Genomic DNA, 72,089 nt, shown 5'->3' with positions numbered 1-72,089 from the left:
AAATTCACCTCCGTTAGAAAAGTTTGCCATCTTTGGACTTTAAACCTCTGTAAGAAGAGGGTAATGCATGCCAAAATAATGAACCAGTTAGTGGTGAACACAATGCATGGAAAAATGGAAGTCCATGCATCCAATTGGGTTTGATGCTTCAGTTATTAAATCTAACACATGATATATGTTAGCTAGAACTGGGACAAAAAATTTAAATAGTGCTTTTGGCCATTGAACGATTAATTCTGAAAACTTTAGGTCGAAGAAAGAATCATTTTTGTGGAAAACAAAAAAAGGCACAACCAACAAGATAAAAAGGTTGTCAAGTGTGTTTCATTCTTCAAGTTGTCTTTTATTTCGAGCTCTTCAAATAACATATTTTCTCTCATTTTTCAGACTTGATTCTTGTACCATCAGGATTTTTGGTGGATTTAGAGTGTGAGGTCTTCTTTTGCTTTCGTGTAGTGGGTTTATCATATCTTCGAATCCCAAGGAACCAAAATGAAATCCAAGAGTTGATGGTTACTTGACACACCCCGCTCAAAAAGTGACTCTATGAGACCAAGTCGAGACGTGACCGCATAGACATTCTACATCAGTCTCTCCACGCAGAACGCCTAGTAAGCAGAATAAACACAACCAAAAAGCTTAATGTAAAATGAGTGAAATGAGAACTCAATTGAAAATAACAAGACTTCATTGATGTTCCATAATAGAGTATATTTAACACTTAGTACAAGTTTCCTTTCAAAAGAAAATAAATATTGTGAGGCCCTGATTTGGAAAAGGGAGCCTTGTAGTGAAGGACCCCTATTGAAAGGTTGTTTTGAGTAAGTGTTGAGACGTTTCACAAAAAGGTATGCGAAAAGGAAGTAGACGAAGAAAAAATAAAAACGTAAGTCCAAGGTTCTATCGCATGAAGTTGTGAACATGATAGGAACGACGAGAAAGAAAGGAGCATGCGTTAGGTGCCAAGAGTTAGGTGTTTAGCACGGTACTGCGAGAAGAAGTATTTGCGCCTAAGAGATTGAGATGAGGAAGTAAATGTCTTGTCAAGATGACTTGATGACTCGCAGTAGGAAAGGAAATGACAATGACTTTTCGGGAAGAGAAAAGGGCAATCAGACAATTAAGAGTTTGGCATTCCAAAGAGATAGGGTGTGCGTCTCAAGAAAAATTAAATTCGCCGCTGACGGTTAGAGTACATGTTATGTTCAAGTTGGTGGCATGGTGTTGCGTTTTAGTAAGACGGCATGTGTAAAGCACAAAAGTGACCATTGGATGTGAAGGCCTCTATAGTTAGTGCCGAAAGCAAAAAGAAAAAGTTAGTTTTTGTCAAGAGACTCTTGATTTTTTCTGATGAAAGTGAGAGGAGAAAGTTCTAGATGTTGAACGGATGGTGCCTACGATCGGCAGACAAGAAGAGAAAGCCGAAAGCCAAAAAAAAAAGAAGTTAAGACTAAGTAGCTATTGTGAGTGATAAGATCCATTTTTTAAACGTTTCTGTATTAGTTTTATAAGTTTTGTTTGTGAAACGTGAAATACGTTTTATAAGCAATCTTTCTGTGAGTAATCTTTTTAAAATCAATGTTTGTGAACAACTAAATGTTCGATATTTAAATGTGAGTTATTGTTCTTCGATGAATGGTTAAATGTTTTCCTAGCATGAGTATGAGTATTCTTCTAAAGGTGATAAAATGTGATTTATAAATGGTTGTGAATGACAAATCAAGTTTCAAATGTAATTTCTACACTTTTTTTTATGATTCTCATATTTGAAAGAGATGTTTTGTAATCGTGATTTGGGAGTATTCCTTCCTCTGTGATTAACTTTATGAAATGCGCTATTAAACTGTGATAATCTATGCTAAGAGTCAACAGTGAGCTATTATTCCCTTATTTTATTCGCGTGTTGGTGAGTTGTGATGTATTCGTAAGACTGGACTCTAGTACAGATTGTTCTAGGTAACTAGCATGATACTGGTGAGTGTCAATCCCAAGTCTTATAGTTGAGCTATTCATGAAATGAACCCAACATATGGCATTGTAGCGCTCGTTGTGCAAAGTCTAAGTAAGATGGTGATAAGACACTTGTTGAGTGTGACTCCCAGGTTTGAGAATGATTGAATGTGGTGGGACACTGGCAATAATACCAGGTAACTCTCGTGATACTGATAAGAGCGAATACCAGGTCTAAGTGAGGGGAGAATCCTAAGTCTCAGAGTTGAGCTTATCATGACACGATTCCAATGTATGGCGTTGTAGCGTTCACTGTAAGGTTATTTAAATTATTATAGTTAACATGGTGTACGATGTGGCTTGAGGCAATCTACTTTGTCTGATGTGGTAGACCTTATTACTTGTGATTTCTATGTGTTTTTCCTAAAAAGGATTTCTCATAAACTCATCACTCACTAAGTCCGTTTGACTTATTTTTAAGATTTTCCCTCCCCAACTCAGAAGGAAGGTGAATGCAATACCTAGGTTGGTGAGGCCTATCCCAGTAAGCCAGAGAGTTAGATAATCAAGTCTAGAGGAAGCTAGCCCTAAACGCGATCTACTATGAGAGGTGGTTGGATAACCTAGATGGAGGAGGAAGCACCACCTTTACACCTCTAGGTACCCACCATAAGGAGCAGCGTTTAACGACGAAGAAAGAAAAGGAAGACTTCGATAACTGTCCTTGAGATGGTTTATAGATGATAAAAAGGAAAAAGGTCGTGAGCGGAGTCGGATGCCCTCAACGACTGCTATGAATAGCAGCATTAGTCGATCAATGAAGGAAGGTGTGTTGCAACTTGGTAGGAAGAAAGATGTAAGAAAATCAGAGTTGGTTTTATTTTATAAGTAAAGGTTGTAATTAGTATTTTGTACTTCTGAAAGTGTTAAGTTAATAAAGAGAAGGGAGCTTTAAGTTATTCTGTTGTGTATGTGTTATTTCTTTGAGTGTTTTTTCCACTGCAAAAGTTGTGAAGGACTATATAGCTTAATAGAAGAGTTTGGTGAAGAGACAAGGAGAAGAGTTGTCTCGCTCACTAGACGTTTGACACGTTATCTCGCGAGAGGTATGTGTTGAATGTCTAGGTGGCACGCCCTCCATTTGGTCACATGGTGGGACATTAGGGGTGGGGCGTGACAAATACAAACTCAAAACAACATTTTAACTCTTCTCGTCTAGCTTCTAAATGCTATACGAGTTGATAGTGGTCACTACCAAGTTGATGCGTTCACACAAGCACAATAGGCGATTAAGGCTACAAGTTGAAACATTTGAAAGGTTAATCAAAAATGTCTGGTGAGCGGGGTTTTTTATCAACACCTTTAATAAATCAAGTTTTGCCTTAATGCGTTATGAATCATTTCGCCAAATCATGTGATATAAATAATATGCCTTTCAATGGTAAAACATTGAGTCTAAAGCAAATTTTTCAATGTGTTAGGCAATCAACATGATTCAAATTGTATGAAAAATCATTTCCTTTTAAATCAAGCATGTAAGCTCATATCAGGTAGAAACTAATTCTTCATAATTCATTATATAGTCACATCGCAAAATCATTCTTCATGTTAATTACACATCTTCGTACCCTTCCTTAGCTCAAATGTTTACCACAAACTTTTGTTGAGTTATAGCTATGTAGAGTAATCTCAACGCATTTAGTAAGTTTTTACCAATTCCATCACGCATAACACGTCTTCTAATGTCAAATCATATAGCAAGCAAAAAAAATCTCGTACTAGAACACACAGCAAGTATGAGACATCCTATTCTAGATCACATAGCAAGAATAGGACATCTTATCCAATATCACACAACAAGAATAAGACATCCCACACCAGAGCATAAAGCAAGTGTGAGGAAATCTCATCTCATCGCATAGGTATACAAGATCATCTCATTTCATCATTTCTGTTCATATTAAATCCCATACATTTATCAATCACATGCATTTTAAAGAATGGGAAGGCATAAGAGAAACCGTGTAACTCAGAGTTTCCATAGAAATACATTTAACGGTTTAAATATATTAGAAATCTTTTATTTTTGAAAATATTTTTAGGAAGAACCACTCACAATCGAGTAGCTTCTTCGCCTACCCCTTAGTCAAGAACTTCCTCCCTCTTCCTTGTAATTCCTTGTTGAATTCAAGCTCCTGATGAATCTCTGAAAATTTTGTCAATTCTTTCTTAAGTGAACTCAAGGAAAAGGCAGCTTCAAAATGACTGGACTTCATCTATTTATAAGCCTCTTCGGTGACACTTATCATGTAGAAATGATGACTTCTACCTGACGTTGAGAATCAGCCAATGTTAGAACGCCACATGTCACTGTCATTTTCTTATACTGAATTTGGATTAGGTAGCCAAGTCAAATCAATTGTTGACTTTCTTACACGAGAATGGCGTCACTACTTCCCAACAAAGGAAGCACAAAATACATAGTAATTCACCACAAAGTCTTTATTGTGTGGCTTAGAACGCAAAATTATCTCATCGCGTAGGGCAGAATGCTATCAAGGCCTCCCAACTACTACCTTCTTATTGAAATTTCGTTCTTTAAATTCAGTAAGCTTACCCGAAGAGTTTCAGATACTTAGTTTTCATGAGCTCTTCAGTTTTCTAAGTGGCTTCTCCAACGCCATAGTTATTCCACAAAACCTTAACCGTGAGGATCACCTTTGTTTTCAATACTTGTTCCTTTCTGTCTAGTACACGTAAGGGTCATTCTTTATAGGTAAAGTTTTCTTTAACTTCTAGGGGCTGCTTTAGAATTATGTGCGAGAAATTTAGAATATACTTTCACAACATAGAAATATGAAAGACATTATGAATTCTAGACAACTCCGCGGGTAACCTTAACTTATAATTCATTGGTCCCACGTGTGCTAGAATCTCATAAGGTCCTCTAAATCTTAGACTAAATTTTTCTTTCCTTCCAAATCTGATTACGCCCTTCAATGGTGATAATTTAAGGAAAACCTTGTCTCTTCAAATTCTAACGCTCTACGGTGGTTACTGTTGGAATTTATGTCCTAAAAAATTCATAGTTTGTAGTTAAAATTATATTCTATTCAATAAAGTGGTTATAGAGGATTTATTAGTGAAAATAGAATACTAAAATCTTTAATCCAATTAACTAAGGTCTCGAGGTTATCTAGCTAGTGTAGACTTGAACTTTATGTATAGTCATAAATGTGGATCAAGTTCAAATTTATAGTCCAAACGGTCTATAGTATATAAGTAAGGTTGGGTGTCTCATTCCGGGAATACTATGGATATGACCCGTTCTGTAGTTAGTACAAACGATGTGATCCTAAATCATTCATGTAGAGACATGGGAGTGAGGGCATCTTATGTAAGGAGTTTACATAAGACTGGAACCATAAAATAGTCACTTTTAAGTTACAACACCATAGACTATATAAAATGACTATTTCAATTATGATGACCTAGGTAACTTGATCTTAATTCTAAACTATGAACTTCTGTTCAAACAGTATTATCTTTAGATCTGCATAGGTGAAGGCAACTTAACGGCATTGGCCCAATAAGCCTTATATTTCAAGGGTAAGATTGGGTGGATGGCTAGGGACATAAGGTGCAAGACTAAATTCACTCCTAACCATCTTAGAATTAATAGATAGGTTGTTCCCTTAAGGACTAAATCCATGTCCTGAGCAAGGGATCTCGCCCTCTCATTGGCCCAAGAAGGGTTCAGTTTATAGGTTGGACCTTAAACTAAATGTTTAATAGTGGATCAATGGGACTTAAGGAAAAATATGTCGTCTTAGAGATAAAACGGTATTTTGACCCAGTCAAGGTTATGAACAACCTGTGAAAGATTAACTTACTGATCATGGTTATATTAGATGGAAATAAATATATTTATAGTGAGGGGAGTGCAACTACGGAACTTTAGTGGAATGATCTGTTAGTTAACGAATGTTGATTAGCTTGATCCAAAAGGTTTAGCCAGTTAATCTCGAATCGTTGAAGTCTATGATTTATAGGTCCATTAGATTCCCTTGCTAGCTCATATGGAATTAACTTAGAACAATATGTTGGAACAATTCGACTTGTTCGAGTTAGGTAGAGAGAGAAATCGATGAATATATGTGATATAGTTGTCGGTTATAGAGCTTTACGTTTAAATGTGATTTAAATATTAAAAATATGCATATGGATTCATATTCGGAAGCTCGAAATTGATGGAAATGATCATAGTTGTGAAAAGTCAAAATGTTGAGTTTTGACTTTGAAAAGTCGACCGACTTTATATTCAAATGTGATTTGAATTTTAGAAAAAGGAATACGAATTAGTGCTCGAGAGGTAGGAATTAATCAAGATGGACAAAATGGTAAAAAGTCAAAATGTTTACTTCTTACATTAAAAAGTCAAAGTTTGACTTTGACTTTAGTGGTTAAATGACCAAAATGCCCTTGGACTAAGTTAGTAGAACAATCCAATATTTTGTTAGTTGGATAACCCCACCAACATTTAGTGGGTTAAGTTGCTACATGAGAGGTAAACACTTAGCCCACTATGTTCCACTAATGGTTAGTGGATTATTAGGTGTTGAGATTTAATAAACTAATTGCATGTAATTTTGCATGTAATTAATCTATTTAAAGAGACTTCAATTTTTTGAGAACTTTTGGCAAATTTATGTTTTATAAATTACATAAAAAATATTTCCCACTTATTTCTCTCCCAAAAATCTCAACCAACCTTTCTCATAATTCTATATCGCTCTCTAATATTTTTCTTCAATTAACGAGTCCCACAACCCGATTCTAAGTCCAGAGAATGGCATGTGAACACTAGTGGTGGTCCCAGGTTCGTGATCCTCAGGCAATATCAAAGATCGGGAGGCTTCAAAGGTAAGAATTTCTTTTAACCCTAGTTAGTGTAATTAAGGTAGTCTTAATCATGTTAACTTCTAAATTAGTTTAGATGCATCTAGGATAAAATTTTGATTCGTACTTTCGTTGCGCATGTATCATATTCCATCAGTTATCTGCATAACTCTTTTGCCTATCGCAGGAAATTTTTAAATTTTCTCTAATCACTTCCATGATTTTTATCATCGCCTAGACTAACTTTGGCCCATAAAGCTTTCTCTTGCTTAGTTCTTCGCAACAAACTAACGTTCTACTACGTCTTCCATATAACGCCTCAAAGTAGTCATTCCAATGCTAGAATGGTAACTGTTGTTGTAAATAAATTCAGTCACTGACAAGCATTCATCTCAGCTCCTTTTGAATTGCAGAACGCAGGCTCTCAACATATCTTCCAATGTCTCGAAGGTTCTTTTAGACTGACCGTCTGTTTGTGGATGGAATGCAGTGCTAAAATGCAACTTGGTGCCTAACGCTTTTTGTAACTTTGGCCAAAAGTTGAAAGTAAAACGCTAGTCTTAGTTTAAAATTATGGACTCTAGAGTTTCATATTGGCTTATAATTTTATCAACATATAACTTAACCAATTTGTCAAATTAAAAAGTTTACTTAATGGGAATAAAGCGTGCGATCTTAGTGAATCTGTCAACAATCACCCAAATTCTATCAAAGCCATTAGGTGTTTTGGGTAATCCAAACAAGAAGTCGATGGTGATATGTTCCCATTTCCATTCTGAACTAGGCAAAGGACACAATAATCCAACATTCCTTTAGCGCTGCAATTTGACTTGTTGACAAATCAAGCACTTAACTACAAACTCAGCTATCTCTCGCTGCATACATGGCCACAATAATTGGCTTTCAAGTTCTATATATCTTAGTACTTCCAAGATGCATCACGTAAGCTGAACTATAAGCTTCTTCTAGGATGCTTTCCTTTAATGCCTTATTATGTGAGACATATAATCTCCTTTCCTTTAATAGTGTGTCATCACCTCTGTACACGTAATCTAATCACCTTTCACATCTTACTTCTTCTGTCAACTTCCTCAACACAGGATCTTCAGGTTGCGATTTAAAAATCTCATCTTCCAGTGTGGTTTTATCTTGAAATCGAGCTATCAAGTTCCCAATCAATCTTGCGTTTAAAATTGTCTTACTATATCTCAATTCCCATAGCAAGGCTAGCTTCCCTTTATTCTCTTTACTTGAGCTTTTTCTGCTCAATGCGTCAGCTGCTACATTGGCCTTGCCAAGGTGATATAGAATAGTGCAATCATAATCCTTAATGAGTTCCATCCATTGCCTTTGTCCTAAGTTCAGTTCTTTCTGATTAAATAGGTACTTCAAGCTCTTGTGATCAGTGAAAATGTTACACTTTTCTCGAAATAGATAGTACCTCCAAATCTTCAATAGGGACAATGGTTGGCAACTTCAAATCGTGTGTTGGATACTTACGTTCATGCAATTTCAACTGTCTGGACATGTTGGCTATTACCTTCCATCCTTACATAAAAATGCATCCTAGGCCTTGGTGGGACGCGTCACAAAAGACTTCAAATTCTTTCCTTGGTATAGGTAATGCAAGAACGGGTGTAGTAGTAAGTCTGCATTTTAACTTTTAGAAACTTTTATCGCATTCATGCATCCACTCAAATTTCGTCATCTTCTTTGTGAGTGTTATCAAAGGAAGGGCTAGCTTGAAAAATCTTTCAATAAAATGCATATAATAACCCACCAAACCCAGAATGCTTCGAACTTCATAAATTGTTTTAGGATGTTCCCAACTTTCAATTGCCTCAACCCTTTGCAAATATAATTTCAGTTCTTTTAAAGATATAATGTGTGTAAGAAACACTACTTGATTCAACCAAAACTCACACTTACTAAACTTTGCAAACAACTTTTCTTCTCGTAGAGTTTGTAATACTATCCTTAAGTGTTCTGCATGTCTTGTCGGGTTTGGTGTGTAAATCAAAATGTCATTAATGAAAATAATGACAAATTGGTCCAAGTAGCGATGAAATACTCTATTCATAGAGTCCATGAAAGCAGTTGGGGCATTGGTCGATCCAAAAGGCATCACTAAGAACTCATAATGCCCATAACGCTTTCTAATGACTATCTTTGGTATGTCTGATTCTTTAATCCTTAATTGATTGTAGCTTGAACGTAAATCTTCTTTGAGAAAATTGAGGCTCCTTTTAATTAATCAAAGAGATCTTCTATTCACATTAAAGGATACTTGTTCTTGATTGTCACTGTAACGACCCAACTTTTCCGGACTAAGCTGAGGTCACTACCAAATACCAAAACTCGACCATTCAACATAAAATTTAAAACGGACCAGATACGATTCATTAAAACGTTATAAACCTTACAAAAGACAGTTTCGGGCCCTATTTTAAATAATTCAAAAAAATCACAAAATAAAATGTCAAGTCACTAGTCCAAAATCACAGTCAAAATATTCTGACAAAATACATAGCGGAAGCGAAAGAAAATCAGACGCGTCCATATGGCCTTCACGCATCCTTCCTGCCTCTCGTCGGTCTGCCCCTCGCTGTACCCCTACCTGAAAAGTTAAAGAAGAGAAAGGGTGAGTATAGACATACCCAGTAAGGGACCCACTACTGGGCCCGTTAGGGAACAACAGTTAACTTCCTATTCGGGGGTACCCTACATAACAGTCTAGTGGTTCCGTAGAACGCACATATCAGTCTAGTGCTCCCGAAGGATGCACATATCAGTCTAGTGCTCCCGAAGGATGCACGTATCAGTCTAGTGCTCCCGAAGGATGCACGTATCAGTCTAGTGCTCCCGAAGGATGCACGTATCAGTCTAGTGCTCCCGAAGGATGCACGTATCAGTCTAGTGCTCCCGAAGGATGCACGTATCAGTCTAGTGCTCCCGAAGGATGCACGTATCCGTAAGGCACACTACCCCATAGATGAAGCTAACCGTTACCCCTCAGCCCTTACCAAACTGTCTACATCAGTCACATCTCAACGGCATTCATATTACAGTCCCGCCATAGGCTTTGTCAGTCAGATAGTATAGGATTAAACATCTACACCCACAGTTGCTTTATGCATTACCGATTCGCACACCAATAGGGAAACCCTAGGTCCAATCGACTAACCAACCAAAACCGGACTCACTGTCCTTCCCCGTCCAAACTCCATGAACCACATCCAGACCAGTGTTTAGTACATACTAAACCGCAACTTTAAGGTCCATCAACATATAATTTCAATCCACAGATAGCAGTCACAGTATATTTTCATCAGACAAAAATATAATATCAGTACTTAACAGTCAACACGCATACAGATATTCAGTACAGTCACTAACGTGTAATCCCCTGTGGATTACTACGGCTTTAGCCTGGACTCGGGGTCCAGTAGTAGGAAAACCCTTACCTGAAACTCGGTTATGCCCCTCGATCGAAATCTACGCTCAACAGATCCACCTAACGAAACACGAGGTTTTAGTTGATGACTTTAGTAGCAGTTGTTTTAAAAAGGTCAGAAGCGATAACCGTTGACTTACCCAAGGAAAGGAACTATCTCCAACCAGGCCTGCCGCGGAACCCGAGAACTTAAGCGTCAACTCTGTACTACCTTCAAGGGAGAAAAGTAGGGCCACATCTTAATCCAACATTCAAACTCGAATCGGACAAGGTAACATTAGGGAATTCATCAAAACAATCCTTACCGAAGACTCACCGTGAACCGAAGTGGAGGAAAGAAGGCTTAGGTGGCTCGGCTCGGCTCGGCTCAGCTCGGCTTGGCTCGGCTCGGCTCGGCTCGGCTTGGTTCGGCTCGCGGCTCGGCTCACTCGGCTTGCGGCTCGGCTTGGTTCGGCTCGTGGCTCGGCTCACGGCTCGGCTTGGTTCGGCTCGCGGCTCGGCTCACTCGGCTCGTGGCTCGGCTTGGTTCGGCTGGCGGCTTGGCTCACTCGGCTCGCCGCTCGGCTTGGTTCGGCTCGCGGCTCGGCTCACGGCTCGGCTGGCGGCTCGGCTTGGTTCGGCTCGCGGCTCGGCTCACGGCTCGGCTGGCGGCTCGGCTCGCTCGGCTCGCTCGGCTCGGCTCACTCGAATCGGATCCGTGGCTCGGGTCGGGTTGCTCGAATCGGATCCGTGGCTCGGGTCTGGTTTCACGACCACCTTGGCTGCGCGCGACGACGGACAACTTCAACACGGTGACGGTGGCGACGGTGCTCCCCTCTGTGTTCTGCCGGCGTCGGAAACAAGAGATGAGAACGGAGAGGCTGCCGACGGTTGGAAGCAAGTCGGGATTGGATGGAGGCCGCGGCGAACGTCGGTGGCTGGCGGCTACCCCACGGATGAAGACGGAGACGACGACGGAGATGGGGACGGAGATGAAGAGAAAAACGGAGATGGAAGAGAAAGAGAAAAACGGAGGCGGACGAGAGACGGTGGGGCGCGGCGTCGGAGAGGAAGAAGAAATGGATGGCGGCGGCTGCGGGAGAACGCGAAACGGAGGGGCAGGGGCATGCGCGCATTAGGGTTTTGATTTTTAAAAAAAATTTATTATATATATATATATATAAATCTTAATAAATATATAATATTAATAATTTAAATTAAATAATAATATATATATAAAAATATAAATAATAATAATAATAATAAAGTAATAATAATAATATATTTATAATATTAATATTAAATAAATAATAATTTATTTTATTGTTTTAGAAATATCACTATTTCTATAATATTAATTTATAATAATATTTATAATGTTAATATTATAACAATTAAAATAAATAATAATAATAATAATAACATCAATATTATATCATTATTATATCAATTTGCACTTTAAATAAAACGAGAAAAATTTTACCTTAAAAATTTCGGAACGTTACAGTCACTTTGTTCAATTGTCGGTAATCAATACATAGTCTCATTGATCCATCTTTTTTCTTTACAAATAAGACAAGGGCTCCCCAAGGGAAGGTACTAAGTTGAATATAATTGTTTCTCTAGTAACTCTTACAATTGATCCTTTAACTCCTTCAGCTCGCTTGGTGCCATGGATAATGAGTTTGAGAAATTGGTGTTGTTCTAAGCACAACTTCAATAGTAAACTCAATTTCTTTCTTTAGGGGTAAACCACTCATTTCTTCAGAAAACACATCCAAGTATTCGCAAACTATAGGTATGCTTATTGGGTCATTCCTTACCGCCTAGGTGTTTACTACATGTGCAAGGTAGGCAGTATGTCCTTTCCTTATCAACTTCCTCACCTTAAGCACTGATATTATATTTGCTAATTCCACACTCTTGCCGCCTACAAATTTAAGTTCAAAATTTTCTCGTTCTTTCAATACTACCTCCTTATTGAAGTAATCCAACATTGCATAATACTTGGTGAGGAAATCCATTTCCAAGATCATGTCTAAATCATCAAACTCAAATAAAATCAAGACTACTTTCATTACGATATTTTCAACCTTTATCTTACAATTACTACATACGGACTCTACCATGACCACCTTGCCTGAAGGCGTGCGAATCACATTCCACCTTCTAAATGTTCTACCTCACGGTTTAGGGACTTAGCATGCGATACAGAAATGAAAGAGTATGTAGCTCCATAATCAATCAACACTGAAGTAGAGGAGTTACAAATTAGTAACGAACCTGTAATCACATGCGAACTATTATTGGCCTCGTTCTAGGTCATCATGCAAACCTTCCCTCGAGACTTGGGTCTCTCGGGTCCTTTGACTCCACTTGGCCCTTCTCCAGCTCTACTTGGATGATAGGGTTGGTTTATAGATTGTAATACATATTTTGGTTTATAGATTGTAATACATATTCCTTGGGTATTATGAACTCCCAAGTTTGGACAATATTTCACCAAATGTTCTGGTTGACCACAATTGAAACAAACTTTGGGAAAATCAGGTCTTCTTTCAAAATTTAAACTTGGTCCAACTATCTACCTTCATCGAGGGACATCCTCTGTCCATACTAAAACATTCCCTCTTCTTTGACCTTTATTCTTCCTTTGAAAATTTCCTCTATAACTCATTCTGAATCTAAACGGAACATGAGAACGAGTTTTGAAATTTTCTCTCTAAGCGCCTAACACAATCACTTGTGTTCCTGCATCCCTCACCTCCTCATGAGTTATTAACATTTTGAATGCATGGGTCTTCCATTGTGTTCTTGTTTTTCTCTTCCTCTACCAAGCTTATCTCAACTCATATGGCAACTTCAACTACTTTAGCAAAATCAGACCAGTTGGCGTCGCCCATCACCGAGGTTCTAATTTATGCCTTCAGTTCGTGCTTAAAACGCTTGTATTTGTCTAACTCATCAATCACACGGGCTAAGGCATACTTAACCAATTCAGTATACTTTTTCTCATATTTTGTGATAGTCATGTCGCCTTGAACTAGACTTTTGAATTCATTCATCTTTTCGTCACAAAAGGAACAAGGATATAACTTGTCCTGGAACACTTTTCTGAACTCTCCCCATGAGACAAGGCTCATCCCACCTGCTCTCACTATGTAGAGAGTCCACCAATCGTCGAAACTACCTTGTAATAAAAACGTTGCAAATTTTACTTCCCTTTCTTCAGGGCACTTTATCACCCAAAAGAATTTTTCAATCAAGCTAGCTTAACCACTTCTCCATGTCAATTGGATTAGTGGTCCCTTCAAAGGTCATTGCTCTCAACGCCTTCAATCTCTCAACTCCAAACCTTTTATCTATAGTGGAGTGTGTAGCCATAAAATGGTCAACTAATCTCTAAGAAAAAAGATCAAGATGCTTTCCTCCATGTTTTTCCCGTAGTGTTATGTGGGTTACTAGACATTTCATCTAATTCTTGCGTTCTATTAGTGCTCCCAATAGTTGGAACATTCATTACCACTTGCCTGCCTCATCTCCTTCCTCATAGTGTCATATCTTCCTATAACGTATCAATACATTAGACTTTTATAGTATCATGCGACTCTCTGTATGCATCACTCTAACTAAGACCTTTTTCCAAGAACTTATGCTCTGATAACTTGACACGACCCGTCCCAAAAGTCACTATATGCAACTAAGTGGAGACATGACCGCCTAGACATTCTACATGAGTCTCTCCGTGAGATAATACACAGAACGCCTACTAGCGGAATAAACACAACCAACAAACTTAATGTGAAATGGATGAAATGAGAACTAAATTAAAAATAACAAGACTTCATTGATGTTCCATAACAGAGAACATTTTAGCCTTATTACAAAGTTCCTTTCAAAAGAAACTAAATACAAACTTAAAACAACATTTTGACTTTTCTCGCCTAGCTTCTACAGGTTATGTGAGTTGATCGTAGCCACTACCAAGTTGATACCTTCATGTCGGCGTAACAGATGATTAAAGTGCAAGTCGAACACAGGATGTCCTTCGCTACCTGAGGAGGGGGGAGTAAACAAAACATTTGAAAGATTAGACGAAAATGTCCGATGAGTTAGGTCTTTTATCAACACCTTTAATAAACCAAGTTCTACCTTAATGCGTTATAAATCATTTCGGCAAATCATGCGATCAAACAATATAACTTTCAATAGTAAAACATTGAGTCTAAATCAATTCATTTCAATGTGTTAGGCAACCAACACGATTCAAATCTCATCATAAAACATTTATAAATTGTATGAAAAATCATTTCTATTTAAATCATGCATGCAAGCTCATATCGCATAGAAACTTATTCTTCATAATTCATTATATAGCTACATCGTAGAATCATTCTGCATGTTAATTACATCTTTGTACCCCCCACACTCTTTTGCTGAGTTACAGCTATACAGAGTAATCTCAACACATTCAGCAAGTTTTTATCAATTCCATCATGCATAACACATCTTCTAATGCCAGATGAAACAGAAAGAAAATGGCATCCCAACCTGATCACACAACAAGTATGAGGCATCATATTCTTGATCACACAGTAAGAATATGGCATCTTATTATAGATTAATCAGCAAGAATTAGGCATCCCACACCAGAGTGCATAGCAAGTGTGAGGAAATCTCATTTCATCGTATAGGGTACACAAGATCATCTCATTTCATCATTTCAGTTCATATTAAATCTCATACATTTATGAATCACATGCATTTTAAGGAATTGGAAGGCATAAGAAAATCATGTAAATCAGGGTTTCCATAGAAATATATTTAATGATTTAAACATATTAGAAATCTTTTTATTTTTTAAAACACTTTTAGGAAGAACCACTCACAATCAATTAGCTTATTTGCCTACTCCTTAATCAAGAACTTCCTCACTCTTCCTTGTAATTCATTGTCGAATTCAAGCTCATGATGAATCTTTAGAAATCTTAAAAAAAAATTCTAGTCTTTCTTAAGTGAATTCAGGTCAAAAGCAGCTTCAAAATGACCAGACCTCATGTATTTATAAGCCTATGCGGTGACACTTCCTATGTAGAAATGATGAATTCTACCCGGTGATGAGAATTAGTCAATGCTAGAACACCATGTGTCACTTTCATTTCCTTATCCTGAATTTGGATTAGGTGGCAACGTCAAATCAATCGCTGGTTTTCTTACACGAAGATGATGTCACTGCTTGCTAGTGAAGGAAGCTCAAAACACATAACAATTCACCGCATAGTCTTCACACGTGGCTTAGAACTCAAGATGCGTGTAAACTTATATCATAGGGCAGAATATGATCAAGGTCTCATATTACTTGAGAGTCATTTCAAGACGGTGTCATGCAATTGTTTGTCTACGAGCAAAATATTGAATAATATGCTCGAAAGAGATGTTCACATGTCTTCAAAAGATATCTCGTTTATCTCACAATCCAGTAAACTATTTATGGGAAGGATGACTTCCTTATAAAAACCTCCCCAAATTAGAAGACCCCATAATGACCATAAGTCTTATAAGAAAATGGATAATTCGCTAGCCATGATGTGAAGAATGTTAGTGGAAGGGCACATGACTTCACAAAAGGCTCAAACCACATCACTATTATGATCATATATGTGTAAAAAAGTCGTTAGCACATCAAATAAACGAATATCATAGAGGAATCGTCCATTTTGACCAACAACATGCTCTAGTCACCCCCAATAACAATCAATGAAGCCAAATTTTCTAAGACCTTTGTCGCAGCATCCCTACGAGCATGGCCCTCAATTATACGACATTCAAGAGTTAAAGTTCGATTAGGATTAGGAGCCTTCTCATTATTAGAAAATTGAAAGACACACTTTTTTTTAGGCAATGGTATCACATTAGATATTTTAGGAAGTGTCATGTTGTTGTCTAAACTTCGATAATAGTTTGCAAAAGGGCCAACTAATGGTTTTCCCATAGGGAAGCTAAGTCCATCTTTCTTTGGTTGGCTTCCATCAGGTAGAATAACATCAGGTGCCTCTCTCTAGATTGAATTTCTTCGATTAAGTAAACATCAATATATAGAAAATCACTATAAAAGAATAAGTTTTGGCCATATATTCTAAAGTAAATAAGGCTATGAAAGTTTAAAAAAATATATATATAGTGAACCCTACAAGACTTTATCATATTTTAAGCCCAAGAAGATGGATAACACTAAGGGTGCGTTAGGGGTTAGGGTTGGTACTATGGGCTTAGGTTACCCAACCCTAACCCCTGTTTGGGCCCAGTATTAAGGAAACCCTGAGGGTTTCCTTAACACAGTTTCATTCTCCCCTCAAACGGCCGAAACCCTCCCCTGCCTTATCGTCTTCAACCCGTGTTTAGGTTTTCCCCTCAACCCGTGTTCGTGCGAAACCCTTTTCCCTTTCATTCTATGTTCTCCATCATCAAATCCCCTCAAATCCCTTTTTGCTGCTCGAGGTTTCCATTGTTGTAGTTGGGTGTTTCGCTTTCCATTTCATCATTTTGGATCTTATAAGATAGAAACTTTCACCGCCAATGGTTGCCGATGGAGCTTGATAGGAAGGTATTAGACTCTTTTGAATCCAATATTTTAGCAGATGATGAGTTTAACAATTTATACAAACTGACATTGCTATACTTTTTATTTTCACATATAGTATGTAGCATGATTTATCGATTATGTTCTGATTTAATTTGCCTATGTTGTACTTTTTGTTGGGATTTAATTTGCCTATGTTGTACTTCCCATTTTTCGTTTATGTTTCTAATTTTTTAAGAAATAGACGTGTTTGGTAACATTCTTGTTTCTTGTTCCCAAAATAATTAGAAAACGTTTCTGGTTTAATAAGAAATTTGTGGAAACGATAAAAAAAAGTTTCTCCTCGTTCCGTTCCTATTATCTCCTTCCGTTTCTCTTCTTTGTTCTCGAGCTTTCTTCTCCAGCGATTCTTCTTCTCTCTTTATTCTCCATTTATTCTCCAGCTCTCTACGTGCCCTGTTTCTGCTTCGTTCTCAGACTAAAGGTATGGCTCTCAATCCCTCTCTCTTGCCAACTTTACTTATGGATTTTTCTTTCAGATCTTTTTTTTTTTTTTTTTTTTTTTTGCTGAGAATGACCAAAGGCGTTTGTTGTGTTTCTGTGTGTTTTTTTATGGCTCTTAATCCCTCTTTCTCCTGCAACGAGTTCGAAGAAATAGAGATGAATTTGGCAGTTTCTTCTCATCATTCTTAGATGTATATGCGGAGAATGCAAAGAGAAAGAATGACATCCTTCAGAAAAGATCTTTTGGTTGTACTGTTGGCTTTTATGTCCTAAAACTCATAGATAGTAAATATAATCAATTGACTGCCATTAATAAAGTGTTATATTATTATAATTTCAATAAGTGTTATTGATTATATTATTAGTTTTGTCTTAATAACCTAAATCCAATAAACTAACATCCTAAGCTGTTTGATGAGCCTTGAACAATATGTAGAGACATACGGGGATCAATGTTCAAGATCAGCTTAAAGGGTCTATAGTATAGGGTTAAGGTTGGGTACCTTATTCTGTTAACACTATGGATACGGCTCACTTTGTATTTGATACAAATACATTGATCCAATGTGTTCATGTATGCGACATGCGAGTGAGGGTATCCTATGCAATGAGTTTGTATAAGACTGGACCACGAAATAGTAATCACTAGATGTACCTCCGTTAACTAGTTAGATTTCTATTTCATTAGGATGACCTAGGTGACTTAGTCTTAATCCTGAGTGTATTATGAACTCCTGTTTACGAGGAATTGTTCTTTGATTTGTACGGGTAAGAGTGGCCAAATTGCCGACTCAATATGCTTATCATTTTAGGGACAAGACCGAGTGGGGAGTTGGGAACATAATCACACAAGATGGAATTCACTCCTTCCCACCTTTAGGGTAAGTAGATAAATGTTCCCTTAAATGGTGTCTCCGGGACTTGAACAAAGGGTCCTACCCTCTCTATGGCACGAGAGGGTTTTCTGTTTAATGGTTGGACCATAAACAGGTTGTTCATTAGAGGAGCACTGGTATTTAAGGACTAGAGGTAACCCAGGGGTAAAACGGTAATTTGACTCAGTTGGTGTTACAAACACTTGTGAAGGACTAACTTACAGGTATTCGTCTATATCCGTAGACACAGAAATATATCTACAGTGAAAAGAGTTCAGCTGTGAGTCTTTAGTGGAGTGTACACACAGTTAACGAATATTGATTAATTAGCTAATTAATCTTATATCGTTGTAGCTTCTGATCTGTAGGTCCATTAGATCCCCTTCCTAGCTCATAAAGAGTAATGAGATTTATTTATATTGGTTGTAATTTGAAATGTTCAAATTTACTTTGGGAATTAATATAATGTATATTGATACATTATAATATAAAGTTTATTAGACTTTATTATATAAATGTAATTTAGGATATGATTCAAAATTAAATTACGAAAGAATAAAATATTTGAATAAGTTCAAATATTAGTTTAATTTGAATTAGATTAATATTAAAACTAAAAGTTAAAATTTAATGTGTATATGATACATATTAAAACTATAGGTTATGAGAGAAATTTATATTTGAATATGATTCAAATTATGGATTAAATTAAATATAAGATATTTAATTTAGAAATTAATTAATTGGAGAATTAATTAATAGTTTAGTTTAATTTGATTAAATTAAATTAAATTAAATTAAATTAAATTAAATTAAAACTATAGGTTATGCGAGAGATATTTATTTAAATATGATTTAAATGAAAATATTAATTAAATATGATTTAATTAATTATTAAATTAATTAATTATTAAATTAAATTAATTAATTAATTTAATATATATATATTAATTTAATAATTATTATTAAGTTAATAGGGAACCTGGGTGGTTTTCCCACGTTCCCATTTATTATCTCCAACTTCCCACTTCTTCCGTCTGAAGAAGTGGGAATACTTTGCGTAACAATCACAACGGATGAGTTATGTGAAGAAGAAGACTCTCCATTCTCTCTAAAAAAAATTCTTTCCATTCCCTTATTCCAATTTTTGGTTCCCACAAACCATCTAAATCAGAGAATAGGAAGGTTTCTACGTGGTGGTCCCCAAATTGGTGATTGGTAGATTCAGAGTCGTCAACGAGCGTAAGTTTTCTTCTCTGTATTTTTATTCAAAGCATGTTTAACCATAAAAAATTGTTTTTGTATTTTTTTGCCAATGTATTGGTATTTTTAAGGTTCCAATTAAAATTGGATTTCTGTAATTATTCCGCTGTAATGGGTTTTCATCCCTTCATGTCATCTAGTGAAGTTTATGAGAGCCAAACATCAAGCAAAAAAGATGATCTCCATGAAGAGTTGATGGAGAATGTTTAGACATTTTAAATACATTTTAAAGACATTATGTCATCTACTTTTTAATATTAGACTTGAGCATGAATTTTGTATGTTTTTATTATGGTTTGGGAAAGTTACATAAATTTTCTTTTCTTCCATCTTCGTTTGTTTCTTTTCTTCTTTTTTTTTTCAAACTGTTATTTGGTTCATCGTGTATTATTTAGATTGGAGTAGCCAAATGTAAACAATAGTGTAAAAAAAGTAAAGGATCGTGTTAAAAAAATTATCATGTAGACAAATCTAAACGATCGTGTACCAAAACAATTAAAAATAAATAAATCTAAACGATCGTGTACCATATTCTGAGTCAAATCTAAACGATCATGTACCAAATTTTGAAAAACAAATCATTTAGCCAAATATAAACGATCATGTACCAAATTTTGAGTCAAATCTAAACGATCATGTACCATATTTTGAGCCAAATCTAAACCATTGTGTACCAAATTTTGAGCCAAATATAAACGATCGTGTACCATATTTTTAGCCAAATCTAAACGATCGTGTATCAAATTTTGAGCCAAATTTAAACGACCATGTACCATATTTTGAGGCAAATCTAAACGATCGTGTACCAAATTTTGAGCCAAATTTAAACGACCGTGTGCCATATTTTGAGCAACATCTAAACGATCGTGTACCACATTTTCAGCCAAATCTAAACGATCGTGTACCATATTTTGAAAAAAATCGTTCAGTCAAATATAAACGATCGTGTACCAAATTTTGAGCCAAATATAAACAATCGTGTACCAAATTTTGGAGCAAATCTAAACGATTGTGTACCAAATTTTGAGCCAAATCTGAACGATCGTGTACCAAATTTTGAGCCAAATCTAAACGATTATGTATCATATTTTGAAAAAAAGAATTGTTATATAACATTTGAAGGATAAATACAATTTTTTGTTTATGTTTTTCTTTTTATTTGTGCAGTAGGATTTCTTTGTATTAAATGATATAAAGTACTTTTTGATAATTTTCATTTTTATGTTTGCAGGACATAAATTTTTATTAAATGTTTAATTGCATTGTCTCTTTCATCTATTCAGATTGTATGTTTTTTATATAGCTTCTAGTACATACTAGTAGTAGATTTTATGTAGCTTCCAGTACCTTGAATGACAGAGTTTGACTGCTTGGACTTTTGCTATGCATTTAGTCATTTGTACCAGAGATTCCCTGTCTTTTTGTCATTGATTTTATTGATGGATACCTGCTGTGTATTACTCCACATAATATTTTTTTGTTTTCCTTCATTAAAGGTCATCTAACTTTCTCCATCTTCCCCTATATATACACTACGTTTCCTCCTTTCATTTATCACTTTGACTCTCTATCACTGCATTCATCTCTATGTTTATATCTTCTCCTTCGTAAGTGCCTTTTTTGTTCTCATTCTCTTTTCAATCTGCTTTGTTTTTCCAAGTAATTTATTCCTCTGTTCTATTCATGTGCTTCTGTGATTAACTTATGTCCTTCTTTCTCACTTACGAACTATTTTGTATGTATTCATATTCATCTATTGTATTGATGTTTACGTTATATTTAACATGACATGTATTACATAGTAAATAGGGATATTTAACAAATGAGTAAGTATAGGGTTTTAGTAAGTTCATAATAAGCTTTAATTAAGGATTTCTGACAATGTATATGGATATTGTACTAATTCACTTAGTACATATTTTATAGGAAAGTTTACATACTTTGCAATGGATCAAAAAACACTTCTTACTGTCTTAACTGCGTTCACGCTGGCCCAACGTCAGATGTTACTAACGTTGGGGCTACTAATGAACGACAGTAGACATATCACGCATACATCGTCTTATACAGCCATGGAATAAGGCAGCTTGCGTACTTTCACATGATACACGAGTCAGATCTTGTGCGTCGCCAAAGCACGCGCATGGACAGGCGAACATTCACAATTCTATGCCATTTACTTCGGACTGTTTCTGGTCTTTCGTCGACCGAGATTGTTGATATTGAGGAAATGGTAGCAATGTTCTTGCACGTTCTTGCCCATGATGTGAAGAATCGCATCATTCAAAGGGAATTTGTATGGTTTGGTGAGACAGTATCTTGACGTTTTAAGCTCGTACCGTTGGCTATCGTTCGACTATACGAGGAGTTGATAAAGAGACCTATTCTGGTAACAAACAATTGTAATGATCAACGTTGGAAGTCTTTCGAGGTAGGCATGGTACAAGTTTAATGTATTTGAGCTTTAGGTACGTGGCAATTATTTCAGCGTGTTTATTTCAACTTGCAGAATTGCCTTGGCGCGTTAGACAGGACGTACATAAGGGTGAACGTCCCCGCAACAAATCAGCCTATATTTAGAACCCATAAGGGGAAAATTGCCACAAACATACCGGGCGTCTGTGACACGAAAGAGGATTTAGTTTATGTCCTCGTCGGTTGGGAAGGATCCGCGGCAGACTCGCGAATTCTACATGATGCCCTTGCATGAGAAAATGGACTATAAGTGCCAAAGGGTATTGTTCATTTATAATCAAACAACGCCCATTTCTACTTACATATTCAAAGCGCATAAACGAACGGTTTTAATAACAGGATATTATTATCTGTGCGATGCAGGTTATCCAAACGCGGAGGGATTTCTCGGCCCGTACAGAGGCCAACGATACCACTTGTAAGAGTGGCGTGGTGCTAGAAATGCACCAACAAATGCAAAGGAGTACTTCAACATGAAGCACTCTTCGCAAGGAATGTCATTGAGCGCGCCTTTGGTGTTCTTAAGGGTCGTTGGGCCAGTTTTCTTGCGAAGTCGTACTATCCCCTGCAAGTCCAATGTCACACCATACTAACATGTTGCTTGCTTCACAATTTGATAAACAGAGAAATGACATATTGCGACGACGTTGACGACGTGAACGAGGGGAACTCCGCATATGCGACGACCACTACTACAGAAGACGTTCACTACATTGAGACAAAAAACGAGTGGTCTCAGTGGCATGACGAACTAGCTGAATCAATGTTCACAGATTGGCAGTTGTGTAACGCTTAGATAAGAAAATTTTACATTAGAAGTCATCGGTTGTATGCGCATTTTATTGACCTGTAAAATGTACTGTTGCATATGAAATGTACACGTACCATTTGTTTGTGACTGTTAAATGTGAAATTCTGATATTACTAACGTACGCCATATATTTCTTATAATTTGTCATTCTCAGTATGTCAACCTCAACCCGTGCCCAGAGGCATGTCTGAACGAATGAGGAGCAGGGAACTCTTGTGGAGTGTTTAATGGAGTTGGTGTGAATGGAGGGATGGAAATCCGATAATGGTACGTTCCGGCCAGGTTACCTGGCCAAGTTGGTAAGTATGATGGCGGAGAAACTACTTGGATGTCGTGTCCGCATAACAACTGTAATTGACTGTAGAATAAAGACACTGAAGCGGACATTCCAGGCCATCGTCGAAATACGGGGGCCAACGTGCAGTGACTTTGGATGGAACGATGAAGAGAAATGCATAATTGCGGAGAAAGAATTATTTGATAATTGGGTTAGGGTAAAGAAAATAATATAAACGTCACACGACGTTCACAATGTACATTTACTTCATAATTTTTCTATCAGTACTCATAAGTGATCCTTTTTCCCCGCAGTCGCATCTTGCAGCAAAGGAACTCCTGAACAAACCATTTTCGTATTACGACAAACTTACATATGTGTTCGATCGCAATAAGGTGACGGGTGGGTTCGTTGAGACATTCGCTGACGTGGGTCTAACGAGCCTGGCAAGTATGAGGGATTTGACATGACGAATGGAAACGAGGAGTTCCTGCCCGTGTATAGCCTGGGGATTGACATGTCGCAGGACGATGTACGCGCATCACGACCTTCTCGCGCTTCAGAGGGTAGGACCGAATTGAGTGGATCCAAGAGGAAGAGGGAAAGTCAACGAGAGGTGGATGTTGAAGGCATACATCTGGCGCTCGACCAAACAAACGAGCAACTCATGATGATTGCAGAGTGGCCTGCACGTTCCCTTGCCAAAGACAACCATGTACGCACGAAATTCTTTCGCATATTGCGTGAAAGGCCGGAACTAACGAGTTTGGATAGGACGTTATTGCAAAGGCATCTTTTGTCTCGTATGGACAACCTTCGGAGTTTCGTACTCATGCCTGAGGATGAGAGGGACGGATTTTGTAGAGCCCTCCTATGAGACATGACAAGACAGTTTATGTTTGTACTGACCTGAGTTACTTCTTATTTACTTACTTTTTTTTCTGTATGATATTGACTATTTATGCTTTTGCTATTATAGATAATTTTTTTTCCATTCATAATGTTTATTTAAAATTAAGAAAAATAGTAACAATTTCACTCAGACGTTATACCAGGTAATTATATATGTTCAAAATAGGGGAACGTCACTATCGTCAATTACAATTAATTTGTCTTTCTAAAAAATGAATTTTAATAAAATTTTCACAATATGTTCATAAATTAATTCCAAATTGAACAACTATCTTAACTAATTTAATAACATTACACATACAATAAATTATTTGCAGTAAGACGAGTTCAACGCTTCCGTAAAAAAGTATGCAATAAGAATTTTTTTTATCATATTTACAATCTCATTTAGAAAATAATATACTACATAAAAAAATTTATTAACTCAACCCATATAACACTTTCCCCAAATAAATTTTATCATAAATTTCACATAAACCTACCCACCTAACCCTTCCCCCAAACACATCTTATCATAAATTTCTCATAAAACTACCATCATAACCCTTCCCCCAAACACATCTTATCATAAAATCCTCATAACCCTTCCCACATAACCCTTCCCCCAAACACCTCTTATCATAAAACTACATTTCTAAACTCTTCCCCCAAACAAGGGTTATTATAAAACTAGGTTTATCATAACATTAGTTTTATCATAACACTAACCCTTCCATAAATCAACTCTTCCCTCAAACGCATCCTAAAAGATGCAATTGTCATGGCAAACATTAATATTATAATATCACCATTTTAAACCATGATGATAAGGGATCAAGGAAATGAATAATAGGATTGATTAGACCTTTTCGGGTCATCTCTATATGAACCAAACCATGATGATAAAGGGATCAAAGAGAGGTATAACGTGGTTGAGTAGACCTTTCTGAAGTCATTCCTATGTGAATAAATCCATGATAAAAGTCTTTCCAAGGATCATCTTATATATGCTAGCATGGCATTCAATAAATTGCTTCAGAAAAGAAAACCCTCCCAAATCGCTAAACAGGAAATCCCAAAGAGGAGAAAGTCCAAATCAACAAGTCTTATCGTAGCATCCACAAAAACGTCACAAGCTTAAGCCATCTTCCCAATTTGCAACTAATCGATGGTAAGATATTTCTCCAAATCTTATGAGCACGATTATACTAGAAAAAAGCATGAACAATAGACTCAAAATCACTCCCATAACACAAGCACCACCTCTCAACTTAAATTTTTCTGTTAGCAAGATTTAATTTTGTAGGAAGAGTACCACCAACAGCCCTCCACAAAAAGATTTTTAACTTTTAAAGAGAGAGATGATTTCCAAACCTTTTTCCACTAAACAAAATTAAGACTATCTATAGAAGAAGAGGCTTGGTTTTTCATTTGAATAAAAACTGTCTAAGCATCGATCGTAGTAAACAAACCATTTTTCGTATAGGTACCAACACCACCCATCAGGAATTACAATTCTAGAAATAGAGATAGATAAAATGTTAGCAACATCATCCTCCCACTAAAGTTGTCGTAACTTACCTTCATCCCACTCATGCTCCTTATTCATTAAATTATAGACACGAAGAGTCTCCATCCAACCAGTAAGGGGTAAGAGGTTTAAAAGATGTCATATGAGGAGTCCAATAAAGAGAGAAACCTAAGGTATCTTCCCTCGTATCAATTCATCGACAAATACCTTTCAAAAGAAGATCACAACTCGAAACAACACTACGCCATACACAAAACGAACAATAACCTAACTTAGTATGAAAAAACTATTTATCTTAAAAGTATTTACCTATAAAAAACCGAGCAACAAGAGAATCTGAATTCAGTAAGATCCTCTAAGCTTGCTTGGCGAGCAAAGTCTTATTGAACCGTTCCAGTTACGAAATCTCTTTCCACTCATCTCCTTAGGGAAGCACATCATCTTCCAACTAACCCAATGAATGTTTTTACAATGTATCGAACATCCTCACAAAAAATTAACCATAGCTCTAGCCACATCATCCCAAAGGAATTTCGGAAGCTTAAGACATGACATCGCATAAGTGGGTAAGGCTTGAGCCACTGCTTTAAGAAGGACCTCTTTACCACCAAAAAAGAGCAAATTAACCTTCCAATTAACTATAGCCTTTTGGACCCTTTCAATCATAAAACGAAGGTCTCATCGCTTATTTTGAGATAGATGGGAAGGGAGACCCAAATATTGACCCAAGTCTGAAACCACCCGAATATTGAAAAGGTTTCCCATATGTATTTTACAAATATGAGAAGTGTTAGGACTACACATCAAAGCTCATTTAGAATATTTAACACGTTGGCTAGAAGCAACCTTATAAATATTAAGGATATTCTGAACCTCCATAAAAGCAAAAGGAGAAGCTTTACAAAACAATAAACTATCATCAGCAAAAACTAAATGCGATATCTGAGAGCTATAATGAACAATATGACAACTCTATTCTGAGCCTCAACAGGAAACATAGAGGATGGACTCTTAGTGCAAAGGATGAAAAGATACGAAAAAAGCAAGTGGAAGGACACCCATTAATCAAATCAAGAAACTTCATTCAACTCTATCATATGCCTTGATCATATCAAGTTTAATAGCTAACTCCTTCCTTACCCGAGCATTTGATTAAAATATAGTGTATCCACTCTTGGGTAATAAGCACATTATTGGTAATCAACCGCCCAAAAAACAAATGAACTTTGAGTCTCTGAAATAATATTGGAGAGTACAAGCTTCAATCTATTAGCAAAAACTTTAGCCATAATCTTATACACCACATTACATAGACGGATAGGACGGAAATGAACAGCAATTTGAAGTATGTTTTTCTTTAGGATTAGGGTAATAAAAGTTTGACTAAACCGAGCAACAGAGAATTTTCCATTAAGAATCTCCATACAGGTCGGTACCAATTTACCCCTTATAATATCCCAATGCTTCTGACAAAATGGCATAGGAAAACCACCAGAACCAAGTGCCTTAATAAGATCCATTTGGAAAAGGACCATTTTAATTTCCTCATTCGAATAATCCTACGGAAGAAAAGAATTAACCTCCTCCAGGATACAATTTTACACATACCAAAGAGCTTCTTGCCTTTACTCAAAGGATGGGTCAACAAACTGGAACAACTGAGAAGTAGTGTACAAAGACCCCTCCCTCTCAAGAATCACCCATCACCTACTCTCATCATAAATCCTAGATATGTGATTATTTTTCCATCTAATTGAGGCTTTCCTATGAAACCATTTAGTATTTTGGTCCTCGCATTTCAACCAACACTTTTTGGAAAGCTAGCGCCAATATATCTCTTCCTCCGCAAGGCAACCATCAAAATGTTGTTCTAAAGCTTTGATCAAACTGAAACTAGCATTCATTGGATCATCCATGACTTGTCGAATTTGGTTCAGAAGTCATTAAACACCTTTACTATAGTTTCAAGGATTCCAAGCCTGTAAAGAGGTGGAACAACGCTTCAAACCCGATTGAAGCCCTATACCCACATGATCATCATCAGCCTAATTCATCTCCTTATTATATTAGTTGTGAACAATAACATTGTAACATTCATTGTCATGCAACCAAGCCTCTTCAAAACGAAGCCCTATTTCGTTCCAGCACCAAGAATATTTTTCATATCATGTTGAAGATCATTACAAATAAGGTTGGTGATAAGAAGAAAGCCATTTAAGATGGGAGACTCTTGGTGCAGAAAAACTTGTAGAAAACTTATCATTGCCCAAAAAATGATCAAGTCGTTTGAGAATGGTATTATCATTAGTCTGCTTATTTAACCAAGTTAAAAGGGAGACCAATAAACCAAGATCTTGCAAATTCACCTAATGAATAGCATCATGGATTACCAAGTACTAAAGATCTCTAAATGCTATTGGGCTCCCTATGTTCGAGCGTTCCAACTTAATTTTTCATTGTAGTACGTAGAGCTCTCCAAGAGCCTCCAACGTTAAACCTGAGATAGTTTAGACATCCCATGCTTTATGTTTCTTTGATGTCATCGCTTCAACATCCTCAACCTTCTTTTCCACACTTAGTTTCCTTTCACCCTTTAAGTTGATATCAATCAACATAGGATCCAGGGTGGTAGGTTTTCCAATAGATGTTTGGCAAGATCCTTTATGTTTTCCATCGACAAACAATCCCCAACATGGTTACAATGCATAACACTTCCACGACCCTCCTTTTCCATTATACCACTTTTAGTTGTTATTGCCACCCCATCCCAATTCACCTTCCGCATCCATAGCATCCAAACAAACTCCAATGTGTGTCCCTCATGATGGAAACTCATTACCCTCCTTCAACACATGCATACCAGCACATACAACCTTACCCTACTCCACTTCAATTCCACTTCCTCCGTAAAACTTTCCTCCACCCTCCACCTCCTGCCACGACCTCTTTCTCTCTTTCCTTGCCCCCTAATATTGTTCTCCCTCAACCCATCTCCTCGCCCACCCCAACCACTATACCCTAATTTTCTATTCCTACCATCACCATTTTTCACAATCTCAGCCTTCAAACCAATCTCTATACGACCACATCCCAAAATCACTACATCCCTTACTCTTAACTTCACATTTCCTATTTGAGTGCCCAACAATTTCACAACCCCTTACTCTCAATTCACATTTCCTTTTTGTGTGCCCAACAATTCCACAGTTATAACAAAAATTTAGGAGCTTCTCATATTTGAAGTCACACCATACCTGAGTTAAGAATTTGTAGATGGATGCCCTTTTGAATTGGCTATGTCAAATCCAACCTCACTTTAATCCACATACATGGATCAACCCAATTGCTTCCTCGATCACAATCAATTTCCAACAGGTCACCAATGGAATTTCCAATCAAAGTAGCCATTTTTTGTGTCATGCACTCAATAGAAAACATATGCATTTGGATCCAAAAGCCTCATATTTAAAAGGAAGAGATTGAATACTACAACTTTCCTTTATTTCTTCCGTGACAATAATACCATTATCAAATAGCCAAGGGCTTGTGTTCAGAATGCACAAATTTTGATTTAAAAATGTATGACAAATAAGTGATTGTCGGCATTATTAGTATGATGATGCACCTTCCACACAAATTTTAAAAACAGTCGGAAAAGCTTCAAGATTCACCCTTTTGGAAGACAAAAGTTTCGTAGTCACACATAAATTCAATTCATCTTCATTTAGAAGCACCACATTATATCTTCACCATTTTTACCTCTTTCTCAGTTATGGTCATTTTGCCCACAAAATTCTAATTTCATCCATGAATGAAAGATTGCACATGACCTCTAAAGAAACCTATATTTTAAACAAACCAAAACACACAAGATCCAAAACCACACCACGGATAAAGTGATGAAACCTAACACACAAAATCAACTTTGAAAAATAAACTCAATCGCTAGCCATCAAACCCTATGTCCAAACAAAACTCTCATACAGAGAGAAAAACCCTCTTACCAATGGAGTACATCTCATTTTGTTTAGTGGAATGATTCGTTAGTTAACGAATATGATCAACTCGGTCTAAAAAGGTCTAGTCAGTTAATCTCGAATCGTTGGAGCCCATGATTTATAGGTCTGTTAGGTTCCCCTATTAGATCATTTGAAATTAACTTAGAACAATATATGTTGAAACAATTTGAATTGTTTGAATTAGGTATGGAGAGAGAAACTGACGAATATATATGATATAACCGTTGGTTATAGAGCTTTATGTTTAAATATGATTTAGATATTAAAAATATGAATAAGGATTCATATTCGGAAGCTCGAAATTGATGAAAATAGTCAAAGTTGTGAAAAGTCAAACTTTGACCAACTTTATATTCAAATGTGATTTGAATTTCGAAAAAATGAATGCATATTCATGCTTGGGAGGTCGAAATTATTTAAGACGGACAAAATGGTAAAAAGTCAAAACATTGACTTTTGACTTGAAAAAGTCAAAGTTTGACTTTGACTGGAATGGCCAAATGACCATAATGCCCGTAGACTAAAGATAATCGGCAAATCCAACATTTTGTTGGATAATCCTACAAATACTTAATGGGATAAGTGGCTATAAGAGATATAGACACCTAGCCCACTAAGCTCTACTAATAGTTAGTGGATTATTAGATGTTAAGATTTAAGAAATTAATTACATGCAATTTTGCATGTAATTAACTTATTTAAAGGACAATTTTCGAAATTTTTAGAACTTTTTGACAAAATTTAGCTCTAAATCTCAATCTAATTTCCACCTTCAAATTCCATCTTTCTCTCATTATTTCCTTCACTTAATGGATCACACAACCGATTCTAAGTTTAGAGAATAGCAGGTCAACACTAGTAGTGGTCCCAGATTCATAATCATGAGGTGATTTCGAGGATTGGAAAGTCAAAAAGGTATGTACTTTATCTTAACTGTAATTTAGTTTGAATTAAGTCTTTTTTAGCATGTTAATCACTAAAATGTTTAGTTGCATATAGAGTAAAGTTCGATCTTTGTTTCCGCTGCACATGTTCATCATATAACACTTCAAAACTATGTAACAAACATGAATTTTGGATGTCTTCTTTATTTTCTATTTAGAAAACATCGAAAACCTTTCATCATGTAAAATTGTAAATCCTTCGTAAGTGTTGAAAACTAGATAAAATTCCTTCATTCTTCATTAAACGAACACAAGTTTTTTCTTTTTTTTTTCTTTTTTTTTTTTTGAAAAGTGTCCAAAACTTTTAAAAATTACAAAAATAGAATTTATGGTCGTATTTTTATGAAGATTTGCACGTGTATTTGCATATGCAATTTTTTTTAATCTTTAAAATTAAACCCTCTAATATCCCGTCCAATTTCATATCTAATTTCTTATTACAAACTTAAAATATGATAGTGTTGGAACGCCGAGAAGGAATATCGCCTAGACAAAACCCGTGCTATCTTGCCTATTGGTCAGATTGTCAGGTCAACTCGCCTGGTCAGTTCGCTTACTGCAAAATAAAAACAAGTTAAGAAAAAAAGGTTGAGTCGCGAATCTCGCTCTCTTTAAGACGTTTCATGGCTTTGCTTTTTTGTGTAAATAGATTTGTACAAGTTATCATCCTTAGGATAAAACAGTCGTGTTCCATCAATCAAAATTGCACCAGATACTGATCGAAATAGAAACACTCAAATAGACACTTTTATGCTTGGTATATGAAACAAAGAAAATTTTTGTCAACAGAAGGGTAGTAGATAGAGAGAGACAGGAGAGAATTTTAGAGAGAAAGGAATTGTCTGTGTTTGTTATGTCAAATGGGAAGAGAAATGGGGCATATATATATAGTAGATGGGGTGGGAGGCTCCAACGGTCACATAGTTAATGACAAAAGAAAAACCGTCCAACAATTAATTGTTTTTATGACAGTCAATGTAACAATTGAAGAACAATGTAACAGTTGAAACAGTCGACATTATGGTTTGTAATAAACTCAACGGCCGGTTACGATTCATAATAAACCTAATAGTTTGGAAACGTTTTTAACATAAAAAACAATTTTGAAAATTCAAAATATATTTTAGCAAAAATATTATATTATTATTTCAATTCCTTGCCTTGTCGGGGGACCAATGGCGTTCGTGGAGATATTGGCAAACCTACTTTTGTCTATCTCCTTCTCTTCCAAAACTTGGATGCCCTTTGGAGCCCAAACCCCAAACCCATAAGTGAATGCATGAGATTATAAAAGTGACTTGTACATTAGTATTTTAGCATCGTAGGAATGCATGTTTAGAATAAAATAACAATAAATATTTACTTTTCAAATTTTTTATTTTTAATCTTTAAATTTCGTGAGATTTGCCCCGTTTGAAAACCAAACAAATTAGGTCTCTGTGGATGATTCTTTCTTTATTGATTTTCGAAATTTGTATAAATCTTTTTTACTCTTTCTTTATATTTTAACCTTTCCCAACGTTATATCGAATCCGTAGCAAAATTATACAAATTTAAAAATTAAAAAACATAACAAAACTAATTGCTTAAAAGCTTTCATTATTATTACTATAGATAAAATAAGATTTCAAATGGAAAAGAAATTAAAATCCCTCAAAATGGTCTCTACAAATATTTGGTTCCTTCCTTTCCAAGACAGAGACACCACGCCACTTTGACTCGGCAATTGGAGATGGAAGAAGAAAATTTTCTTCAATTCGAAAATCTAAAACTAACAAAATCCGAACAAGAAATAGCCATCTTGGAAGACGAAAACATAGAGGAAATAGAAAACAAACTACAAAACGCACTAATTTGCAAAATTTTAACAGCAAAGATAGGGAATGAGGATGTTTTTAAATCTATGATGCCAATGATTTGGAATATCCGAGAAGAAGTAACAATCTGATAGACCCTATCGTATTACAATATAGTAGAAGGAAGAAGAAGGGAGATACACGTGCAAGTGAGGGAGGAGGCAGTAGGAGAGAGGAGCACGTTGGTAGGGACCACAGTTAGTTACAAGGAAATAGTGGTTAAATGGGAAGGGAGTTGGAGACAGAAAGGGGAGATCATTTTTGGTGAGAGTAGTCTGCAAGTTTCCTTGAGAGAGAGTGAAGGCAGAGAAGGTGATTTCGTTGTTTCTTGTTCTTATTTCCCTGTATCTTTCTTAGTTGTTTTGCATTTTCTGTTAAGGATTGAGAGCATCAATTCTATCTTGTAATCCTTGAAATTTATATCAATATATACGAACACACATATTGGTGTCCTATCACAATCCAAAACCTCGATTGCAATATCTACTTATGTATATTCAAAGCTCCCAATGATAAGAAAACGGTTCCGGAAAATGGTCCTTGGGTCCTTGGGTTTTTAAATCTATGATGCCAATGATTTGGAAAAGACAAAGATCTGCTGCGTTTCAAACACCCACTAACAGGAGCTTCCAAGTTCATAGACCTACACTTCCAATATATGCTTCTTTTTGGATTCTTTTTCACCACCTTCCTGGAGCTTGTTTCTCTAGGAGAGGGCCATTGTGTTTGGCAATATTGTTGGGAGGTTCGAGTCAGTGGAGCGGATGGGAAAAGAATGTGTTGGGGAAGAATTATGAGAGTGGAGTGTGTATTGATGTGATAAAGCCTTTGAAAAGAGTGAAGTTGAAAGTTGGATCTATGGGGGAAGAAGTTTTTTATACCCATCTCTTATGAAAAGTTCATGGATTTCTGCCATGAATGTGGAAAGCTGGGGCATATCTTCGAAGACTGCAGTTCTGATATTGCAGAGGAAAAAGATTGCAATTTTCGTTTTGGTACTGGAGAGGAAGACTTTGAGCTATGAAGACTGGCCTATAGGGATGAGAAGTATAAAGAGTTAAGAGTACGAAATGGAGAGCTGGGAAGGCTATTATAGTGAAGACAGTGATAATCCGGAAGTTTAGGTGGTTAGAATCAGCCCCGAATGGTTGGATATAGGGTCACAGGAAAGTGAAAGTGAATAGGTGGAAGATCAGCGATAATATAGGCCGAACAGATGGAAACTGTGGGAATGGGAAGGGTTTCAATAGGGGAATCAAGAAGGGAATGGAGAAGCTGAGGACCTGCAAAAGAATAGAATGTTGCATAGGAGGATGGAAGAAGATCACAATTCAAAGAAGACAGGAAGATTTCTAATGTCCCTTTTGAAAGGAACAACTATATCTTTTGATTTTTTATTTTTTTTCCCTAAAGCATATCATCTTTTAATTTCTTTTACATTTGCTTAAATTCTAATTTTATTTGCATGTCTAAACGTACTTCTTGAAAATACCAATTAGCTTTCTCCCAAGTTCGTCTTCTGGTAGTTTGTATTATTATTCTAGCTATTTGTGTAGTTCAGAGAAGAAAAGTACACAGTTTTCTTTTAAGAAAATTTATTTCAAATGTTTGATCAACTACCTTGGCTATACATCATAGTATTGGAAATAAAGTCTCATGATCAATTAAGCCTTGTTCATAATATATTTTGCTTCTTAATTGGGACACAAATGTCATGAACTCACCTTGGTCATCAATGTATTGGCATAAGCATTTCTTCTGGAGTGTGGGCAAAGGCATACTCCCTGCTTCCTGCTCTCTCTGTCTCACTTCAAGCGATCATTTTTGCTGTCTGAATTTCTATCTGCAAATTTTCCTTGAACAAAGCTTGTCCAAGAGTAAAAACATCACCCATTTGCCCCTCTAGAGATAGTGGCCATATCCTGGTTGGCTCTGCCCCATCAAAATATTCTCTGATTGAGCTGTTCTTCAAAAAAGTAGTGACCGTGAAGGTTTCATCAGCATCCTAAAATCATTGTCAACCTTCAAACTGAACTTCCATGTCTCATGCATGTTCTGTTATCTGTTAGATTGATCTATATGTTTCAAGGTCAATGGAGTTCCAAGAACCAGTACTCTTTATTTTCTTGCTTCTCTACATCAGCAAAGTTGAAAACTAACAAAAACTAGCTTGATTGTTGGTTCTTCATCTTCGATCAGTCAATTTACAACTTCCCAATACTCAACAAATGATAACTATACAATGTATGGTTAGCTTCCTGCAATGAATTGCATAATAAGTTCAATAAGAATTTTCAAAAAAATTATTTAAACATATTTTTTCGTTACAATTTTAACTACAGACCAGAAATGGAACCGGGAGAGGGCGCAATTAGCAAAAAAAAAGGAACTAATAATCCATAGACAAACTATCAGATAAGAGTAGAGCAAGTGCAATGTATCTTGTTTAGTAGGTATCGCTATTGAACTTCAAACCTAAACCTAATTTTTGCTAATTGAAGATGCAATCTGTGTAGGCTTCATGTATAGCCCTAATCCACTAAATTCTACAATATCAGATAGGAGAAGAACAAGTGAAATGTATCATGCGTAGTAGCCATATTGCCAATGAACTTCAAACTTAAATTTAATTTCTACTAATTGAAGATGAGATATGTGTCGGAATCATGTATAGCCCTAATCCACTTATGCAATTTTGATAGAAAACAGACTGGTTTCAAGCTAGGGTTCAAGAATTTTGCTTAATTAAGAAAAATGCAAGAATCAAATTCAATTCTCATAAAAAATTTACCATGCATTCCCCGTTGTAAATTCAATTCCATATGTACAACCATTGATCCCTGCAAATTCTATCCATTCAGCTCAGCGGCATTGCGTATCGGCACAAGGGGCACAAATGACTCGTCTCCAGCCATTTAACAATACAGTCTCTATGATAAAGATGAGCGCACGGCAATCGCGTAATTTCCATTCCATTCACCAGTTCATCCAAACATATCCTACATTCTCCAATCAACAACTCTCCACCAACACCAATCTCCACGTTCTTCAAATCTTCGATTGCCATCTCACTAGCTGGCAACGTTTTAAACGCTTGCGGGGATGATTCCCGCAAAACTTGCCCAATTTCCTGGCGTTCATTGTAGGGCGAAACAACTAAAACGGACACCGCCAACGGAAGTATGGTACGGCCAGCATTAAGAGGATTGCATGCGATATCAGCCGCGACAGAGAGAACGTCAGGCACAGCCGTGTCCAAGAAGTCTTGTGCGACACCGGTGCCAGAGAAAACAGCGATGAGGATACTGGATGCAGTAGCGAAAAAGACATCGCAAGGTATCAAGTAAGAAGATAGAGAGGAATTTAGGAGATAATGAGATTGTTGAGAGTGATTTGACTGAAGAATGTGGCGGAAGTGAAGGTGGAAAAGGAAACAGTTACAAGGAAGCAAGTGAGAATTGGAAATGGTAACATTAAGATCATCTTCACCTTCTTCAGGTTGCCATATGTGGTAATCGTAGAGAGTATCCATAGCCATGGGAGATCAAAGTAAGGTCAAAAAGTGAAAAAGATCACAGAGCGAAACGAAGAAGAAGAAGAAGAAGAAGAAGAAAAGAGGGAAAAATTATATGAAGGAAAGAAGAAAGAGTGGGAGTTAATTTTCTGTTATTTGGTTTTTGGATACAAAGAATAATAATATATTATTTATTAATTTAGAATTTAGAATATGGGAACGAGGGCCATTGGGAATTCGGGATGGAAGAAACAAACAAAGCAGCGTTTGGATGTCTCACAAAACTCTTATTTATTTCTTTTTTTACCTTGTTAATAAGAAAACAAAAAAGGCAAACTGCTGAGTTACATTCTCAAATTTTTAAAGGTAAAATTGTATTTTCAAATTTATGTCGATTCTCAAGCTTAGAGTTGTTGGTAGAAATTTGATATTCAAATTTCTTTTTCGAAACATTTTCGCTTTTTGTTTTTAAAAATCGAGCCTGTTTTCTCGTATTGTATTGCAATCGTTTGCATTTTTTTAAGTATTAGAGTTAGATTATTTGTCATATTAAATAATAAGCTTTTCAATTTTAAAATTTTGGTTTGACTTTTGAAAACATGGATAAAAATAGAACAAAGCAGGAGATTTAAAAGTGTTAGGAGTGTTTGTAGATTTCATTTTTAAAAACTGAAAATAAAATATCAAAATCTTGCTTGATAACCATTTTGTTTGTTGTTTGTAGTTTTTTAAAATCAAGTCTATAAACACCTTACTACTACACATGTTTTCAAATACCAAATCAAATGTAACGCCTCAAAAATTAATATAATTTTGAAAGTTAATTATCTTAATTTTATTTAATTAGATTTAATTTATTGGGCGTTATTTTGAATTTAATTATTAAGAATTATTTGATTTATGTGGGAATTGAAATTAATTAAATATTTCTTGGATGAATATTTAATTAATAATTAGAGGTTTTGGCATGTGGTGTTTGTTTGTTGAGTTTTTGATTAAATGGTAAGTTAAGAGAATTGAGTAAAGTTGTGGATTTTTAGTGTTGTTGAGGCTGAATTTAATTACATAATTATGGATGTTATTTAATTAAATTGTGGGGTGAAAAGTTTGTTCGAGATTTGATAATTATATATATATGTGGAAATATATATATATAATTATTATGTGAAAGGGAAAGATAATTATATTTGTTGAAATATAATTATTTAAGGAAAAGATAATTGTATTTTTGGAGAAAGGATATTTAGTAAGGGAGAAAAAGTAAAATAATTATATTTTGGAAAAATATAATTATTTGTAAAAGAATAATTATTTTAGATAAAGATAAATAATAATCAATTATATTGTGGAAGATAATTAATTTTTTTGGAGAAAGATAAATAATAATTAATTATTCTGATAGATATTGATTATGGAGTGGAGTTGTTATGGTTGAGTTAAGATAATTCATGTTGGAAGTTATAAGTGATTTATTGGAAAAGATTTGATTCATTAAATTAATTGATGATTTAAGTTAATTTGAGTTTTTGGAGGGAAAAGTTAGTTTTGGTGGAATTGGAATTAATTGAGTATATATATATATATATATATATATATATATATATATATATATATATATATATATATTTAATTAATAATTTGGAAAAGTGAAGTTAATTATATTATAGAATATAATTATATTTGTTTGAAAAAGAAGATAATCCATGAGGAGAGATGATTGATTTGATTGGACGAAAAAGATATATATTTATTTAAAAGAGAGAATAATGGTTTAAATAAATATATATGTTTATTGTAGATTTTGGTGAGAGAAAAATAATAATAATAAAGAAGTATTATTATTATTATTAATTATTATAAATACCTAAGGTTTTGTGCATTTAAGGCATTTATTAAGGAAAGATAATGGGAATAAAGATATATGTATATATTTGGTATTATATATATATATATATATCCTAAAAGGAAAAGGAAATAATAATAATAAATATTATTGTTATTATTTAGGTCTATAAATAGCATTGGAATGCTTAAGTTAGAAAGTAAAGGAAAGAGGTTCTTCTTCTCTAAGATAACCCTCTGCTGTCGTCGCCTCATCAGTTGAAGTTAGGATTTCTTTTTTTCATCAAGGATAAGAGGATTTTTCAACCTCCATTTGAGTAACCTTGGTAAGTCAATGAAATTAAATTAATATTTTATTAATTTAATTTTGGATCTATTTGGGGTTTCTTTAAAAGTTCAATTGACTAAACTTTTTAAGATTTAAATCTTGGATTTTTTTTCCCAATCAAGGTTGAATTGGTTTCAACCCCTTTTGCTTGAGAAGTTAATTAATTGTGGAGAATTTATGGATGTTAGCCAATTACTAATTTTATTAACTAAGATACTGAGTTTTCCTTTATGATTAGGATCAAGTTAATTGGAGAATTTTTATTGTCAACTAAGGAGTACCTTTGTTTGGCTAAAATCTTCAGGTAAGAGATTCTCCTACTAGACCTTCGAACTGAATTTAAGAGACCGCATGTAGTTATGATTATGCATTGATGGTAGGTAAAATGCATAATTTGATGTTATTGATAATGACTATCATTTTATGGATGATTGATGTTGATGACTGATGTTATGTTAATGACCGGTAGTATTATGTTGACGACTGTTGATGTTTATGTTGATGCATGATATATTAATCACATGATTAAGAACGTTAAGATTAATATTCATGTCATGTTATGATGTTATGTTATGCTACATGCTATGGATATGGTGTTCTGTTAACTTTGTCTATTAGAGTTGTACCTGCATGGGTGTCCTTCGGGATCACCACCTTTTTAGGACTGCCTAGTCCGACGTGACCGTCAGTCTGGCATTGACATAGACATGATTCGAGTGATTCGACGGGATCACTCGTAGCCCGATTGTCTTAGTGTTTCTTTCGGGTACACTAAAGACTAGATTGTCCTAGGTGTTCCTTTGGGTTCACTAAAGACCAGATATGTTCCTACGGAATCACAGATTGCACGTGTTCGAGAACGTGCCAGTTCTTGGGTACCACTTTTCAGGACTTTAATGGGAAGTTAACAGACACCAAGCGGGACTAGTAGTAGGTCCCTTACTGAGTATATGTTTATACTCACTCTTTCTATGTTTAATATTTCAGGCGAAGGTAAAGGTAGAGGAAAGCTGGCGAGCGGCAAAGAAGAATCCGTGACATGCCATATGGGGACTCAGTTTTGCTTCCTCGTCTATGTTTCACTGTTTTAATAGTTTGTTTTTTTAATGAAAATTTAGTCTTCCCTCGTTTCAAAAAAAGTGTCTCTTGTCATTGTTTCTTTTTAGTAATGACCTCAGCTTAGTATAAAAAGTTGAGTCGTTACATCAAAAGTTAAAATTTGGTCAAGTTTCTTCTTAAATTGATCCAAACCATGACAAGAAAAAAAAAAAAAAAAAAAAGAAATAAACTTCGTTTTGAAAACCAAATGCCACAGACAAAAAGATCACTCCAAATAGTAAAAAGTGGTCCCTCAAATTTTAAGATTTGATACACCTATATAAGTTTGATTATCCAATTTTAATGTTTGTCTAAATTTGAGGGTTTAATGAATGGATTTTTCTTTAAAAATATAACAAACCAGTACATTATATAGAACAATCCTAAAATAGAAAAAGCCCATGGGCCCAACAATGAGAAATACTGAAAATGTCTTAGTCAACACGTGTTTAATTAATCACATGCACACTTGAGTAATTTTCTTCTAAACATTCGTATACTACAGTCTAAATGAAATAATCTACTATATATCCTTTAGCTCATGATATTTGATCATATAGTTTTTTTTAACGATGGAAAAAATGCTTCAAATTTAAACAATCGTATTGACTATGACAAACAATTTTTTTGATCATGAAAAATGATCGTGTTGATTATAGTAAGCGATCTTATAGTCCAATGTAAATTATCCTTAAAAATTTCAAAATCTAATGATTGTATTGACTATGTTAAACGATCGTGTTAACTATGGTAAGTGATCATTTTGATCATATTAATATGATCATTTAGATCATTTTAAACGATGAGAAAAAGACTTCAAATTTAGATGATCGTGTTGCAGGTAAATGATCGTTTAGATCATGTTAAAATGATATTTAAATGATCTTCATATTCTCGAATATGAGTAAGATGGAGTAGATTCAAAGAATATTGTCGAAAATGGAGATTAAAACATAAAAATAAATCGCTTAAAAATAGAATAAAGAAAATCTAGAAGATGAGATAAAGAAATCTGGAAGAAAAATGAATAAATTCGCAAAGAAAAAAAAAAAAGAAAAGTGACGAATCGTCTGCAATATTAAAAAACAAATATAAAATTTATGAAAAATATTATACCGACTCCATAGACTTTTACTCTTATTACACAGGTTGTAAATATTTTTAGTTTTATTTATAAAAAAAAAACAATCTTGGAGTAGTTTTTGTTTGTCATTTGTCAAAGAAAAAGGAGAGGGGTGTAATTGTTAATTCATGGTTTTCATTTATAAATTAAAATTTTTTAATTTAAAAATAATAAATTAGATCTGTTAATGAAATATATGTTGAACTGAATTTAAAGTAATAGTTAATGGTTAAATTATAAAAATTATTTTTGAAAATTGGAATATTCTTAAAATGGCTTGACGGTGACCTATAAATATTACATTACCAGAGATGATAATTTCACCAGGTCTCAATTTTGGAATGGAATTTTATAGAAATTATATTTTAAGGTTGATTTAAAAAAGCGGTAAATTTTCATAAATATAACAAAACACTGCAATATTTACGACATGTATAACAAAATCTTAGCCATTTTTTAAATATCTCAAATTTACCCTTTTGTCTTTTTTCTCCTCTTTCTAACGTCTTTTTATTTTTCCTCTTTTTTTTTGTGATTTTTTTCCATCATTTTCTTTTCTTCTTCTTTTTTTACGTCGTTTAGATTTGCGTGTATAAAAGATAGTAAAATCTGAAGGATCGTGTATAAAGAATCTTGAAAAAATCGTTTAGATTGGCTCCAATCTAAACGATCGTAACCAGAAGAATTAAAAAAAAAAAATCGTTTAGCCAAATTTAAACGACTGTATACCAAATTGTGAAAACAAATATTTAGATTTGGCTCGTGTAACCAAATTCAACGATAGAATTGAAAAAATAAATAATCTAGATTTGACTATCCAAATCTAAATGATTGTATACAAACAATAGTCAAATATAAACGATTGTGTAACCAAATTAAACGATAAAATTGAAAAAATAAATCATCTAGATTTAGCTATGCAAACCTAAATGATCATGTACCAAACAATTGCCAAATATGAACGATCGTGTATCAAATATATTACACAGTTGTTGATGACGTGGCTGATGGAGCATTTTTGGTATTTTTAATTATGAGTATGTGGGTTTCTTCTGTTTTCGAAATTGTTCTATAGTGTAAATATTTTGTAAATTTGTTATATTTTTTAAAAGGTTTTTACAATGTTTATAAAAGATTTAAATGTAATATTGTAATTTAAAAGAAAAATAATGGACAGAGTTGTAAATTTTTATAATTTATGCACAGTAGTTGAGCATATGGAGTTTATTTTATTTGTTTATTGAGTTTAGAATATTTTACATGGTGGAATCTTATTAAGAAAATGGCCTTTTTGTCTAGGGGTGATACAAAGTTTTTTTAGTCAACTAAAAATTATTCTTTTACCATTTTATTTTATTTGTTTTAAAAAAGACCATTTTTATAATTAATGTTTTGTGCATAATCTAAAAGGATTGAAATGATAAAATATACTTTAAAAGGATGCACTTTATTAGAAGTTCTTTCATATATAATATATATATAATATTACATTTCACTTGAGGTCTTCATAAAAATTATCTGAAATTCATTCTTAGAACCAAATGGGTTGTACTCATAAACAAATAAAAGTTTAAACATCCCTTACTTTCTATACTTTTGGGCTTTCTTTTTTATGGTTATTCCGTTAAAATATTCATTTTGGTCTTTGTACTTTTAACTTTGGTTTAAGTTGATAGATGTATTTTCAAAATGTTTATTTTAGTTTCTGTATTTTTTTTCATTTTGGTCCTTGATAATTCAAAAGTTATAATTTTGATCTCTTAAAAATTGGGTAAAATAAAAAATAAAGGAACAAAAATGACTATATTTCAAAGTTCAAAGACGAAAATAAAATTTTTGAAGTTACAAGAACCAAAATAAACCAAAGTTGAAAGTTTATGAACTAAAATAAGCATTTTAAAAATATAAAGATCAATACGAACCAACACTAGCTAAAAGTATTGGAATCAAAATAGTGTTTAAACCATGAATAAATAAAGAGAAAATATCAAGTTAAAAAAAAAAAAATAGAAGTGTCTAATAGCACAAGTAGCATTTTTCCTCAATTCTCTTTCAAATTTCCTTCAACCTCCAAAATTCCTTTCCAACAAAGTAGTATTAGGGCTAATTAAAGATGTGAGACCCCAATTGTGTCTTAAAACTACGTGTTAAGACTGCATGCAACAGGAATTGGTTACGATAAAGCTGCACGCGATGAGATTTGGCGACGAGAAATGTTGTGATGCAAACTATATTGTAAGGCGTTCTAGCTATGTGATAAGAAAGAGCTATGCTTTGAGATGGGAGGCGTTGTGAGCTTCCTTCACCGTGAAGTAGCTAACGTCATAAGGTTAGCATTCTGATTTGACATTGTCGCCCACTTCGTTCAGAATAAGAAGTGGCAATAGCCATGTGAAATTTTGATATTGGATGAATCTCACCATCGGGCAAAGGCAATCATTCGAGCATGGAAAACTTCACCGAAAAAGGCCTATAAATAAGATAAGTCGGGCAAGCTTAAGAGCTTATTTCTACCTTGTGTTTACTTAGGAGAGTTGAAGGAATTCACAAAGATTTTGGAAGTTGCCACAAGTTCAGAATTCAACAAGAATTTACAAGTATTTTAGCTAAGAGCTCAATAAGGAGGTTACTCGATTGTATGAGTAGTTTTCTTTGAAATGTTTGTGAAATAAATAATGAATTTCCATTATGGATTCCTATATATTTCTCTCTTGAATTCTTGAGTTCAATCATTTTGATTATGTTTCTCAAATTCTTAAATGGATTTGGCTTACAAATGAATCAAATTTGAAAATGAATTTGAATGATTGTTGCAAAATGATTTTTAGTACCCTATGCAATGAGATACCTCACACTTGCTTGTGATCTAGTCTGGGATGCCCTATTCTTATTGTGTGATCTAGGATAGAATGTCTTATACTTGCTTTGTGTTCTGGTATAAAATGCTTTATACTTGCTTTGTGATAAGATGCCTTTTGCTATGTGTTTATCATTTTAGTCCTTCCATCGCAAACCTCTCTTCATAGACTCAATTATAAATTCGTTAATGTGGCATTGAGGCTCTATGTTTGTGACTATGCTATGTGATAAGACATAATCATCACGTATAATATGTTCGCTATGTCTTTAGGCAAGGATTGTGCAATAAAAGGTACACATCCTTTCCACGCGTAACTATAATATGTTCGCTATGTCTTTAGGCAAGGATTGTGCAATAAAAGGTACACATCCTTTCCACGCGTAACTACTAATTCTGTGTTGAGTATAAGTTTTCCTATCGTTTGCCCAAGTATTAGAGAAATGATAGGTTTCCTAGGTAAGCTAAGGTCGAACATGGAAAATTTCTATCGATCTTAGTTATAATGTTTACTTCTTTTCAGACGGTATAAATATCTATATAGTATAAAGTATAATTGTGTATGTGTGGATTCAATCAACTATTTATATTAGAGATTCTGTAGAAGGTGACATGGAGTGGTGTAAATATGGAGAATGAACTAACTTACGTTAAAGAAATGTGAAGGATGGTCTCCAAGTTGTAGGCAATTAAGCCATGTGGCAGTCCTTGATCCGATAGGCATCACCTAACCATCTTCTCACTAGAACAAATATAGGCTTTAATGTCGCTCGAAAAAAATGAAAAAAGACCATTAATGTCGGTTTTGAAAAAGCGGACCTTTAATGTCGGTTTTCCACCGACATTAAAGACTAAGCTTTAATGTCGGTTTTAAAACGACATTAAAGGTCCGCCATTTTGAAAACCGACATTAAAGGTCCATTTAAATTTAAATTTTAATATTTTTATTTTTTGAAAAAATTAGACACTTTAATGTCGGTTTTCCACCGACATTAAAGGTCCATTTATTTTTTTTTAATAATTTTTTTTGTGAAAAAATAACATTCTCTCTCTTACTTTACCCTTTTCGACCGTCTGCTATACGAAGATCAACCATTCGACCATCTATTCGACCATCTCCCTCGTCTTCTCCGAACGACTCCTCTCCATTTCTTCTCCGATCGACGCCACCATTTTTATCGACGCCACCATTTTTATCGCCGCCACCATTTTTATCGTCGCCACCATTTCTATCGCCGCCACGATTGTTGTTCTCTTCGCCCACCCTTGGAATCAAATTCGGCCGCATTTCTCTCCTTCTAAAGAAACTCATCCGCTCGTCCGCGTTCACAGCAACCAGCAATCAGGTTCGCCCACCCGTGGAATCAAATTCGTCCGCGTTCACAAAATACATCCTCTCACATTCTCATTCTCCCTCTCACATTCACAGTAACGACGGTAAAATTTCCATCTTCTTTCAAGTGGTCGCGATTTTTTTAATTTGGGGTTTTTAGCATGTTTTTTGATTTTGATTTAGATTATGGATTCTTAGATAAGGGAAAGTTGTCAAGGCATTGGAAGATTTGTGTTGCGGGCTTTATTGGCGTCGACGAATCTTGAAAAGCATAAATTAATTACAATAATGCTGTAAATAAGGATGAAATGGCTGGAGTTGCGTTTAGTACAAGCTTCTTGTATTTGGTAGATGAGGTGTAGTGACAGGTAGGCAACCGGGTTAGAGAAGTTGTGCTATGTTAAAATCTTGGTCAAACTGGAAGTTCTTACTTTCTACTAGGTTCATAGAAAGGAATAAAAAAACTATTCTCTTTAGAATTAGCTTAACTTAGGCAGGAAAATGAATGGAGAAAATAAAGCTATAACACTGCTGTAGTTGCAAGAAGTTCTTATAAAATCGGCAATAAAGTAGGAATGTAGAGACTTTTAGATTTGAGAGACCATATGCAGCTGTGTAATAGTGGAGGTGATCTTCAAAAATCAGTGTAATTGATCTTGTTTTCTAATTTTCTAATTTTCTAATTTTTTTATGGTTTAGGTGAGAATATAGTTTTCTAATTTTCTAGACCATATGCAACTGTTTTCTAATTTTCTAGACCATATGCAACTGTTTTCTAATCTTCTCTTGTTTCCATCTCACCTTTCTGCTTGGATGATTTAGGTGAGGATATAGTTTGCATCGGTGTCATTCTTCGTGATTCTGACGGTACTGCTCAGGTTAAGAGTGTTACTGGCAATAAGATCTTGCGCATTCTAAAAGCTCATGGTATTGTACTTGTTCTTCTTGTTCATCAATTCAAAATTTTAATGTATTAGTTTTAGGTTTTAGATATTACCAGGATAGATATGGAAGATTGAGTATCTGTTAATGTATTAGTTTTAGGTTTTAGTTGTTGTGGTAATTGAATGTATGTTTTTTTATTACTATCAAAAGGGCTTGCTCCAGAGATTCCTGAGGATCTTTACCATTTGATTAAGAAGGCTGTCTCGATTAGAAAGCATTTGGAAAGGAACAGGAAGGACAAAGACTCCAAGTTCAGGTTGATTCTTGTGGAGAGCAGGATTCACCGGCTAGCTCGCTACTACAAGAAGACCAAGAAGCTCCCACCTGTTTGGAAATAGTAAGTGGTCACTGATTTTATTCTCTGTAGTTATTTTGATATCTAATATTTATTTTTTTTATGGTATCAAACACGTTGGTTACATAAATTTGAATCTTTTATTTAATAGGGTATCACACAAGAGGTTAAGAATTTTGTGGGTGAATTTAAGTTTTTGAATTTAAAAGTTTAGAAGTTTATAAATTTAAGTAAAGGATGAAGTGATGGGAAAGAGAGTTGAGGAGGGAAAGGCATAGCATAGTAATTATAGTTGTATAGTTGTTTCCCTACCTTTTAATATTGATTTCTGGGCTTTTCTGTACATTTCAAGTCGTGAGAGAGAATGTTATATGTTATATTAAATTTGTTTTCATCATCAACTTCTGCTTTTTGACGATTTGAGATAAATTTAATTTAATTAGTGTTTCAACATGCATATATCTACTATATTATATTACAGCTTACAGCTTATAATGGTTTAATTGATCATATTAACAATCATTTTGAGTGAATTGGATGAATTATTCATACATCAATGCGACGCTTGAAATTAGATTTTCAGTAGACTGTTGTTGTAGCAGTATGTACTTTGAGAGAAAAAAAAATGCATATTTAAGAACTATTAGTAGTGATATAAATTCTTCTTTTTAAATGTAGTGATACAATGTTGTTGAGTTAATGCGATATACTACTTATACACCAACATTATATTTTAAATTATTGGTGTTGGGTATTTGTTAGCATATTTTGGTGATGTATTTTCTGTTTAAAGTACAGTATTATACCCATGCAACCATTACATCTCATTAAAAGAAAAAACACTTTTAAATCTCAAAATTTTAATTCTTAATTTTATGATATATTTGAAATTGCTTCTTCTTCCTCCAACAAAACATTGAAAAAGAAAAGTCTCAAATTTCATTTTTCAAAACATTTTAAAGTCTTCCGCTGTAATCCAGAAAAAGGCATAGAGGGTGATGTATATTTATTTATTATGAATTATCTTTAAGGTGGTAAATCCACTCACATGCACTTCAGCGGTCTTTTTTTTTTTTTTTTAAAAAAGAAAAGTATTCTCAATAAATTTGTTTTTATATCTTGAAATTTTTAATGATCTTAATCGCATTATGTCGGTAAACTTCAGCTTTAACTTTATGGTACCAACTCGAACAATGACTTCGTCTTTTGATAGCTTCAACTATACATAGTAATTCATTAGATAGAATTTATTGGTTTTGTGTATAATATAGAGGCTTTTGGTTTGGGTTATATAGAACTTGTTAGTTTTTGGAATGTGGGTTCAGTTTAAGTTTACTTAATTTCGTTGTTTTCTCGACTTTTTTTGTAGATTAAATTGCATCTTATATAATATGGATAAGTCGTGGATGCAAAAGAATGATTATTTGGAAAGAAGCACGATGTTTCCTATCTTATATAATATGGATAAGTCGTGGATGCAAAAGAATAAATTGCATCTTAGAGTTGCTCATCTTATATAATAACGCATGATGTTTCCTATCGTTCAACTCTTTGGAAAGAAGCACGGAAAGGAAGAAATAATGATTATTTTGATGATGCTACTCGAGATTGTGCCTCTCGGATTGTAAGTATACTTATAATTACAATACATAATCTTTTGTTAACCTAACTGATGATGAAAATACTTGTATTGTTTTATAGGATGAATTAGTTGCAACACATAAAAATGAGGACATCTTGACTGACGCATTGGGTTCCAAGGAGCACGGTGGATGTGTAAGAGGCGTGGGTGGTTTTGTCTCTCAATCACAATATTTCAAGACAGTAAAAGGGAAGGAGAAAATGATAACTCCACAAGAAGAGGATGACTCGATATGCAAAAGTGACAAGAAGAGAAGTAATCACTCGAGGTCATCCATTGGAAGTATTAATATAGATCTTGATGCCGATGAGGACACACCTAGCAACAAAGGAGTGGAGGTAATTGACTTTGTTGTCACTTTTAGTTTTTTAACAATATAGGATCAATTGTTCTTAACTATGCTTTTAATGTTTGTAAAGGAAACACCATGCCAATTGTCTATAGGATCCATTAATAATATTGTTGCAGTAGCCACGATAGTTGAGGATAACATTGGATGTCCCAATGTTAAAGTTCTAGTAGACGTGGTTACGGGAGAAAATTTGATTATACCCAATCCAGTGAAGGGAAAGATAGAGACTTTAAATCAAGCATTGGGTAACATTATAGAATGGCCTCGTCGGCTTGTTTCTACGATCAATAACAAACAAGTGTGTATCTTTTTTTACTATTTAAGTTTTGATTTTATTTGTATATGTATTTTGAATTTAGAACCTTGGTTGTGATAGGAGGGTTCAACTAGGAAGGATGTCGTATACTCTTCAAATTATACTGATGTTAACGGGATTATCAAGCTTTTAAATAGACATGCCGTGAACAACATGAAGGATGTAGACATGACTCGCATCCCAATGAACGAGCTAATATTTGGAAGTGACAAATTTGTTTATTTAGCTCGTGAAGATTTGTTGCATTACTATGGCATGCTTGAAATCGGTTATATGTGTATACTAGCGTATATTACGTAAGTACAACTTATACTCATCTTTATCTCCAATACCACTGTTGTAGTTAGTTTGCTGATATTTTAATACTATGGTTGTTTTTACTTAGATGTCTTTGGGATAAATGTGACTGTGCAAGAAATTTTTTTGTCATTGACTAATCAAAAATATCGTCACATATCAAAGATCGTGATCTTCGATCCAGAAATTTAGCCAACCAGCTAGAAGCAGTTAACTTGGAACAGAAAGTGCTAATTCCATATAATACCGGGTAAATAAAGAAAAGAAACACATTAATAAATTTCCATTGAGCTTAAATGTGTACTCACATTGAAGATGTTGTTTATTGTAGTTTTCATTGGATGTTGCATGTTATCGATCTTCGTGAAAATTGCGTTTATGTTTTGGACTCTCTTCGGAGTAAAGTCAACGAAGACATTCATGGAGTCATAAATGTGTAAGTGTATTCACTTTATTACTTCTTATTTAACTTTATTGTCTTCTAATGTTTCAAAATATTTAGAGGGTTGAAGACATGGCAAGCGAAACACGATCTACAACGCTATCGATTAACTCCAAAATGGAGACCTGTAAAGGTAATTTGCATTTACACGTAATTATTTTTTATGAAACATAAGATTAATTTGTATTCAATTTATATATATGCAGTGTCCTCGTCAATTGGATTTTGTAGGGTGTGGGTACTACGTGCAAAAGTACATACATGAGATAGTGCAAAAGTACATAATTCTAGTACTTCTATTACTAGCCTTGTAAGTTTCTACTTTAACTTTTTACATATTACAATTTATGATCTAAACTCATACTTTCCATATCTTTCTCTTTGTGCGTAGTTCAATACTAAAAATGCATATAGGCAAGAGGAGATTGACGAGATTCGAACTGAATGGACAGCTTTTGTTAGCAGATTTGTGTAAGCTTTTAAATGTGTTTTTTGGTCGAGTTAAGTTAGTAGTTGATTTTTGTAGTTAGGTTAGTAGTTGATTTTTGTAGTTAGGTTAGTAGTTGGTCGAGTTATGTTTTTGTAGGGACGGGCAGTCCTATAGTTTTTTTAAGGGCAGGTGGTCCCGTACTAATTGTTGTTTGTTAGATAGTTTGTACGTATAATTTAGTTAGTGAAGGAACTTTCTATTGTGTACATATACATTGTTTATTAATCACGATCTTATATATTATCTTTATATTTTTTAGTTTTCACTTACAGTTGTTGGTTGTTTTATATATAGGAGTTGGATGATTTTATTTGTTGTAGTATTATATAGAGGGTGGAAAGGTGTGCTGATATTTTAGGTGTTGGATGATCGTATTTGTTGTAGTACTATATGGAAGTGTGGAAAAGTGTGCTTGTATTTTAGTGTTGGATCTTATGCATTGTAGGTGTTTATTATTGGTTTGCCATGGAGGGTAGGATGTGTTGTTTGATATGTGTGATTATATATATAAGTGGGATATATTGGAGGATTTGGAGTAGTTGGACTTGTAGTGTTGAATATAGTTGTGTTTATTGATATGTGATTATATGTAGGTGTTGAATGATGTGTATTTGTTGTAGTTCTATATGGAAGTGTATGTTGGAATTTTAGGTATTATTGTGAGCATTGTAGGTGAACTAATTATAAGGCATTGAGTAGTAGGCATTATAGCCAGCGTGCAAGCCATTTTTTTATTTTTTACAATATACGATGACGAACATTTCCGGACGTAATTCAAGTCAAATAATGTCGATTTTACCGTCATAAAAACTATTGTAAATACGACATTAAATGTGCGTCGGTTTAAAAACGACATTAAAGATGTACCATAAGCGACATTAAAGACATTAAAGACATCTTTAATGTCGGTGGAAAAACGACATTAAATATGTACAATAAGCGACATTAAAGACATCTTTAATGTCGGTTTAGAAGCGACATTAAAGAGATCTTTAATGTCGGTTATCCACCGACATTAAAGATAAACCGACATTAAAGGCCTTCAATAACACCTACAAAGATGTCGGTTATAAACCGACATTAAAGCCTAACTGACATTAAAACCCTTTAATAACGCTCACAAAGATGTCGGTCGCCAAGTGACATTAAAGGCCAGATTTCTTGTAGTGTCTAATTAAGGCGAGCAACTCTTGATGCTTAAACTCTACACTTGTTCACCCTTTGGGATATAAATGATAAAGATAAATTAATCGATGACTATCTAGATTTTTCTATTTATAAGAGTTACATTGCCTCTCTTTTAAGGTGGACAACCTCTCAGTGTTAGGACACCAAACTTGTTTTCTTTTTTAGACACAATGGTGGAGGTCAATCGACAAAATGGAGTTTATTTCCAAACTTCTTTCTACATGAGCTATTTCCTTGCTACTTACTCTCTAGAGCAGTTGGCGATGAACACTGGCCAAGCGATGGTGTCAAGCTTAGCTAAATGTGATGAACCTTATAAGAAAAGATCTCTTACCAAGCAGTTATCATGAACTTAAACTACTTATAAGATGAACGGTAAAGAAGTGACAGAAAGACAGTGAATAAAAATGTAATGTATTGATTGATGTTGGCCTTTCAACCATGAAAATGTATAAATGTCAAAACATTACAAAAAAATTACAAAAATGGAAAGTAAAGAAGGGAATCGAGCCGCAGAATGCCTTTTGAGCATTCTTTGGCTCTTTTACAAGTTAAGGGGAAAATTAGTCATTTCTCTCTCTAATCTCACTTTAAACTTTCACTTAGAAGTTGACCGGAGAAGAGAGGGGAAGAGGAAAGGAAATTTCTACAAAAGGAAAAAAGCTATTCTTTTCCACTAGCTCTCATGGAAACAAACCTCCTGGAGCTCTCTAGCTTTTGGTCCATTCAAACATCCTGTACATGGTGGAGATATAGGTCTTTCAAAGGCAACTTTGGGCGGAAAGCTTCTACTTTTTTGTACCTATTAGCACCAAAAGAAACCTTGTCAAATCACACCTACTCCAGCTATCATTCTTGTCTTTTAGTGAATCTCTTCAAGTGATGATGTGGCCTATCACCTCGTGAAGTTAATCATTAGGCAATCCTCCTATCGCTAATTAAGCTTTCGCACGGATTCTTCTTATGATCCACTATATTTCTTCTTTTCTTCATTATCCTACGATAAAACACTAAAAATCATAGTAAATCAGGCATGGAGATTTATGTAAGTTGTATTCTCTTATCTTTATGAATTTGAAGTAAAAGCTATGCGTTTTGACACTTTATCCTACGTTTAGACTCCATTGTTTTACCTAAGAGGCCATATGTGTAATGAGATTGATATAAATTGTTGTATGCGTTGAGATTACTTCACACAACCGCAACTCAGTGATAAGAATGTGTTGACACTTGAGGTGTGGAGGGTATAAAAGATGGAATTTGTTCTGCGAAATGATTTTGTGTTATGATATATAAAACGCATTACGCAGAAATGCTTTCTTATGCGATGAGATTTATGATGAATTGATTTTGCAAGAAAATGGTTTCTATGAGATTTGTAAATATTTGCCAATGAGTTTTGAATGTGTAAATCGTCTAACGCAGCTAAATAATGTTATGGTTTGAACTCATATTTTTATTAAAACTCATACTTATTTATATCTCGTGGTATTGTAAAAAGAACTTTGCAACACACTATGGCGAGGATCGATTTATTGAATGTATTGGTGAAAAATCTTACTCACTAGACTCTTTTGTCTAATCTTCAAATGTTTTGTTTTATTCCTCCCCCAGGTAACGAAGGACATCTAGTGTTGACTTTCCATCTTAATCGCCTATCGTGCCATAAACGTGTTGCAACATTTTGTTTGTAATCACAAATAGCTCCCATAACATGTAGATTTAGGCGAAAAGAGCAAATATTTGTTTCAGAAACTTGTATAATTTTTACTTTGTGGAAAGTATTTTGTAAATATCTAAAATGTAATTTTTGTTAAATTCTAATGACGTGTTTGTTACTCCAAATTTTTCAAATCAAAATTTTACCACAATGTTAAATAAGTCTTTATTATGCATTTAAAATGATTTTTGTTGTATTATTACGCTTACTAGACGTTCAATGTGTTATCTTGCAAAGAGATATGTGTTGAGTGTCTAAGCAATCATGCCTCCGCATGGACGTATTAAGTGATTATGGGGCGGGGCGTGACAAAATATCATTTTCAAGAAGATGACAGGCAATAATATGCACTAGAAGAAATTTGACTTTTAATGTCGATTTAAAACCGACATTAAAGGGGTTTAATGTCACTTGGAAACCGACATCTTTGCGAGCGTTATTAAAGGCCTTTAATGTCTGTTGGGGCTTTAATGTCGGTTTAGAAACGACATTAAAGGCCTCTTTAATGTCAATTTAAAAACGACATTAAAGGCCTTTAATGTTAGTTTTCAACCGACATCTTTGATAGTGTTATTGAAGCCCTTTAATGTCGGTTAGGCTTTAATGTCGGTTTAAAAATGACATTAAAGGCCTTTAATGTCAGTTTTAAACCGACATTAAAGGTCTTTAATGTCGTTTTTAAACCGACATCTTTGATAGTGTTACTGAAGCCCTTTAATGTCGATTGGAATATGATGTCGTTTTAAAACCGACATTAAAGGCTTGTTTTTGTCCATTTTTAGAAAATTATATTTATTTAATTGTTGTATTATTATCCATTTTTTATAAACCAACATTGAATCCATATAGATAAATATTTTTTTCTCGCTCCAACAAATCAATAAAATTAATATTATTTTAGAAACTATAATATTTATTTTTTACATTTGTATACACAAAATGAAAACTTAATATTGTGTTTATATATACATTCTACAACAATACATGAAAAAAGATCCTAATACAAGACGTAAATAAGAAAAATTCTAAACGTCTTCTCAATCTTCAATCTTCAACGATTGTCTGGTTATCTACACAATCGCTCAGCTTTCAATCCGATATAACTTCAATCATTCTACAAACAATACCAAAACAAAGCTAAACGTGAGGTATTTAAATATTGAGGTAGAATAGATGCATCTAATTAGTAGTTAAATTCACTTATTAATCACATCAAAATAAGGAGATTAGGTATCCTATAAAAGATAGGACCATTATTAACATAAACAGAAGGCTCAACATATAGGAATATACCTGTAATAAATTTAAAGAGGTACCAAACAAAGCTAAGCATAATCACAAAACCCAAATTCCAATCACAAATCCAAGTGCATAAGGAGCAACTTTACTTGAAATCAGTTCCCTTAGCTGAATAGGTAAAATGGGCCTTCGTGTACAATTCAAACATTATAACTAAACAGGTAAAACGTCATTCAGCACAGAGAGGAAAATTTGTCATCAACTTTATGTAGTCGCTAGCTGAATCAAAATTACCCATCTTGAATTGGAATCTCTCACATCCTATTGTCTTTTACTGAAAAATAAAAGAATTTGCCCTTGATACTAAGTAGGTGATTATGTGTTAAATTCAAGATCTCTTCAATAAGATTCCTCTATGTTATAACCAGACACAAAACTATGCAAATAACAAAAACAAACTCAAAGACAATCAAACTTTTCAAATAGGTATTTCGTGTTGTGTGCATACAAAGAATACCTCATTCCTCAAACTTTAGTACCTTCAAGGATGAGTTCCACTTTTGCTTGTGTTGAGTGATGGAAATCACAAGTTCAGCGGCATACTTCCCTGGTGGATGGTTCTAAACTGTTAGGAGTAAACCAAAAAGAAACAAAAAGATAAATTGCAACAACCTACATACGACATGCCAATGTGGGTATTTGTTCACATACTAAAACTCAAGATGGATACTTTCGGCTAAAATCTAAGATTTATTTTGATAAAGAAAATGTTTATTTAGGATTTATTCCCAATATGTTGATACTAACTTATCCCCTTCCACTTTTCTGCCTAATTAGTGTCGAACAAATTAATAACTTATTGATAAGGTATTTTTCATGTATCAATGATCCTAAATTATAAATAAATTAAGAGGAAAAATAAGTTTCTCATTTCAAAAGGATGAAAACTGCCAAAATATTAATGAAATATATTTCAGAGATTACCTTATAGAATAGCTTGCAGTTACTCCACAGTTCCAACATACTTGATATTTTGAGAGCAAAGTTTTAACACCACTAACAAGCAAAGAGGTGTGAAAGAATATTTACCAAGATTGGGTTGACGAACTCAGTAGCAAAAAAAGCTCAGGCATAGTTATTTAACCGATTACTGAAATATCACATTTCCATTTTTTCCCTTTATAGCTCATATGGAACCCTCCCCCCCCCCCCCCAAATAAATAAATAAAAGAAAATTCTTTTGGTAAAAGAAACATTTGATTGATACTTCATAGAAATTTGGTATAGACAAATGAGCAACCAAACAGTAGGAGCAAATATCTCACTTGCTAGTGCTAAGTAAGATATTAACTCCATCTTCGGCGATCAATCTCAAGTGCTAATAAGATCACACTTAATGCGAATCTAGAAACCTCAATTTTGACATTTTAGAACACAATGTAGATGATCAATGCAGAACAAAACATAAAAACCACATGATAAGCTTAATACATACAAAATCATATGCAGTAAAGAAATAATGGCTCCAGTAAAATGTTTAGTCGCTCACCTGAACTCTTGCTAATTCTTCAAAAGTTGTGGTCGACTCTTGTACGCTCTGCTCTGTTTGCTAAGAATCAATTATACAAGTTTGAGAGGAATGCTGAGTTTATTTTCAAAATGTGAATATTAGTTTTCTACTAAATGTCTACAATTAGGTTAGTATTTACTTTTTATTTTTCTTATTAGTAGATCATTATATTTTCATGTTTCCAATGCTATCCTAAAGAGGTACATTTGCTCTTTTGTTGGGATATTAGGTGGTGTTTCCAGGAGAAGAAAAAGAAAGAATGAAGACGTATATAACATCTCAATCATAAAAAATGTTATAAAAATTACACTTATTCCTTTCTGAGCAAATGGCTTAAGAGGCACCAGGTTGTACAACAATTGCAAATTTCTTATACACCTTCATTATTCGTAGTGATTTATTAACAGCGATAACAAAAATGTAGTCACCTAGCTTTATGGTATGCTTAAGATAATGGACCTTTTCCCTACCGCAACAAAAAATTACATGATTCTCTGATTGACCCGTTCAACAATGAAGTTATAGAAACAAACAATTTTTAAGATGAACTCAACCCACTGATCCCCTTCTCTTCCCCAACCCATCACTACAACAACAATATTGGCAAAATCAAAATCAAAATCAGTTGATTCTTGTAACAAACGAGCTTAAAGAATAACACCCATTGCATTACCGAATTACCTTTGAAATGTTGTATGTCAGACGGAAGGGAGACAGTGGTGAGAAGTTTCAGGAGGAGAGAAAAATCGAAGAGCAATAAGCATGAAAAACTCAAGTGTCAAAACGAGGGCCATGATCATCTTCAAAAGCTGGAATGTGGACCATTTCTTACCCTGTAACTTAATGTATTTCCCTTTAGATATTGCCATTGGAAGAATGAAGAGGCTACAAAAGAATCAAAACAACAAGGTGGTTCTGAAACACGACTGGTGGAATTGAAAGGAAAAAAAATATACAATAAGTGAGGTTTGGGAAAATTAGCCATCGAAGAAAGTGGGAGAGAAATTTTGGTGGGTAATTGAAGGATTGGATTTGTGTGTCATATATCCACTCTCAGAATCAACGAAAATCAACATAAAAACATCGAACAACAGAATCATCCATGTTTAACATCCAGCCACTTAGAAGTAAACATATAATAATAATAATAATAATAATAAAATCTCACACCATTCTACCATCAAAGCGTCTCGTAAGATCAGTACACAAAGAAAACCATAAAGAAAAAAAAATGAAAACTACTTAAGTTTTTGTAGAGATGGAAGAAGAGATGTACCGAAAAGCGATGCGAGAAAAGCAAGAATGATTAAAAGGAAAATATGGAAGAAGAGATGTGGTGAGATCGTAGATCGTAGAGATACGAGACGTAGAGATGGAAGAAGAGATGTGAGATGAGAGATATTGAGGGAAGGAACGGAGGCGGCTGCTAGTAGGTTAAAGAAAAGCAACGCAAACCCTAACTTAAAAGGAAAACATTAATTTTATAAAAATAAAAAATAAAGATAGCTTCAATGTCGGTTTTAAACTGACATTAATCCCTCCTCTTTAATGTCAGTTTAAAACCGACATTAAACATCCTTGTTTTTAAAACCGACATTAAACCTCCGTTTTTATTTTTTCCAACCAACATTATAGGTCAAATTTCTTATAGTGATGGTTCTATTTCAAGTCCCAATGCTTAACAAGAAAAACTACAATAATTGGAGTATCAAGATGAATGCTCTTCTTGGCTCACAAGATCTGTGAGAGATTGTAGAGAAAGGATATGTCGAACCAGCGAATGATGGTGGTCTTTCTCAAGCACAAACAGATATTTTCAGAGATTCAAGAAAGAGATACAAGAAGCTCTCTATCTAATCTGTAGCGATCTAAAAATTCTATATATTTCCAAGTATGTTACTAATGATGCAACAACGAAAATACTCAATTTTCCATAAAACACAAGTAGGAAAACATAAAGCTTCTTTATTAACACATCCTTGAAAGAATAGTTTAATGGAATAATAAATCAATTAATAAATGATCAAAACAAGATTGAGGTACCCCTATCTAATTTTAAATAATAAAAATAAAATAAAGTAGAATAACCAAATAAAAACCTAGACTCTATATGCAAAAGCTAGCTCTGGGATTATGGCTCGTTTACGGATCCTTTTGCCTATTAGTCGCCTTATCCTTACCCTTATTAGAAAACATAACATAGAAAAATAGTGAGTATAAACATACTTAGTAACAAACCCTATTACTAGGGTCAGGCTAAGCACCTATATCCTATAAATGCACTCTACTAGTAAAATCATGCATTGTTAAAACACCCTACTATAAACAAAATGTGTCCTAGAAAATTGGTGAATCCCGAAGGAAACACAATATCTAGTGGATCTCGAAGGAAACACAAAACTGATGAATGCCGAAGGAGACACAAAATAGTGGATCCCAAAGGAGACACAAACTTGTGAATCTCGAAGAAAACACAAACTGGTGAGGGACACATCGTTACAAGTAATGGGGAAACTACTAGTAAGCCATAACATCACATAACAAAAAGCAGTCATATAATTTATCAGCCATCACAACCACCTACCCAACTTATAACTCTGACTCAATCACATGCTAAATCCACTTATAAACTTTAACCAGTCATATGCTAAATTTAGTCATTAACCATCAAACATCGTACTTCAAAACATCCACATAATGCCACATCATAAAAATCACAGTATCAACTCATGCCTAATGACCAATTATTCTAAGTACTCAAGCTCAAAGGCATCAATAATAAGGTCATTTACCTCAACTAGTTTAACGCATAATAACAACTACGAAATTAAGCAAGCAAACCACAGTTAGCACCTACATTTGATTGCTAAAGGGCAAATGACCAAAAACAGAATGTTTGTGCTCAAATTTAAAATGAAATGCAAAATGTCTCAAGATGTGTTACAAAGTTGCTTCTTTGGCTTTGGCATATTTGATATGGTCGTATCATTTTTGGGGGATCGAAGCCACTCTCCAAAAATAGCATGATGAGATGCCTACCCTCCATAAACCACCCCGATCAAGTGTGCGAAAGATGTCTACTTGAAAAGCAATTTAACAGAGATTTCTGAAGGAGTCAAACTCAAAAGCTCAAAGGTCTTTGAAACTTATACATAGATGTGTGCAGACCAGTCAAGCCAACTCACTTAGGAAGAGTACTATTTCCTTTTTCTCAAGAAAAACATGGGTGTATTTCTTGAAGCATAAATTAGAAGTGTTTGACAATTTCAAGAAGTTCAAATTCCTGGTTGAAAAAGAAAGTGGTATGGTGATCAATGTTGTGAAATCTAATTGCAAAGAAGAATTCACATCAAATGAATTCCAAAAATATTATGAAGGCCATGAGATTCATCGACTCTTAATAGTGTCAAGATCTCCTCAACAAAATGGAGTAGCAGAAAGGAAGAATAAAACAATTTTGGACATGACAAGAAGTATGCATAAAAGCAAAAAATTGCCAAAGGAGTTTTGGGCAGAAGCAGTAGCATGTGTAATCAACCTATCTAACTAATCTCCAACAAGAAGTGTATCTGAGAAAACACCATAAGAAGCATGGAGTGGAATGAAACCTAAAATTTTCCATAATGCTCCGGTGCATATACTAAATGAAAAGAGAAACAAGTTGGATGATAAAAGTGAGAAATACGTCTTCATCGATTATGACTCCAATACCAAATTATTCAAGCTCTACAATCCAAATACGGAAAAGACAATCCTAAGTGAAGATTTAGTTTCTAATGAAGAAAGAAAATGGGATTGAGGATGATATGATGAAGGCTACAACATTTTATCGTATTTTGAAAAAAATGATATGGAGAAAACAAATATTGTCACTTCCTGTCCTACAACACGTAACATAAGCAGCCCTGGCGCCTCAAGTGAAACGTCAAAATGCTCACTTAAGTCTTTCAACTTAGTTTGATCGCCTAGAGAAACTCAAGTAACTTAACACAAACTCAAAACTTAAACATTAGGCGATAAAAAATAACATAATGCAGAAGAAAATAGTCAACTAATCTCTTTCATTAACTTAACATAATGCGTTAAACAATATAATCCATATGCTTCATTAAGTACATAAACAATATAAAACTTGCTTAGCCCAACTTGGCCTTAATGCTTGGTGATCTGGGAGAGGAAAAACTTAAAACATAAGTAAAAAACTTAGTGAATGATAGTTTTGAAAACCTTTTCGGACATAAAAATATATGAAATCATTTCATTAACATGATTTTCATCACCTCATTTCTTAAATCATAAATCACTCAATAGTCCTTCATATTCCTTTCTTTCAAGAACATGAACCATTCCCACGGATAGATTATTATGATGTCCTTTCCATACGGCATCCCTTTAAGACTTTCTTGGTTCACTTCCTATTACTCAGGTCGCTAAGCTTAATACACTCCTTTTACACATTGACCATCTTCACTTCACCATGAAGTCCTTTTATACATGGTTGCCTTTACTCCTTATATGCACATAATAGTTAGCTTCATAGATGAGAATAAGACTAATGGTTTACAGCAAACAGTAAGATACATTCATCAAACATAAACTTTACAAAAAACATCACACAAAGCTTTCTTTAGAAATCATTCTATTTATAAACATGAACATATACACAACATTAAAAATCCTTAAGAAACTTAGAAGAAAGCGTTAAAGTCTTTAAACACTTTGAAAAATCACTCACAAACTAAGCTTCCTTCCTCAAAACGCCTAGTCCCCCAAAAGTCTTCATCTCGCCTTAGTGAGTTTTCTTTTCAGTAGAATAACTCTATGAACGTAGCATAAGATTCTTTTCTACTAATACATTCTCTTATTTATACTAATCCTAATTTGGATTAGTCATCCTTAAATTCTTATAAACTCGTCGGCTCCTACTTAAAGTACTACACATGTAAGCTTAATATTTTTCTTATCCATGCTTAGCTTAAGTTCTTACACGTGGCCCATTAATTAAGCACAATTAGGAAATTTCTCAGAAAACTCCTAACTTTTAAAGCCTAGCCTCTAAACGCCTTGCTTCAAATGCCTTCCTTCCTCCTTCTACCACCTAACTTCGACGCCAGCTACCACTCAGAATGCCTAACTTCAAAATCCTTTATTCACTCTTATCTCTAAAATGATTCTTCTATTCAGATACGAGTCTCACAAATACAGTGCAAACAAAAGAAAAGCCTTCTACGCCAATTCGCTAAAGTTCTCTTCAAGTTTTCAAGAAGATGAAAGCTAAAATGAAAGTGCTTAGCGCTTCAGAAAATGACAAGAACTTTATGACGTAACCAAAAACTCAAGATAATCTTTCTTTGTTTTGTTTTCCTGTCGATTGTGAGCCCATAATCTTTCAAGAAGCTATGATGAATCCAAATTGAAAATTTTCTATAGATGAAGAGGTTGATGCAATTAAGAAGAACGACACAAAGGAGCTAGTTTCACTTTCAAAAGATCACAAATGTGTGAAATTAGTTTATAAAACAAAGAAGAATGCAAGAGGAGAAGTTGAAAGATACAATAAAAGACTAGTGGCAAAAGGTTATAGCCAAAGAGGTGACATTTACTGAGATTAGGTATTTGCTCTTGTTAGTCGACTCAAAACTATTAGATTAATAGTTTCATTAGCAACTCAAAACAATAGGAGAATCCATCAATTGGATGTGATACCAGTTTTTTAAGGGAGTTCTTGAGAAAGAAGTATACTTTGAGCAACCTCAGGGCTATAAAGTTGAGGAAAAAGAAGAAAAAGTATTGAAGCTAAAAAAAGGCACTCTATGGATTGAAGCAAGCTCTTGAAGCCTGGAATGCTCTAATAGACATGTATTATGCCAGAGATTTTTATTCAAATGTTCATACAACCATGCACTCTACATTGAAATCCAAAATAATGATGTATAAACTGCGCGCTTGTATGTAGATGAATTAATCTTTATAAGCAGTAATCCAAACATGTTCAATAAGTTCGAAGAAGAAATGACAAATGAATTTGAGATGACAGATATTGGACTTATGTCTTACTACCTTGGCATTGGAGTAAAGCAAGAAGTTAAAGGTATATTTATCACACAAGAAGCCTATGCTAGAGAAGTGATCAAGTGAAGATGGATGATTCTAATCTAGTCAACATACCTATGGAATGTGGAATTCAACTGCCACGCGTTACGAGGAAGAAGAAAGCATGGATCCAACACTCTTTAAAAGTTTGGTTGGAAGTTTACGATATTTAACATGCACATGACTCGACATTCTCTATGCAGTTAGACTTATCAATCACTTTATAAGAAACCAATAACCACTAATTTGAAGGTAGCAAAGAGAATTCTTTGATACATCAACAGTATGATAAGTTATAACATGCACTATTCTGTTTTTATAATTATGAGGTCTTGGGATACACTGATAGTGATTTGGGAGGGGATAAGGATGATCACAAGCGTACAAGTGATTATTTGTTCTACATGGAAAACATTGTCTTGACATGGATGTCAAAAAAGCAACTCATTGTGGCTCTCTCTGAAGTGAAGCAAAATATGTGGTTGCTACCTCATGTGTTTGTCATGCAATTTAGCTTAAAATTTTGTTAAAGAAGTAGAGATTGCCATAAGAAAAGCCAACTAGGCTTTTCTGTAACGACCCAACTCTTTATACTAAGCTGAGGTCATTACTAAAAGGAAACAATGACAAGAGACACTTATTTGAAAGGAGGGAAACTACATTTTTCATTAAAAACGAAATATTAAAACATTGAAACATAGACGCGGAAGCAAAACTGAGTCTCCATATGGCATGTCACGGATCCTTCTCTGTCGCTCGCCAGCTTGCCTCTACCTTTACCATTACCTGAAATATTAAACATAGAAAGAGTGAGTATAAACATATACTCAGTAAGGGACCTACTACTAGTCCCGCTAGGTGTCTGTTAACTTTTCATTAGAGTCCTGAAAAGTGGTACCCAAGAACTGGCACGTTCCCAAACACGTGCAATCTGTGATCCCGTAGGAACATATTTGGTATTCGGTAAACCGAAAGGAACACCTAGGACAATCTAGTTTTTAGTGTACCCGAAGGAAACACTAAAACAATCGGGTTGCGAGTGATCCCGTCGAATCACTCGAATCATGTCTATGTCAATGCCAGACTGGCGGTCCCGTCAGACTACGCAGTCCTCAAAAGGTGGTGATCCTGAACACCCATGCAGGTACGACTCTAATAGACAAAGTTAACAGAACACCCTATCCATAGCATGTAGCATAACATAACATCATAACATGGCATGAATATTAATCTTAACGTCCTTAATCATGTGATTAATATATCATGCATCAACAATCATCAACATCAATCTACCAGTCATTAACATAACATCAGTCATCAACATCAATCATTCATAAAATGACAGTCATTATCAATAGCATCAAGCTATGCATTTTAGCTACCATCAATGCATAATGATAAATACATGCAGTCTCTTAACTTCAGTTCGAAGGTCTAGTAGGAGAATCTCTTACCTTGAGATTTTAGCCAAACAAAGTACTCCATAGAGGACAGTAAAAATAATCTCTAATTAACTTGATCCTAATCATAAAAGAAAAACTCAGTATCTTAATTAATGAAATTAGCAATTGGCTAACATCCAAAAATTCTCCCAAATTAATTAACTTCTCAAACAAAAGGGGTTGAAACCAATTCAACCTTGATTGGAAAAATCCAATATTTATATCTAAAAAATTAGCCAATTGGACATTTAAAGAAACCCCAAAAAAATCCAAAATTAAATTAATAAAATATTAATTTAATTCCATTAGCTTACCAAGGTTACTCAGATGGAGGTTGAAAAATCCTCTTATCCTTGATGGAAAAATTCATCACTTTAAATCCTCAAGCTTCCAAAGAGACCAATCTTAACTTCAACTGATGAGACGGCGACAACAGAGGGTTATCTTAGAGAAGAAGATGAAGAACCTTTTTCTTTTTTCTTTACTTTATCACTTAAGCATTCCAATGTTATTTATAGATCCAAATAATAACAATAATATTTATTATTATTATTTTCTTTTCCTTTTCCTTTTAGGATATATATATATATAATACCAAAAATATACATATATCTTTATTTCCATTATCTTTCCTAAATAAATGCTTAAATGCACAAAATCTTAGACAATAATAATAATAATAATAATACTTCTTTATTATTATTATTTTTCTCTCAAAAAAATCTACAACAAACATATATATTTATTTAAACCATTATTCTCTCTTTTAAAAAAATATATATCTTTTTCGTCAAATCAAATCAACCATCTCTCTTCTCATGGATTATCTTCTTTTCCAAACAAAAATAATTATATTCTATAATATAATTAACTACACTTTTCCAAATTATTAATTGAATATATATATCCATATATATTAAATCCAATTCCACCAAAACCAACTTTTCCCTCCCAAATACAAATTAACTTAAATCCTCAATTAATTTAATCAATCAAATCTTTTCCAATAAATCACTTATAACTTCCAACATGAATTATCTTAACCCAACCATAACAACTCCACTCCAGAATCAAGACTTAACTGAGAATAATTAATTATCTTCCACAATAATTAATTATTATTTATCTTTCTTCAAAATAATTAATTATCTTCTACAATAATTAATTATTATTTATCTTTCTCCGAAATAATTAATTATCTTCCACAATAATTAATTATTATTTATCTTTATCTAAAAATAATTAATTATCTTCCACAATAATTAATTATTATTTATCTTTCTCGAAAATAATTATCCTTTTACAAATAATTATATTTTCCCAAAATATAATTATTTTACCTTTTCTCCCTTCCTAAATATTCTTTCTCCAAAATACAATTATCTTTTCCCTAAATAATTATATTTCAACAAATATAATTATCTTTTCCTTTAACATAATATATATATATATATATATATATATATATATATATATATATATATATATATATTTGCACAGATACATATAATTATTAAATATCCAACAAACTTTTCACCCCACAATTTAATTAAATAACGTCCATAATTATTTAATTAAATTCAACTTCAACAACACTAAAAATCCACAACTTTACTCAATTCTCTTAACTTACCATTTAATCAAAAACTCAACAAACACCACATGTCAAAACCTCTAATTAATTAAATATTCATTCAAGAAATATTTAATTAATTTCAATTCCCACATAAATCCAATAATTCTCATTAAATGAATTCAAAAATAACGCCCAATAAATTAAATCTAATTAAACAAAATTAAGACAAATAACTCCAAAATTATCTTAATTTTTGGGGCGTTACATTTTCATAGATAACAAATTAGTAATTACTTTAACAAAAAAACCCAGTCTCCCATAACTTGAGTAAGCATATATATACATGTTATCATTATATTTGAAAGTGCATATGAAGAAAGAATGTACATTTAAAGTATGAGAAGACTCATGATCAAGTTGCCGATATTTTCACTAAGAATCTTAAGAACAAAAACTTCATAAGATTGAGAGACTTGCTCGAAGTAACAAAATCAAGTTTAAGAGTGGGTGTTGAATATAAATTTGATTCTTAAACTTGATTTTGGGGTTAACAATATTTGGGCATAGACCAAATAAAAGCCCTTGTAGAAGTAGTAATTACTATAATATTCTAGAGAAATTAATTGTATCAGATATTTAGAGAAGATTGAAGAAATATCTCGAAAATAGGACAAAGGAGTGTAATCATAAAGGATATTCTAGAAAGACATTCATAACCATTAGATGAGAATGTATTGGAAAAATCTTAATCATACATTTAATGGTGCCAACTAGTATAAATAGGAGGGTTGCTCTACCACATCTATCAAGCCAAAAAAAAAAAAAAATAGAAGTGTCTAATAACACAAATAGCCTATTAACTCAATTCTCTCCCCCAAATTTCCTCCAACCTGCAAATTTTTTTTTCCAAAAGATGCGAGTGAAATGAGCAACAAAATCGTACAAGAAGATGTGGGAAACTGATTTAGAGTTCTTTTCTTAAATAAAGGAAAGAAGGAGAAAAAAGTTAGTGTTCATCGACATTTTACAAATTAGAAGTGAGCCTTGCTTTCTACCGAGGGATTATGCAATGATGATTTTAGAAATATGGATTCAAAAGGATAGGGGAGGAGAGAAATAAAACGAGGGAAGGAAAAATAAAAAATCAAAAAAAAAAATTGAAACGTTGAAAAGTTGAAAATTTCACCACTTAATTCAATAATAATAATACAAATGGTAAATAATAAAAATTTGCCACTTCAACATGACATATCACTTTTTCGTTATCCAACTAACATCTAAAGTTAACTCAATGACCATTTAGAAGAATTTTCTAAACCTTTGGGACTAAAGTATTCATTTTTAAACCTCAAGAATAAAATAAAACTAATCCAGAACTTCATGGACTAAAAGTGTATTTTATCTTTTTTTCCTCAAAATACAAAATGTGTCTAATCTTTTATATTAAAAACCCAAAACCCAAAACCATTGAATCTATTTTGATTGATTTGATATTTTGGTTTTTGGTTGCACTCGTACCGTAGAGTAACTATCTTGACAATGAAAATAACTAAAATAAAAGTCAAAGCCATCGTCCCTTGCCGCTTCTTTCTGTTTAGCGTTTTGGGATGAGACTTGAGTTGTTTTCTTAGGCGACGAGGGTTGGCGCATCTCACCAGCATCCTTATAGGCTACTTGTTTTCCCTTGAGGAGTGAGTCATCAATCGCCTTTTCCAAGGCCTTTTTGGTAGGCAACACCACAGGATTCAATGTTGCGTTCTTTAATCCCTTAAGTGCATCGTTAGTAAGGAGTAGAGGATCACAAAGGGAGTCTTAGAAGCGGTCTTGAAATGGCTGACCAGCTTGGTTGGTCAGAGGATGTTTAAGGTTGGGCTTTGCATTTATGGCAAGATCAGAGGAAGTATTGGTGTTTTGGACATCTCAAGAAGGACTAGGCGTTTTGGATTTATCAGGAGTTTGTTTTTGGATTTTTGGGGGAGGAATTGGTACTTTTGGTTGGAAAGGGCTGGTCTTTTTGGTTGTTTCAGCAGGCGATATCGGGGTGTTAATTGGGGTGATCTTGGTAGGTGAAACATTTTGGTTATTAGGTGGGGTGATCACTGTAAGAGGGAGGGGGTCCCAGGACTCCTTAGCCTTAGGTCTCATATCTTTAACCATAAGGCCTCATCCTCGCCTTTCCTCTTACTAATGAGGGGACTTTGTTCCTCTACTTCTTTTATTTGATCTTCAACCTCCATCCCTTCGTATTCCTTATTTTGAGTCTTGAGGTGGTTTTCTTTCGCCTTATTTTTTATGGAGGTTGAAAATGTGGTTGAGGCTTGTCATTGTGCAAATCTCGTCCTTCATCCTTATCTTAAGGTAGTTCTTCAATGCAAGGACTGCTTGCAAACACAATTGTTGGATCAAATAAGGGAACGTTCTAGCTCCGCATGGATGCTTCACCCACGCATGGATGTGTTTGCAAATGATTTTGCCAATGCTAAAATACTAGGATCTCTTGTATTATACGGTAGAGCAACATTGCCTTATCCAAAGAGATCATGCTGCCATGTTGTGTTGGCATCAACTTCTTTTTCATAAAAAAATAGCCAAACGTTGGCTTGTGTATTGAGGTTGTGTAGGAAGAGCTGATACTTTTCAATTTGTTTCTTGTCCCAATTTTCCCCTTTCCATGCGATAGTTTTTAACGTATCTTGCATGCCCTCCTGCATTGAGTTCTTCAAATTAACTTTCCCAACCGCGTTTTCATCCAATCCAAAGAATGTGTTAATATGTTCTGCTCCAAAATATACCCTCTCTTACTTTACCATCGTGTAGTTTTCTTCATCATTTATAAAACCCTTGTAGAACATATTAACTACGTTAGCTCTGATCTCAAATACTTCTTAGACAAAATTCTTCCAATTGAATGAGTGAATAGGAGCCCATAGGAAGCTTGGTAACCTGCCTTTAAAGGGAAAGAGTCCCTTTTCGACTTTAAAGTTTCTGATTATATGCTCGATGGAGAAGGCCATGTTCTCATTACCTAACCCCAGGTCTTCATTTTCTTCTACTTTTAGGTCCATTTTGCATACAAGATCCTTCTTGATTTCCTTTTCTTCTCGCCTTTTAGCAAACTATTCCCTTAGAACCTTCTTTTTCATTGTGACCTTTTTTTTTTCTTTGAAGGTTTCACCACTTCATCTTCTAGTGGACTTTCTTCCTCCAGCTCTTTTTTCAATTCCTCATTGGTTTTCTTCGCCTTACTTTTCTCCACAGAGAGGGTTACTTTCTTCGCTTTATTTAGGAGCTCTTCCGCTCCTTTATTTTTGTTTCATTCTTCTCTTGCATCAAGGCTTTAATGCCTTGCGCCTTAACCTTGATCTTCAACAGCCCAAAGTTGACATTCTCATCCTTTTTTGGGCTTCCTTTGCAACCCTCTTAAATTCTGTTGGGGCAATAGGCGAGGAGGTTGTTTCTTGGTCTTTCTCACCTTATTTTCTCCTTTTCTCTTACCTTTACCTTTCCTCGTCTCCCTCTTTTTCTATTGCTTCTCTCTCTCTTCTCACCTTCTCGTCTTGTTTCTTCCTTTGTTCTTTCTTTTCCATCTCTTCTCCTTTTCCTTCTTCACAAGTTCTTCCTGGTTTTCTTTCTATCTTGAACCATTGCTAGCAGAGTAGTTATCTCATATGAATGCAATTTTACCTCTACTCCTTTCTTTTATCAATGGTTTTAAAGCATCTTCTTCTTATTCTCCTCTCTCAACCCTTTCTATTAAGACGCAGTTCAGGTCACTTGTTCCTTCATCATTTTGCATCATGGGGTTGAGTTGGGCTAGTTTCGACATAAGGTCGTCATAACGAACTTGCTCAGTCTCACTATGAGAATTGTCATCCTTAGAAGTTAGGTACTTCTGAAGAGTTTGAGAAATAGTCCTTTTCTCGGCCATTAGGGTAGGAAAAAGATGGATTGGGTGAAATGTGGAAGAATGGGAAAAGAAATTTACTTGAAACTTTACCGAAAAGGATGGCCGAAGATTTGGAATGTTGAAAGCTCAGAGTTCCTTAGAGAATGCTGAAGACGAAAAGTGTGTCTTAGAGCTTTTGTGGGCTTTTAAAGAGGGGCTTAACCATAGTTTAGGTTGAGTTACCACGTCAATTAGCGATATGCATTTTAATTGTGATGGGACGTTATGACACCGTTGTTTGGGTTCCCTAGGTTGCGCCTAATCATTTCATTTTTGAAATTCGATATTGTTGATGATTTTGTCTAAAATATATTATTAGATTATTCTTTTAAAAGATAAGATAATTAAACGATAAAAAGATTCTCCTAGATTTTAGGAATCTTGCTAATTATCTTTGAAGAAACAAGATTTATGCATATAGATCTTATATGTATAAATAGGACTTTCGAGGATAAGGTGTGTGCACGGAAAAATATTAAAAAGATTATTCACGGCTGAAGGTTTTCGAAGAACTGGTTGTAGAAGCTGCAGGAACGAAAAGGTATTATGATCTGTCTATAAGATCAACATGTTGAACTAAGTTGATATTGATGATGAGTAAGGTATATGAAATAGTAGTGATTCGAGTGGTCACAGAAAACTTCAGAAGAGGATGAAGATATTATCAAAGAGATTTACTTATGTATTCATGGAGAGCCTGGAGTCTGAAGCTAATACGCATGTTATTTAGTCGTATAGTTGAACAGAGTTTATATGCTGTATCGATGTATATTGACTAAAGTAAATCTTAATAAAGTTACTCATCAGGGCTGTGCACAGCTTCCCAAACGTAGGCAACATTGACCGAACTGGGTTACCAAAGTTTCTTATGTTATTCTCTTATGTTATCCCTCTAGCTATTACAACAGTCATTAGCTTTAGTATTAACTGAAGGTTTAATTGATTATCTCACATTGCTTTTTCAATTGGTATCAGAGCAAGGTTGCAAATCATGGAGATAATCAGAGAGGGACCATCAGCTTCTCGTCCTCCTATACTTGATGGAAAAAATTACTCATATTGGAAGCCTCGTATGATATTTTTTATTAAAACATTAAATGGAAAAGCTTGGAGAGTCCTTGTTGCTGGTTATGAACCTCTGATGATTACTGTGGATGGTGTATCAGTGCGAAACCGGAGGTTAATTGGACTGATGCTGAAGAACAAGCATCAGTTGGGAATGCTAGAGCTATTAATGCAATATTCAATAGTGTGGACCTAAATGTGTTCAAAGTTATATATTCCTGTATTACAGCCAAAGAATCATGGAGAATATTGGAATTTGCCTATGAAGGGACTTCTAAAGTCAAGATATCCAGATTACAACTGATAACATTGAAATTTGAAGCATTGAAAATGTCTGAAGATGAGTCGGTTTCTAAGTACAATGAGAGAGTTCTGGAGATTGCTAATGAATCTCCGTTGCTTGGTGAAAAAATCCCTAATTCTAAGATTGTGTGGAAAGTGCTTTGGTCTCTACCTGAGGAAGTTTGACATGAAGGTCACTGCCATAGAGGAAGCACATGATATTACTACATTAAAACTTGATGAGTTATTTGGGTCCCTACTTACATTTGAAATGGCTATATCTGATAGAGAGAACAATAAAGGCAAGGGGGTCACGTTTAAATCCACATATGAAGAAGAGGCAACAGTGAATCAATCTGATAATGAAGCTAACATGGATGAGTTAATAGCTCTACTGACAAAGAAGTTCTCTAAAGTGGTCAGAAGATTTCAAAAATATGAATACTACAGGATTGAATGCTCAAACTTCAAATCAATATTGAAGAAAAGATGGTGAGAACACTACAAGAAGGTATAATGAAGTCTCAAACAGGAGGAGCGATGATTATGGAAAGAAAAAGGAAGGAGAAGGAAGGTTTTTCAGATTTAGAGAATATGGTGGAGTTGGTCATTACCAAGCTAAATGTCCCACATTTTTAAGAAGACAAAAGAAAAATTATCATGCTACCTTGTCAGATGAAGACACTGATGATACTGAAGATGATAGTAGCATGAATGCCTTCACAACATGCTTTACCGAAATTGATCTCGTAGACGATAGTGGGTGTTCTAATGAAGATGGTAATAAAGATCTAAGTTTTGAAGAACTCAAGATGTTGAGGAAAGAAGACATTGAAGCTAGAGCAATTCAAAAAGAGAGAATTCAAGATCTGATGGAAGAAAATGAACGGTTGATGTCAGTCATAGCATCTCTAAAGCTAAAATTGAAAGAGGTTCAGAATGAGTATGATCAGACAATTAAATATGTAAAGATGTTAAACTCAGGAACTGAAAACTTAGACTTAATACTAAAATCAGGACAGAACAGTTCAAGTAAATATGGTCTTGGTTTTGATGCCTCAGTAAGTAGTCGTAACTCTATATCTGAAGTAAAGTTTTTTCCTACTTTAGTGAAAGTCGAAACTGAAACAACTCCTACAAACTGTTGGTAGCCCTCCTACTAAATTTTCCCGATTTGTTATTACTGTGGTAAAAAAATGTCATATCAGCCTTTTTGCTATAAATTGCAAAAAGACATATGGTGTCAGCAGAAGACTATTTATGGAAGCAAAAAATATAATTTTACATTTTCAAAATGGAACAGAAGTAAAAGAAGTTTCATGGTTTTTGAGAGTTAAATCATTTGAAAATTGCAATATTGCGTTTATAACTGTTCAAACCACGAGTGATGCTTGGTACTTTGATAGTGGATGTTCTAAACATATGATTGGTAACGGGTCGTTCTTCTCTGAGTTAAAGGAATGTGTCTCGGGTTATGTTACTTTTGGTGATGGTGCAAGAGGAAGAATTATAGCTAAAGGAAACATTGATAAAAATAATCTACCCTGTCTAAATGATGTTAGATATGTGGATGGATTAAAGGCAAATTTGATTAGTGTAAGTCAGCTTCAAGGCTATAGTGTAAATTTTAGCAAAACTGGTTGTGTTGTTACTGACAAAGATAATCAGGTTCTTATGAATGGTAGGCGACAAGAAGATAAATGTTATCACTTGAAAGGAAAATCAGATACTGTTAAAATTTGTATCAGTCTATGCTTGAATTTGCAATGTGAAAAAGGGAAAAAGATAATCAGGATCAGAAGTGATCATGGTAAGGAGTTTGATAATGAAGATCTAAATAGTTTCTGTCAGTCGGAAGGTATTTATTATGAATTTTCTACTCCCATAACTCCTTAACAAATGGAGTAGTGGAATGGAAAAATAGAACTTTACAAGAAATGGCTGGAGTCATGATACATGCCAAAAATTTACCCTTGAATTTTTGGGCAGAAGCTATTAACAGAGCTTGCCACATTCATAACAGAATTACTACTCGATCTGGAACGACTATCACTTTATATGAACTATGGAATGGAAGAAAGCCAAACGTAAAGTATTTTCATGTATTTGGAAGTACTTGTTATATTTTAGCTTATAAAGAATATCATCGAAAGTGGATGTGAAATCAGAACAAGGTATCTTTCTTGGATATTCTCAAAATAGCCGAGCTTATAGAGTCTTTAATAATAGATCTGGTACAGTTATGGAAACGATCAATGTTGTGGTAAATGATTTTGAATCAACTACCAAACGAACTTATGATGAGGATGATGAGACTCTAAATATGCCTGTAGATTCTTCTACGCTTCCTGCAGAAGTACTAAAAGTTGATGCTCAGGCAGATGGTATTGATATAAACTCAAAAACGATATCTAAAGAAGTTATAGCTGATAACTCTTAGCTTGTTCCATCTGCACATGTGAGAAAGAATCATCCATCGAGTTTTATAATAAGTGATCATTCAGCTGGAAATATCACCAGAAAGAAAGAGAAAGTAGATTACTCGAAGATGATCGCTGATTTATGTTATACATCTGCCATTGAACCCTTGACTGTTGATGTTGCTCTTAAAGATGAATATTAGATAAATGCAATGCAGGAAGAACTACTTCAATGCAAGCATAACAATGTCTGGACATTAGTTCCCAAGTCAGAAGGAGCGAATATTATAGATACAAAATGAATCTTTAAAGATAAGACTGATGAAGCAGGGTGTATGACAAATAATAAAGCTCGATTAGTTGCTC

The 72,089-nt window shown here is 34.4% G+C and overlaps 2 protein-coding genes across 2 annotated transcripts; one reads left to right on the top strand and one right to left on the bottom strand.

Moving 5' to 3' along the window:
- Positions 1-33,886: 33,886 nt before the first annotated feature.
- LOC103504063 (E3 ubiquitin-protein ligase RING1-like) lies at positions 33,887-35,968 on the bottom strand. Its single transcript, XM_008468494.3, has 2 exons — positions 35,100-35,968; positions 33,887-34,566 (listed from the first exon to the last, which is right to left on the bottom strand). Exon 1 carries the CDS (start codon positions 35,844-35,846, stop codon positions 35,166-35,168), a length of 681 nt encoding a protein of 226 aa, XP_008466716.2. The 5' UTR covers positions 35,847-35,968; the 3' UTR covers positions 33,887-34,566; positions 35,100-35,165.
- Positions 35,969-43,403: 7,435 nt separating this feature from the next.
- On the top strand, positions 43,404-45,686 carry LOC127148653 (40S ribosomal protein S13-like). The gene is made up of 3 exons (XM_051082848.1): positions 43,404-43,434; positions 45,226-45,330; positions 45,499-45,686. Exons 1-3 carry the CDS (start codon positions 43,404-43,406, stop codon positions 45,684-45,686), a joined length of 324 nt encoding a protein of 107 aa, XP_050938805.1.
- Positions 45,687-72,089: the final 26,403 nt, after the last annotated feature.

This window comes from Cucumis melo, chromosome 3, assembly GCF_025177605.1.
Source record: "Cucumis melo cultivar AY chromosome 3, USDA_Cmelo_AY_1.0, whole genome shotgun sequence".
In the NCBI taxonomy this organism is placed as follows: domain Eukaryota; kingdom Viridiplantae; phylum Streptophyta; class Magnoliopsida; order Cucurbitales; family Cucurbitaceae; genus Cucumis; species Cucumis melo.
Note: the sequence above shows the minus strand (reverse complement) of the source record. Positions and strands in the feature narration are given on the sequence as shown.

What these genes read in the sequence shown, in the direction of transcription:
- LOC103504063 (XM_008468494.3), bottom strand. Translation starts at nt 35,846, where the DNA reads ATGGCTATGGATACTCTCTACGATTACCACATATGGCAACCTGAAGAA.
- LOC127148653 (XM_051082848.1), top strand. Translation starts at nt 43,404, where the DNA reads ATGTCTTTAGGCAAGGATTGTGCAATAAAAG. An exon ending in CAAGGATTGTGCAATAAAAG is followed by an intron (nt 43,435 to 45,225) that starts GTACACATCCTT and finishes TGGATGATTTAG; the next exon opens with GTGAGGATATAGTTTGCATC. An exon ending in GCGCATTCTAAAAGCTCATG is followed by an intron (nt 45,331 to 45,498) that starts GTATTGTACTTG and finishes TACTATCAAAAG; the next exon opens with GGCTTGCTCCAGAGATTCCT.